Raw genomic sequence first — 71051 nt, forward strand, 5'->3', positions numbered from 1 at the left:
CTTGTGATGATGTCGGGCAGGAGGGGAGTTCCTCTATCCAGGCTTTATCTAAAGCGGGAGGTGCCCAGTGGTACACTATTCACACACACTCTGGGGTCAAAACACACAGGTGAGTCCCCTGGCCCCATGGGGATGTCTCCTGCCTCCTCCTATCACGTGACAACTTCCAAGGTAAAGGCTCAAGAAAGGAGAGGCCAGAGGGCTTCAAACTGCTGACTCCTCAATGGAAAGAATCCTGAAAAGATCCAAGGGAATCCACACGGGTGCTGTGTGGTTTCTTTCTAGGTCACCATTGGGGGTTGCCAATAGCTGCCGAATGGAGAAACCATTAGTACAGAGATTCTGAATGTGGGGCCCTTGGAATCCCTAGGATGCCCATGGACACATTGTAGGAGCCCCTAAATCTCCTGAAAATACATGAAAATCGAGTGTGTGAATATATGCACGCACGTGAACCACTCGACGTTGGTTCCAGCCAATTTTCAAATGAGTCTGTGACACAAGGAGAGAAGATGTGCTCTACCCCAAACGTCCCATCTCAAGAGAGGGGATGTGACTGTTGGGTGACACATCAGGAACCGGATGAACCCCGAGGTCCCCAGCCCTGTGTGGCCCAGAAAAGCAGGCCCGGCTTCTCAGGAGGCTGCGTGAGAACCCACAGCCTAGCACAGTCACCCCTCGCTCCTGGGGAGACATCTTAGAGGCATGATGTAGTCGCTCCTGAGGGTGGGTGCCGAGGCCGTTTCCATGGAAAGCAGAACAAGAGAAAAACAGACCAAAACTGGAAAGGAAAGGAAGGTGCCTGTTACCAAGAAGCTTGGGCACACTGGCGGGCCTCGGTTTCCAGACAGGGAAATGATAATAATGCTTTACATCTCTAAGTTGTGGTGAAGATGAAAAGTGACTAAGTGAGTGGAAAGTGGCTTAGGAAAATGAAAGGTGTGCACAAATGCTAGTGACGATCATTACAGCAGAGGTCTGGTGAATACTTGTTTTGCTGCTGGGAGGAAATGGTATGGCGCCCGGATGCCAGTTACCCAGGTCTGGACAACTACGAAATTCGCCTGCAGTCTCTTGCCCGCAAAGAGTCCTGGCTTTGGAGTCAAGCCTAAATCTGCAACTCAGTTGCACCACGTGTGAATGTGTGTGACCTTGGACGAATCAGGTAACCTTTCTGGGCCTCAGACTGTCCATCTGCAAAGTGGGGACACACATGGACTTGCTTGTTCACCGTGAAGTCTCTGGCTTCTCCCCTCAAACGGACGTTCTGTAGCATAAGAACAAGCCTGTCTTATTTACAGTGATATTCCCCAAGCTTCGCAGGCAAGGAGCAACAGATATTTGTTAAATGAATGAGTGGGAGTGCAAAAGCACGTTTCTTTTTTTTTTTTTTGAAAGATTTTATTTATTTATTTGAGAGAGAGAATGAGAGAGAGAGAGCACAAGAGGGGGGAGCGGGAGAGGGAGAAGCAGACTCCCCGCTGAGCAGGGAGCCCGACGCGGGACTCGATCCCGGGACTCCAGGATCATGACCTGAGCCGAAGGCAGTCGCTTAACCAACTGAGCCACCCAGGCGCCCCCAAAAGCACGTTTCTAAAGATGGGAAGGAACTCAGACGACGTGAGAATACTCATCAGTCGGGAGCAGCCCCATGAGGGACCCGGAGCTGTGCCAAGAACTATATTAGGGGTCAAGAGAGTTGGCCTCTGGTCCTGGCTCCGCCACTTAACTGCTGCGCCACCTCAGCCAAGTCGCTGGCCCTCTCTGGGCCTCTTTGCTCTTCCTCCAAAGCGTGGGAGCCCTGAGATTCCCAGGCTTCCCCCTCAGAGGCTGGCCTCCAAGGAGCTCCGACCAGCTGGGGAGTGTGGGATTTCGGGATAATTCAGCCACTTAATTAATGAAGAGGAAGGACAAGTGGGAGAGGATGGGGGGAAGCAATCCGGAAGAAAAGTCGGCACGCGGCGGCGGCGCTCGGCAGCTGCGGGTGGGGGCAGGTTCGGGGAAAGCCACGCAGGGCCAAAGCGCCAAGCGGCGGTGCGCGCCCCGGGAGCGTGTCTCCTTGGCGGCTTGTGCGCCCGGGCCTCGGGCCTGCCCCTCCCTTCCTCGCGCGCCTCGCCAGTTCCCGCCGCCACTGACTTTCTGACTTCTTAACTTGTCAGCAAATCCCAGAGTTAAAAATGCACACGCACCCCGGCCAGCCGCCAGCAGGGCCGTCTGGCCACGGCTCCAGATGTGGGGCCACCGCGCGGGCCGCCCGCCCCGCCGCGCAGACTAAACAATCGGCCTTGGCCGTGAGCGCAGCGCAATTCCAGATGCCGCGTCCCTCGCGCCGCGCGCTAATTGGGCCGCGGGCGCGAGGCTCTGTCAGCGCGGGCAAGGCCCAGCCGGGGGCGGCCTTGGCCGGGGGCCCGTCCGCTGAACTACCTAGGGCGGGGGCGGGGTGCGGAGACGGAGGGGAGTGGGGAGGGGGAAAGAGGGCCAGAGAGCCAGAGCGATCGCGCGAGGGAGACTCAGAGACAGAGGCACACGGAGAGAGGGCAGACAGAAAGGGACAGAGACGTTCTCAGAAAGAGACAGAGCTACAGAGACAAAGGGGGAAGCAGAAACACCGAGCCGCTTTCCGTTTCAGGAGGAGGCAGAGACAGAAGAGAGGGCGCGAGAGACGGACGCCGAGAGATGAAAAGACAGGGAAACAGAGGCAGGGGGCGCCGACCCGAGAGTAGTAGAGTCGTGAACAAGAAGTAAACGTGCGGCCGGCCGGCCGGGAGAACCGGGCCCATGAGACCCATATGTTTACCGCCAGGTCGCTGCTGCCTTACAGGTGTCCACCCGTCTTGTTTTACAGAACCTTCCTCTCCCATTCGCACTTCCTATAATTCTCCCTAGAGTCCTCCTAGGCTGGGCCCGCCCGCACGGGGACCTAGTCCTGGCCGCGAGGAACCTAGGTGGCTGCGCGGAGGAAGAGCCCTCGCCCCCAAAGGAACCTGAGCCACCGAGTTCACCTTTCACCCCCAAACCTGGACGCTGCGGGCGGGTGCGGGGTGGGGCTCTGCGGGGGCTTGCAGCGGAGGGATGCCCCCCAAAAGACTCCCGCAGGGCCCCCCCTTCACCAGGCAGCCACTCCGGCGGCACTCTCCTTTCCCTGGCGCCCTGAGACAGGAGGATGGCAGGTTAGCCGAGGCCCAGGGCAGGGAAGCCCACCGGGGACCACCCGGGGGAGCCCCCCCAACCCCCCAGCCTCGTGTTCCGCCCCCGCCGGGAGGCCCGGGCGCCCCCGGGGTGAGCGCGGAGGGCAACGCGGCGGCCCGGCGGCTCTTGGCGGCCCCTCTCTGACAATCTTTCCTTTGTTTGTTTTCTTAAATCTGGGAGGCCCGAATTCCTGCCGGATTCCGTAGGTTTCACTCAGGAAGGAGGCGCCCCCACCCCCACCCCGTCTCACGTCGGGCCGGGCGGCAGGGGGAATGGCAGGTTCTTCCCGGAGGCCGGCGGCGCGCAGCCCCGAGGCCCCGAGCTGGGCGAGCGGGCGCCGGGCGCCGGGCGCCGCGGAGAGTCCCGGGCTCCCTGCCCGCGCGCGCCACCGCGCTGCCCCGCCGGAGGGCCGCGGGCAGCCTCCGCTGGAAGATTAAAAAAAGAAGAAGAAGAAAAAAAATCAAACCAGGAAAGTTTTAAAAGATACAAAGAGCAGTCCTCCTCCCGCCCAGCCTCATTCCACACCCCTCTGCCGCTCACACTCCTCTCTTAAAATTTTTTTTTTTTTTTAATTTTGGTCTCCAAACTTGAGCCTCATTAATTTCCAAAAAAAATTTCCCCCAATAAAAGGCAAACATGGAAAGAAAAACAAACTATTAGAAAATAGAGGAGGGAGGAAATGTTATTTAAAAGGTTAGCAGACCGCATCATTTTCCAATGATATTATATACTCCCAGCAGTATCCAAAATATATATGGGCCCTGGGCCAAGAATGTAAAAAAAAAAAAAAAAGAAAAAAAGAAAAGAAAAAAAACTTGAAAAAACCCTCACTTAGACACAACATCTGGACCTGGGAGCGAACAAACCCCCCATTTATCACACTTAATCCTCCAATGAAGCAATCGACAGTTGACTTCTGTTTTGCTAATTTAGCTGCTTTCAAACGCCGGCTCAGTCCAGACCGGGAATTAAGTGTCACTTGTGGAGGGCCTGCCCTGCCCCCGCCCTGTCTTCCCTCACCTCCCGCGCCCGGGCCCTCGGATGGGGGGGGGGGAAAGACCATTAAAGAAGAAAGAAACTTTTTATGAATTCTCTTTACTCCCGCCCACTCGGATCAGTGAAAACCTCCACTCTGACCTTACTCTGCCCCCTGGCTCAGCACCCTGACACCCACTTCCTTGGTGGCACTCCCCCAGCCGCCCCTGCCTCACCCCTCAGACTCGCCCAGCGACAGCCTGAGCCTGAGCGAACGCCAGCAGTCACCCTGCTCACCGGCAGCTCCTTGAGTTGACTAGGTGCCGTCACCCTTGTGCCTGGCACTGCCTGGTGGCCCGGCAGCCTGACCCTCAGGCGGGGAGAGCAAAGCGAAGGGGTCGGTGCCCTGTGGTGGGGAGGCTCCATTCCCCCCCTCCCCCCGCCCCGGAAGTGCATGGGAGGCAGGAGGCCCCGACGTGGAGGCCCTGGGCCAGCAGTGTCTGAAGACAATGGGATCTTGTGAGGGCGCTAGCGGGAGAGAGAATAAATCAGGGAGAGTGTATCATTTGAGGATTAGTCAATAAATCCCCGGGACCCTAGCCCAGTGGGGTTGCTGCCAGAGGCATGACTTGTGGAGAGCACAGACTTCCTTCCTCAGAAGCCATCCCGCTCCTCGCCAGAGGCCTCCCTGGGTCTCTCTCCTCACCTCTCTCTGTCCATCTCTTAGTTGCCGTGGCTCCTCTTCTAGATGTTGGAGCCCAAGGCGCAGCCATTTGTTGCTCCCTCCCCTGTCCCTGGCAATAGCTGTACAAAGTTAGCAGGGACATTTGTAGGCTGGGGGCACTGTCCTCAAGCACCTGCAAACAGAAGAGGCTGGAGAAGGTACCCCAACTCCAGCCTGCCCACTCCTCTTCATTTGGATCCAGCCCCCCCCGGCCCCCCCCACCCCCAGCTCTGAGTCTTGGCAGAGTCCCCAGGAATAGCTGTCCCTGGCGCCCTGAATCCCAGGCCTCCGCAGGCTCTCATGGAGGCCTGGCTGGGCCTCTGACTTCTTGGGGAGAGACCCTCAGTTCTGACCCCAATCCAGATGCCGGCCCAGACTTCCCGAGCCCACCCTGAAGACCCACAGAAGGCTCATATCTGAGGCATAGTCCATATCGACTGTACTCAGTCTAATAGACAATTAGGAACACCTACTTTATGCCAGGCCGTGTGCTGGAGTCAGGAGATGGAGATGCATCAGACTCCTTGCCCCTGGGGGCCTAAGCCTCTACTGGGACTTACCTTCTGTTCATATGGGGATGTCACATCTTCCAGCTACACTCATTCAGAAAGCAGTCGTTGAGTAACTGCCATGTGTCAGGCACTGTGCTAAGCACTGGGGGTTCAGAGATGATCGAAGACCATTTCTGCCCTTTAAACTTGCCAGGGAGACAGACATACCAACAGTCAATTCTAAGACAAGGCAGAAAATAAGGGCCCAAGTGACATATTTATTACAGCTTCAGGGTGTGCCCAGAGAAGGGACTGACTCGGCTTGCCTGGGATAGAAGGAGGGGTGTGATGGGCCCAGGGGGGTGCTGGAGGGGCTCATGACTCTAGCACTTGAAGTTCATCCTAGGGGTAGTACAGTCTAATGGTTAAGAACAGGATTCTGGGGGCGCCCAGGTGGCTCAGTCAGTTGAGCGGCTGACTCTTGGTTTTGGTTCAGGTCATGATCCCTGGGGGATGCCGTGAGATCCCGCCCCACCAAGGGCTCCGTGCTCAGTGGGGAGTTGGCTTCAGATTCTCTCCCTCTGCCCCTCCCTGGGCTCGTGAGCACTCACTCTCTCTCTCTTTCTCAAATAAATAAATAAATAAATCTTAAAACAAAAAGAACAAAGCCCAAACAACAAAGATTCTGAAGCCAGCTGGTGTGGTTCAACTTCCTGCTCTGCCAGGAAGCTGCCAGATCAGCTATGGGATCCCAGCCTTCTTAGCCTCTTCGAGCCTCAGTTTATCTAAAAAGTGGGACTAACAATAGTAACTGCTTTGTGAGGATCCAATGGGATAAGAGAGGACAAGCAGGTGGCCTCTGATAAGCTCTGAACGAATGTCCACCTTAACTGTCTTTCTTCCAAAGGATATGGGCAGACCACCTTGGAGCCTCCCTGCCATTGTCCGTTTGTCTGCCCTCCCACCCCCACCTGAGCCTGAGGACCGGGCACCGTGCTGGGCACACAGAGGAAGTGGTGGAATAAATGGATCAGTAAAATAGAAAGCCAGTCCAACCTTGGCTCAATTGACACTAGGTAGACAATACTGGGCCCGGTGGGTGATGGGCCTGGATGTGCCGTCTCCTCCCTGATACCTGGTTACAGGCTGGGTCAGCCGGCATGGCTGTTCTGGAAGCCAAGCAGAGCAGGACCATCTGAAGGCCCTTTTTGCTGCTCAGCAGAAAATCAAGAAGTGTCTTCTGGCCTGGAGCCACTATGCTGTGGCTCTGGTTTGGGTTGAGTCCTGACTTGCTGTGTGTCCTTGGGCAAGACATGTTCCCTCTCTGGGCCTTGGACTTTTCATAAATAAAATGAGTGGGTTGGACTGGATGCTTTCCAAGCTCCCCTACAGCCCTTGGGGTTTATGTCAGCTTCTCCTTTGAGCTGGGGGGAACCTCATCTTCCTTTCTGGAGCCTGGTCATGTGAGGGTATGATTTTCTGCTCTCCTATTTCTGGCCTGCCTTTTGTATTTTCTCTGTGGTGCCCCCCCTCCCTTTCTCCCTTCCTGCTCCCCTTGGCTATCCTCTTCTTTTTCTTTCTTCTCCCCTTCCTCTGCCACAGTCTCAGGGCCTAGAGAATGTGTGGATGAACTGACTCCCTCCCCAGGCTTTCCCCCTCTCACCTCTACCTAGTTTCTTGACCCCCCAAACAGAACCTGGGCCTGAGGAACCATGCCTCTCCATCTGTCCTCTTAGCTGGGAGTCTGTCCCTGAAGGTCTTGGTGGTGCCCTGACCCTTGACTTCTGACTTCGGAGACAGTGGGAGAATGGCATCTCAGTTGGACCAAGAGAGCACCTAATATGGGTCTTCTGTCCCCAGAGACTGGCAGGCTCGCTATTCCCCTGCTGCTCCCTCGCCCTCAGAATCTGGGGCTCAGGAAAGGGGGCAGGAAAGCAAGCCTTTTCTAAGTCTAGCTGACATTGAGCCCCCAACCCACCTCCTTCACAATACCCTCTCCCACCTCTGAGGCGGGGAGGAGCTCTTCCTTCGCAGAGGCCCACGCGCTGGAGGCTATTATCGTCATGGGGGGGAACCACTTATAATGGTCAGAAACCATTTCCAGAGAGCCTACTGTGTGCCAGGCGCTGTGCTATGAGCCAAGAGGAAGTGTCCATGTCGGGGTAGCAGGGTGTGGGGTAAGACAAAGGCTGGGGGGAGTCCCCAGGAAGGTGCGCTGCTGCCAGGCCGAGGCTCATGGGCAGAGGGTTTGGCAATGCATGTGCGTAGGCCCAGCTGGAGAGGACCTGAGATGGAGCCAGGTCCTGGAGGCAGGTAAACAGGACACTGTGTGCTGGGTGTGGTGGAGAAGGAGGGGGGCCATGGTTGGGGGGGGCACAATGGGCCATTGTGTGATCTGGAGTCACTGTCACGCCCGGGCTCTGGGCTTCCCCTTTCCTCCCCACCACCCTCCTGCTGGGCTGTACAAATATCCAGATATATGGAAGATGAATTCATAGTCATCTGCTTTTAGCTCCTCTACGCTTGCCTGGACCACATGGACGGAGATGATGTGCTGAATGCTGCATGGCCCAGGCCTTGTTGCCTGCCCCCCCTTCTCCCCCCCACTCCCCCTACCCCCTGCATCAGGAGGGAAACAGAGAGATCTGAACCCTGGGATATGGTTGACAGAGGTTGACAGAGATCTACCCAAGTCTGGTGACCAGGCTCTGGCCTCAGCTGGGACTTTTCCTTGGAAAGTCATATAACTGCCCTAATCCTCAGTTTACTCATCTGTAAAATGGGCTAAGGGAGGCCTTTGTCTTGTCTACCCCACAGTGTTGTGTGGTGTTGTGACAGAGCCTTGGACACAGGGCAGAGCTGACTGCTTTTGCTTCTGTTGTTACTCTGTGACAAGACCTCTTCTGCCTGACAAAGTGCCCCTCTGGGGGCAGAGGAGGGAAAGTTGCTGATTACCCACGTGGGGCTATTGAGATACCCTAAGGACAGAAATCAAGACTGGAATTCTCAGAGTGTTCAGCCAGCCAACCTTCATTCATTTACTGTTCACTCAGCTAACAAACAACTTTTAAGCATCCTTTCAATAAACCTGGGCCTTCAAAGATGAACAAGGCAAGTCTCCCACCCTCAGGGAACTCCTAGTGAGATGGAAGAGGCCACACACACACACACACACACAGCATTAATATATAATAATCACAGCTAAGATTTATTGAGCGCTTACTATGTGTCAGGAATGGTTTAAGCACTTTACATGCATTGATTCATAGAATCCTTCCCATTTCGAAGACGAGGAAATTGAAGTCCAAAGGACGTAAGCAACTTGCTCAAAGTCACATAGCTAGTAAGCCAGCCGGGACTTGATCCTGGGCAGTCTGGTTAGAGTCTGGGCTCTTAACCAGTACACAACCCACACAGCATGCATGAATCTACACAGACAAGGCAGGGTCAGTTGTCCTTGAAGACAGCAGAGAGCTCTCTGATTGGAATGTCTGGGGCGCCTGGGTGGCTCAGTTGGTTCAGCATCTGCCTTGGGCTCAGGTCATGATCCCAGGGTCCTGGGATCCAGCCCCTAGTTGGGCTTCTGCTTGGTGGGGAGTCGGCTTCTCCCTCTCCCTCTGCCCCTCCCCCCACTCATGCTGTCTCCCCCCCATCTCAAATAAATAAGTAAAATCTTAAAAAAAAAAAAAATGGATTCCCTGTCATCCCTCTGCTTTCGGTTCCCTCCAGCCCAGAACTGAGGGAGAGCCCCTGGAAGTCCCTGGTGGAAGAAGGTGACATATAAATGGAACTTTCTTAATCCCAAAGCCTGTTGGGCCCTTGCTCCTTCTCTTGCCTGCAGATGTTGGTGAGCTGGGAGGAACTGAGTGGTCTAGGAGGTACTGCTTAGCAAACAAGTGATGGAAACCTACCCCCAAATAGTTAAAGTACAAGGAAGAGATTTATTGACTCAACCAGGAAGGAGTGTTATGTGTATGTGTGCACACACACATGAGGTGGGGGTGTAGGCACAGTTTAGAGATTGTCAGGCCTCAAAAGATACCATCAGCTTTCTTTCTCGCATTCTTTCCTGACCTCACCCATATCTTGGCTAAGTTTTTTGGTGGATGATGACCTCTTTTGTCCCCCTTACTGAGAGTGGGGAGGGACAGGGAGGTCAGGGCTTCTCATTTGCTGGAGGACAGGGAGAGGTGGGTAGAAGAGTCTGGCAACAGACAATTTTAGGCTCACATCTCAGAGGAGAGAGAACGTGTATGACTTCCAACACCCTCTGTCTAAAAAAATCCTAGAGGAAGACTCTTATTGGCCTAGCTTGAGTCATGGGCCCACCCCTTAGACAAATCAAGTGGCTAGGAAAATGGTGTGCAATGATTGGCTCAGTTGGGCTCACGTGGTGGAATGGGGACTTGTGATTGGCAGCCCCATAGGAGTGCAGGGAATGGGGGAGCATCGATTCTGTGAAGGAAGGGGGTACCATCACTAAGAGTGGACAGGGCTACAAACAAATGAACAAACAAACAAACAAGCAGACTCTTAGACACAGAACAAACGTGGTGACCGGAGGGGAGCGGTGGGGGATGGGTGAAATAGATAAAGGGGGTTAAGAGGTACAAACTTCCAGTTATAAAATAAATAAGTCTTGGAAATGGAAAACAACAACAGCAAAAAGTGGGCAAGGCTACAAACAACACAAACAGACACAAACAACAAGTACCCTCCCATAGGGAAAAGAGGAAGAATAGAATAGGGGCACCTGACGACTCTTGATCTAGGGGTCATGAGTTCCAGCCCCGTGTTGGGTGTAGAGATTAGTTACATAAATAAAACTTAGGAAAAAAAAAAAACCAGAATAAAATTGGCATGCCTTTTTGGAGCCTCAAATTTTAGTCCAAGATTTTTTGGGGGAAGTTTTTAAAGACATTTTAAAACATTTTTATTTATAGCACACATAGCTAAATTATGGAGTAAAAGTCAAAATTCATATAGACTTCTAAGATAAAACAGATGATGTCAAAAGAGTTCAGGGTTTGCAAGCAGGCTCTTTTCCTCATCCAACCCCCTCCCCACCCCCTGCATATTTTTTCAAGCTTCTCTGATGATAAGGACGGAGTTGGGGTTGGAACTTTGAGATACACTGGGAATGGAAATACCATGGATTTTGGAGGCAGAGAGACGAAGATGCGTTCTTCCATTTTCCAGCAGTGAGCTCTCAGGAAAGTTGCATCCTCTCTGTGAGCCTCTTTGCTCCCCTGTAAAATGGGTACAACGATGCCCCGCTAGCTAGAGCGGCGGGAGTAAGGAGTCAGTGACGGGATACTGAAACACCCAGCCCGGTGCCTGTCTCAGAGGAAGACATTTAGCAAACATCAGCTCTCACTTCCCTCTTTCCTGTGTCTGCAGGCTCCTGAGGCCAGCCCCAGCACACCAGGGTCCTGGGAGCAGGGCAGCCCCCCCCCCCCAAGGATGACCCCCAGCTAAACCTCTGCCACTCCTGGCAGAAGCCTAATGACTTTCTCCTCTTGAGAGCTCTAACCATAGACACGAGTACAGTGATAACTGGCTTCACCACCTTGTAGATACTGAATAGGCAATTAATCCTTCGGTCGTGTAGACACAACATCACCCACCAAGGGGGAATTCATTGTCCCCTGATCCCAAAGCTCTTTGTATGAACTTCTCTTCTGGTTCATATTACTGAGCACTGCAATGATGCATTTACCTGTTTATGTGTCTCTTGCTGTCACCAGTTTGTGAATTCTTGGAGGCAGGAATTTTTTTTTCCACCCCCATATTTCCAGTGCTCCACATGGAGGTTGGATGGCATAGGGGCCCAGTGATTGTTCGGTGGCTTGGTGAAGGGATGAGTGGGGAGACCTGCTGCTCTGGGCTGCTTTTCGTCCAAGTAACAACAGTTACCGTGATCCTTTTTTGAGCCGTTAAAATGCGCTAAGTGTATATATGAAGAGTCCTTCTGTTTCATATAATCCTGACAACAGCCCCATGTCACGGGGCTATAACTTGTCCCCATTTTACAGGTGAGGAACTGAGGCTCAGAGGGTTAAGTTCACCCAGCCTGTCAGTGCTGGCATTGGAATGCAAATCCAACTCTGTCAGATGTCAGAGTCAGGGGAATAAACCTCTACGGGCTTCTAACACATCAGGTTATACTGAGGTGTGCAGAGGAGAGGGCTGTGGCGCAGAGACACCTCTAGAAATGAAGCTGAAACGGGGTGTCCACTGGAGAGAGAAAGCGTTGGTGATAGGAGAGGCTACTGGGTGGGTTGGGGGAGGGGCAGAGGAAGGGGGGGCTCTTGGGGGCTGGAGGTCCTGGGGAAGTTCAAGGGGGCTTGGGGTCTGGGGAGACCGAGGAGGTGGTCAAGTCCTATAGGAAGAGGTGTCAGGGCAGGGTCTCCCCCACCCCAGAATTGTCTGGGGCTGGGAGTCAGCCCCTTCAGGTTGTTTTCTAGCTGGGTTGGGGGTGTTTAATATTAATAGTAATGACTGTGGCGGGAAGATAATAGGCCTCAGTCAGATTAGAAGGGGGTAAGCGCTTATCTCTGGCTGCTGAAGACACATGTCTTTCACCTGCTCCTTTAATATCCCCCCTCTTTCATTCCACCGCCCACCCCCTCCCACCAGCCTAGAACAAAAGGGGTATTATGGGCCAGGGTGTTTTCAGGCTGCAGCCAAGGAGACCTCCCCCTCCCCCTCTGCTCCCCCCGCCCCCCAGTTTGAATGAGGCTTTTTCCTCCCAGAAGAGATTAGCTCCGTTTGACAAGGCAGTGAACTTTGGGAGGGGTGAGTGGGGGTCTCCTCCGGGAGCCTCCAAAGTGCAGCCCTAAAAAATGCTACTGGAGAGAGACCCGGAGAGACAGCCCTGAAGACAGACACACAGAGTCAAAGGCAGACAGACAGACAGACAGACAGACACACACACACACAGAGCAGGAAAGGCACTGAGGTGGATAGAGCTAGAGTCTGAGACATGGGGAGCCCCCCGCCCCCTGACTCTAGGATGTTGGGGAAAGGAAGAGACAGGGGGAGGAGAGACAGACAGACCCACAGACATCCACAGAAAAACAAAGAGACAGAGAAACACACACATACACACTTGTCACCAGGCAGACAGACCCAGAGAGAGACAAAAGCAGAGCGAGAGACGGAAGGACAGAAGACATACAGAAGGAGATACCAAAGAGACCAACAGGGGTGAGGAGAAGAAAGGAAATGGAGGGAGAAAAGGGAAGAAGAGATGGTAAAATTGTCAAGAAACAGAAGAAAATAAATAAATAAAAAGGAGACTTTGAAGGGACACTGCAGGGAAGCTGCTGAGCCCTTGACCTCCCTGGGGCTGGCTCTGCGGACCTTGGCCTTGGCCCCTTGTGGAGCCAGGCAGCTCTGGAGCAGGTTTCCACAGCTTGGGAGGACCAGGGTGGAGATGACGCTTGGGCAGGGGGAGATGCGGAGAGAGAGAAGGAGAGACAGGTGAGAAATCAACCCAGAGACAAAGGTAGTGAGCTGGAAGAGAGGTAGACAGCAAATGCCAGAGAGGAGCGTGGGTTTCCTGGAGAAGGTAGCTCCCAGCCTCAGGAGGAGCAGGTGTGGAGGTGATGTGCGGGGGGACAGGGCTCTGAGGAGGCTTCTTCTTGGGGTCACACAGGAAGAGGATCCATTACTTTTGCTGCTGGCAAGACGGAAAGAGGAAGAAAACCAAGGGCCACTTCCGCCATTACTGAAATTCCCAGCCCCATTGCCATGTTGGATAGGTCCAGTGGCACACTGAGAGAGCAGGGCTGTGAGACCATGACAGCCCTGGGTTCAAATCCCCGCTCTGTCACTATGTGACCTCAGGAAAGGATAAACATACGTTAGCCTCACTTTCCCCATCTATAGAATGGGGATAACAGTAGTATCTCCATCAAGGGTGGTGGTAACGCTCAAGTTAGGACAAGGTAATTAGCATCACCGCAGACCCACAGCAAGGACTGACATCTGTTGGCTACTTACTGTTCACGGGCCCTGTTCTAAAGCATCTTTCAAGGATTACTTCATTTAAATCTCAGAACAACCCCTCCAAGATCTAACCAAAGACCATTGTGAATCACAAACTATTCAGTGGTCGAGCCATGATTTGAGTCTAGACGTTTGAGACTTAATCATATTGGATCCCATCCTTATTAATAAGACTCACAGTCCCAGTCGCCACCTTCCAGAAGGAGCCCCACAGCCTTTCCGAGAAGAAGGGCAGACTTGCTGGGGGAAGAGTGGGTGGGGCAGAGGTCCACAGGTAAATGTCAACAGCTGGCCCTCCAAGAGGGGAAAAAAAAAAAAGTGCTCACAAGTTTCCATGGTGTGAATACTCCCACCAGGGCGCTCCAAGCTACCACGGGGCCCTTCACCTGCCAGGGGGCCGGGATGGCGGCCTGCAGTCCGCTCCGGCCCGCCCGTGTGAACTGGCTCCCGCATCTCACCGAGGCAGTGGTGTGCAAGCTGCGTGTGCAGAGAGCAGATGGCTTTGGCATACCCCTCTTTTCCCCTGGGGGCTTCCAGCCTCATTCAGGAGAGAAGGGGCAGCAGGTACCCACACTCAGCGCCAACGCCAGGGGTTGTACACACGGTTCCAAACCGTGGCACATGCTAGGGAGTCTGTAGAAGTTCAGAAGTGGGAAGGGAGCGTGTGTGTGTGGGGGTCAGTTCTCTGTATCCCACTGTCCCCTGCCGCTGGGAACTCCTAGAGGACAGGGACCGCCCCTTCCCCTCCCCCATCCCTGGTCAGTCCCTGCAACCCCTCGCCCTCCCAAAGTGTCCAGAAAGCCCCTCTGGGTGCCAGAAACTCCTAGTGCGCGGTAACAACAGTGCTGGGGGAGGGGTGGCACCAAAGGCCCGTAGTCCCCCTCCTCTGGGGCTCCCAAGTGAAACCAAATACTCCCCCCAATCGCCCACCCGGACACCTGACTCCCTCCTGGGGCCCACTCTGGGCGCAAGCCGTTTCCTGTCTGGGTCTTGGTAACCCCCTGAAATCCCAGCCTCCCTCCCCCGATCCCTTCCAAATGCTTATTAAGCCGTTTGCAAATCCAGGGCTGAACGGAGCGGCGTGAGTTTAATAAAGCAGAAGACAGATGCCATCCATCACTGGGGCCCCGGGTGGGGCGCGGTGAGCTGATGGACTCACACCCTTCTGGCTGCTTCTAGGTCAGCCAGCCACACAGCAGAACGAACGCCTCTCCTGGCCCACCCTGGCCACGGTCCCCATTCCGGACCACCTCCTGACTGCAGGCGGCTACCCTTCAGGTCACATTCCTGCCACACATGCCACTCGGGGGAACTCTTGTTCACTGTGGACACAGAATGTCTGGGAATCGAGGGAGGTTGGCCCAACCCCTGCATGCCGTGTGGATCTCTGAAACAGGCTGGCCCAGATGAGGATACAAAATATAAGTGGGGGTCCCAAACCTCAGGAACCAAGATAAATAATATTTTGATGTAATATCTTAAAAAATTGGGGCGTCTGGTGGCTCACTGGGTTAAGTGTCTCCTTTCAACTCAGGTCATGATCCCCAGGGTCCTGGGATCGAGCCTGGCATCGGGCTCCCTGCTCAGTGGGGAGTCTGCTTCTCCCTCTCCCTCTGCCTCTCCCCCAGTTCATGCTCACTCTCGCTCTCAAATAAATAAATACAATCTTAAAAAAAAATCTTAAAAAATCAAAATGAATGCCAAAAAAATCCACGATGAACAAGCTACCACAATTTTAAATAAAGACAGGATCTTTCCCGAATTGGCGGTGTTGCCTCAGTCTCCAATATGACTCATCGCAGCACTGAGAGAGCCTCCCTGAATTCAGTGGCTTCCAAAGCAAATTCCTGATCTGCCCCAAACCTGCTCCTTCTGCAGTCTTCCCACTTCAGCAAAGGCAGCTCTATCCTTCTAGCTCCTCTGGCCAAAAAAACGAGAGTCAGACTTGACGGCTCTCTCTCACATCCACACCCAACTTTTAGGAAATCAGGTTGGCTCTAATTTCAAAATACATCCAGAATCCCACCACTTCTCCCCACCTCCACTGCTGCCCTTCTGGTCCTGTGTCTCCCCTCTGCTCAGAATCCCTCCACGGCATGCCACTGCATTGGGAATAAAAGCCAGACCCCTAGGGACCCCTGGGTGGGTTGGGCATCTGCCTTCGGCTCAGGTCATGATCCCGGAGTCCCAGGATCAAGCCCCACTTCGGGCTTCCTGTGGGGAGTCTGCTTCTCTCTGTGACCCTCCCCTCTCTTGTGCTCTCACTCTCTCTCTCTCTCAAAAAAATAAATAAAATCTTAAAAAAAAAAAAAGCCAGACCCTTATAATAGCCTTACATGATCTGTCCCCTTCCCTCCTCTGACTTGCCTCCCATTATTCTCTCCCTTGCTCCCTGTGCTCTGGACACAGCCAGAGAAGCACACTCCTGCCTCAGGGCCTTTGCACTTCCTGTCCCTCTGCCTGGGACACTCTTACCCCAGATGTTCACATGGCTCCTTCCCTTGCCTCTTCAGTGGTCTGTTCAAACATCACCTTGCCACTTTATGTGAAACAGTATACTGCTGCCCCTCATGGTAGCCCTCACTTGCCTTCTCTTCTCTCTCTTTCTTTCTTTCTTTCTTTCTTTCTTTCTTTCTTTCTTTCTTTCTTTCTTTCTTTCTTCCTCCCCCCCTCCCTCCCTCCTTTCTTTCTTTCTCTTTCTTTCTTTCTTTCTTCCTTCCTTCCTTCCTTCCTTCCTTCCTCTCTCTCTCTCTTCTTTCTTCCTCCCTCCCTCCCTCCTTTCTTTTTCTTTTTCTTTCTTCCTTCCTTCCTTCCTTCCTTCCTCTCTCTCTCTCTCTCTTCTTTCTTCCTCCCTCCCTCCTTTCTTTCTTTCTTCTTTCTTTCTTCCTTTCTCTCTCTCTCTCTTCTTCCTTCCTCCCTCCCTCCCTCTCTCTTTCTTTCTTGGCAGAGTTTGGCTCTAAGTCTCTTTTGTGACCCCAGTGACCAGCAATAGAGACATAATTAATGCTGTCTGCCAGCCCCACCTTGGTGTTGGCCTCCACACACACTGGTCTTTGAACAGAATGCTTTCCACTGAAAGGGCTTCCTCTTCCCCTCTGCCAGTCTCTGGTCCTCATCTCATCCCAAGCCCTATGGAAGATACTTCCTCCAGGAAGCCTGGCTCTTGGCAGCCCTGAGTCTGAGTCAGAACTGTGGTGTTGTATGAAGGGGTCTGAACAGGGGCCAGGAGTTCTGGGATTCAGCCCTGCTTTGGGTCCAACTCACTGTGTGTCCTTGGGCAAGTCACTTCTCCTCTCTGGACCTCCATTCTTCCTTTAGGAAAGGGTGTGGGCCAGGTTCCTTCTAGCTCTGACCTTTTCATATTTTAAAGTCTTTCCCTGAGAGCCTAATGTAGTCTCCGGAGTCAGACCATCTGGGTTCAAATCTTGTTGCCACCACTTTCTCGATGGGCCATTTATATGCTCTAGGCCTCTTTTGTTGCATCTGTAAAATGGGGACCATTATGTTCCCTACCTCATGGGATTGTTGTGAAAAATTAATCAAGAGAATGAGTGAATTCATGTGCAATGACTCAGAAAGAACCTAAAATACTCCATGAATGTTAGCTGGTTTCAGGAGCATTAATAGTAGGATATTCGTGGAGAATTCCAGTGTGTTTAATTGGCTTTTTGTATTTTACCAAATACATACATTTATAAACACCAGCAGCAGCAAACCCTTTACCCCCAGGAAGTAAAACGGCTGACAAGGGGCCAAGGGAAGCCTGCTCGCAGTGTCTTGTCTCTGGGCTGTCCCGGCTTCTCTCATCCCAGCCTCACATCCCAGCCAAACTGCTGGGTGGCCACCTTCCTCCCAGGGGCTCCCACACCCTATCCTCTGCACCCAGCCCCTGGGCCCAGCAGCCCCCCTACCGCCCCACCCCCATGTTCCCTGAATCCACCAAGACCCAGGCCTGGGCTGCAGCTCGCCTTTCACACCCAGATGCAGGAGCTGGGCTGGGGGCCAGCTCAACATCTGGCATCGATTACCAACAGTGGCCGCGGAGCGGACTCCTCTGCCTGCCACTCACCTATCTGCTGGGGTGACAGAGGAGATGGGAAAAAGGTTTTCACAGCTGGAATAAATTGAGGGGAAGTGGAGGGGGAGGGTCGAAAAGACACAAAAAACAACATTGAACTCAAGATGGAAGAAAGACAGTATTAGAGGAGGTAATGAAGAAAATATGTGTGAGTGTGCCCGTGTGTGTGTGTGTGCATGTGTGCCTGGGCTAAGTGTGAGTGTCAGTGTGTGTGTCCATTGGCAAGTCAGCCAGGGTATTTTGGTTAGGGTTGTTTCGTATTTTATTTACTGGGTGGGGGTAGGGGGGCCACCCACTCATACCGGAGACCCAAGACGGGGCAGAATCCCCATTTGTGGTCTCCCAGGACTGAGAGCAAAGGGCCCCGAGAAGGGGGAACAGGGAGGAAGAAGGGGGGAAGAGGGCAGGGCGAGGCCAGACAAGGAGATCCTGAGTGGGGGAATGACAGAGGAAGTAGAAAAATATGGCTCTGGGAAGAGATGAAAATAAAGCTGGTGGCCTCACCCCAGCCCACTGCCCAGCCCCTGCTCTTGCTGCCCTGGATCTGTTGCTCCATGGGTGACAGCAGGCTGGGCCTCCCTTCCCTCCCCCTCCCCCACCTGCTGACTCCACATGCTTCCCCCATCTCCCCCTCCCTCCCAGCCACCCACACCTCTGGGGCCAGGCCGCAGGAATCCCCTCCTTCCCCATCTGCTCCCCATTGACACGAAGGAGCTTTCAATTGCCCGCTCATTAGTCACCAAGATATTTCCCCTGGACCACCCCCCCACACACTTGTCTAGCTTCAATCGAGCCAGGGCCAGCGGGGTCCCAACCTCCCACTAGGCCCCTGTTTGCTGCGAACTATTCCTAATAACCTTGTCAGAACGCAGAGGAGCTGGCTGGCTGAGGACTAGGAGTGGGGGGCTCGTGGCCCTCACGGGGGAGGGGCCTCTTCAAGGTCCCTGAAGTACGGGTGAGGGGCTGGGGGCAGGTGGCCCACTTCGAGCTGCCCACTTCAGGCTGCTAAGGCCCTTCATAATGTTATCCCTGTTGAGTCCATAAAAGCCCCCTCTAGCGTTACGGCATTTGAGAGACTATTAAGTTTTAAGGCCTTGGACCTCCAGGGAGGAGGCACGTTGACACGGGTGTTTTGTGGGCTCTTGGTTTCCGTGGTAGTCAGGAGGGACCAACTGGAGCTGAGGAGGAGGGCAGAGGCCTTAGGAAGGGGTGGTCGGGGCAAGGAAGAGTGTTGGGGGCCAGCATGGGGTTCAAGATCTTCCCCCCCCCCCCGCCGTGTCCTGGTCAGTGGCTCAGATTGTGGAAGACCGTGAGACTCATGGGGTTGGCGAGCAGGGAGAGGAGAGGGGCTTCTTCCCAGGAGTCTAGGACGGTTGAGAGGCTCCGGGCCTTAATGAATGACACACCATCTCCGAGTTGCTGGGCCAGCTGTGACCCCTCAGGGTTGCCCCATTCTCTGGCCCCCTTGTCTGGCATCTACTGTGGGAGGCTGTGGGGCTGTGCTCCCCCGGGCTTTGCTGCCGCCCCTTCTCTGGGGGCTGGGCCCTTCGACCCCCTCCCTGCCTCTCGTGGCCCCCGCTGCAGCCTCAGGCTGGCTCCGCGAGTCCCCATCAGAGACATTCTGGTCGAGCGGAGAGGCCCTGCCTGGGAGCCGAAAATCTGTTTCAGTCCAGGCCCCGCCACTGACCAGCCATGTGACCTTGGTGCTGTTCTCTGGGCCTCATTTTTCTTACCGGTTCCCAGAGGGGGTTGGACTAGGTAATTCCTAAACGTGCACCAATTCTCTGAGTCTGATTTCGTTACCTGGTGGGAGAAGAAGTGAGTGTCGGATCTGAGGGAAAACTAGCGCGGTTACAGTACGAGCTCACAGTTTGAGTGTTTGCTAGGTAGCGGGCATTAGACCGAATGCTGTCACACAGCCACTCTCCTCTAGCGATGGTTCATCCCCCCTTGGCAGCGAGGAGACCGAGCTCGTGGGAGAGGAAGCGGCTAGCTCGGGGCTGGCCGGTCTTGGTCCTGGCGCTCTGCATTCCTCAACCCATTGCACCCCCGGTCATGTGCCCTCGGGGTGGAGAAGTACCCATGTACACGTTTTTCGGGCCCACCCTTCTGAGCCTCAGTTTTGTCCTCTGTGCAATGGGACTACATCGGCTGCTGCTCCGGGAGGAGTGACGGAGAGCGGGCAGGCCGAGCACTGAGCACCGGGCCAGCCCATACAGACAGCCGCATGCGCCTTAGTGACCACTGTCGTTGTTGCTGTCATCCTCGCAGGTTGCAAGATCCCTGCTTCAGCCAGCTCAGGTAAGGGAGTCGGTGCGACGCGGTCTGGAGGTGACATGAGGCTAACTAACCCTGTCACCAGCTCTCTACCTGCCCCTCTCTTCCCCAGGCCTGCAGTTTGGAGATAATAGTAATAACACCTCACATTTGTAGAGTACTCTCTTTAGCATTTCAATTCAATTCTGCAAATATTTACTGTGCGCTGACCGTGTGAGGAAGCTTCATATCGATTACCTTCTCCTAATTGGCAAGCCCCTCCCTTCGGCCCTGGCACACACAGGCATCCGCACACAAATGCACGAATACACGTACGCACACCCACATGCTTGCACACACGCTCACGCGTGGGCACATACACACAGGGCTACTGCCCTCGCCCGCCTCCCTCGGCCTTCGTGGACGCTTTCCCCTTAACTTAGTGCTTTCACCTTAAATGAACCTGGATTCCTGACCTCTTAAGTCACCCGGCGGAGGCCTATCCTTGGGGATGGCTGGGGCATTAGCACCTGGGCTGGGGACTCAGCCAGTCCCAGTTCACGTCCCTGCGGCCTAACAGTTCTGTGCCCTCAGACACACTGCTTTTTCTTTTGGTGCCTCAGCTTCCTTATCTGTAAAATGGGGACAGTGATAGTAGCCACCTGGTGGGGGCGTCGGGAGGCTTAACAGGACAACTCACCTGGCACACTGTCTGCTACACGATGGGCCTTGACAGTGATGGGATGATGGGTGTGTAGAATGGTCTCAGGCAGGGACAATTCCCCATGTCGTGACACCTGCGCATCACCCTCAGGGGGCCCAGCTGAACTACGTTTTCCCTCATCAGTCCATGATCAATGCCAGCATCAGTCCTTGGGGCCAAGGTATTTACCCTCTATTTTTTTTTTTTTAAGATTTATTTATTTATTTGAGAGAGTGGAGGGGGGCAGGGGCAGAGGGAGAGGAAGAGGCAGAGAATCTCAGACTCCAGACTTCCTGCCAAGCACGGAGCCCAATGAGGGTTCGATCCCACGACCCCGAGATCACCACCTGAGCGGAAACCAAGAGTTGGACGCTCCACTGAAGGAGCCAGAGGTATTTATCCTCTATTAACTACTCCTGGAATTCAGTAGCTTACTGTCTTCCTGTGAATGAGCCTAGCGGATCCCATACAATCCGACTCCAGTTAGAGGAAGCTTCCTCCTTGCCTTCCTTCAGAGAACATTTATTGTTCCTTTCCTACGTGCCGGGTGCCAAAGGCACAAGGGTGCACCAGACGCACAGCCTGCTCCCAGGAAGCTCCGCGTCTAGAGGGGGAGCCACGCGGGGGGGCATAGGCGTGGGGCGGGGCTTCCAGAAGAAGGCGGAGAAGGAGTCAGGGAGGAAAGGAGTGCTCCATCTCACAGGAGGGAGGTGATAGAGGACATTCCAGGCTGACGGGCGGAGGAAAACCTGGGTTTTGCCGAAGGGACAATGCTGGTAGTGTGGTGGTGGGGGGGTACAAAGAGGTTAGGGTGCCGAGGGCCCGACCACGGTGGGGACAGACTGCACCTCCTCGGAGGTTCTCCAGAGGCCCCCATCCTGGAATAGATCACCATGTCTGCACTAAGACCAGACGAAGCAACTGACTTCTGTTAGGGGTCTTGCTTATTGAAAAATATGTCTCTTTTAAGCATGAGAATTCCCACGGACACAGTGAGGGGCTCAGGCCATGAGAGGTATCCTGGGCTGGCGGGGAAGGGCAGATGGATGTCCGATGATGCCCTTGGGGCACACTCTCAGCTCCAGCTTTCCATCTGCCTCTCTCTTTCCCTGTGGTTTGGATACCTTTGAGCAGATGCTCATGTGACAGGACAGCGGCCAGCTCCGCTGGGGTGGCCCTCACCCGTCGGCCTGGTTCATTCACCTGTGCTGGCCTCATGCTCTTTGCAGCCAGCTGGGGTAGCAACCCCTTCATTTTGCGGAGGCTCGGGGCCCCCGAGGTGGGCTGCATTCCAGGGCTCCTGCCTCCCTATCCGTGTCCCTTGCCTGCCCTCCTGGGTTTCCCATAGTGACACTGGCATCTCGGCCCCCCGGGCCCAAGGGGAAGCTGCAGCGCCAGAGGAGAAAGGACTGGGCTTTATAAGGACAGGCAAGTCCAGAAGTCCGCTCCCCAGTCCCTACCCTGGCCATCCTCCACTCGGGGTTGCTACCTCCGTTGCTCAAGTTCTCCCCCAAAGTCTAACATGCCTATTAAAAATTCTTGTTGATGTATAATATTCATATAGACATGTGTATGAATTCTAAGCTTCCTGGGGCACCTGGGTGGTTCAATTGGTTAAGCGTCTGCCTTTGGCTCATGATCTCAGGGTCCTGGGATCAAGCCCTGCATCGGGCTCCCTGCTCAGCAGAGAGCCTGCTTCTCCTGTCCCTCTGCTTCTCCACCCCCCACCCCCCGCTCATGCTCTCTCTCTCTCTCAAATAAATAAATAAAATTAAAAAAAAATTCTAAGCTTCCTGCTTGATGAACTTGTGCAAATTGAACACAGCCGTGTAACCAACACTCAGGTGAAGAATCAGAACATTTACTACTAGCACTTTGGAGTATTACATTGTGCTCTTGCCAGTTACTGCCCACCTGTGCCACCAAGAGTCACCACCACACTAGTTTCTTTAAAGATTTTTATTTATTTATTTGAGCGAGAGCACGAGCGGGGAAGGAGGGGGGAGGGGCAGAGGGAAAAGCAGACTCCCCGCTAAGCAGGGAGCCCGATGTGGGGCTGATCCAAGGACCCTGAGATCATGACCTGAGTTGAAGCCACTTAACCGACTGAGCCACCCAGGAGCCCCACACTAGTTTTTAATACCACAGATTTGCTTTGCCTGTTTTTGAACTTCACGTACGTGAAACCATTCAGTATGTAAACTTCTTTTTTGTCTGGCTTCTTTCACTCAATGTTACGTTTGTGAGATTCATTTACAGTGTTGTGGGTAGCGAGAACACATTCTCTCTCATGACTTTGTAATAGTCCATTGTGTGAATATACCTCAATTTATTGCTGCATTCTACTGTTGAATTTTCAAAATTTGTGCTACTACATAGGTTGTTATGAATATTTGCTGATGAACAGAATGTCTGGGTCACAGAGCATGCGTGTGTTCAGTTTTATTAGATAATGCCAAAAAGTTCTCAATAATTGTTGAATCAGCTTCTACTCCCACCAGCAATGCACCAGACTTCCAGTTGTCCTCATCCTCATCCACACTTGTTATTCTCTGTCTTTTCATTTTAACCACTTTGCTGGACATATGGTAGTATTGCATTGTGGTTTTTACTTTTAAAAAATTCATTCATTCATTCATTCATTCACTCATTCATTTATTTATTTACGAGACAAAGCAAAACACATGGGCAGGGAGAGGGATGAGGAAGAGGGAGAAGAATCTCAAGCAGACTTTGCGCTGAGCAAGGAGCCTGATGCATGCGGGCTTGATCTCATGACCCGGAGATCACGACCTGAGCTGAAATCAAGAGCTGGGCGCCCAACTGCCTGAGCCACCCAGGTGTGGTTATTAATTTTTGTATTTCTCTGATGACTAGTGAAATTGAACCCCTCTTCTTACGTTTATTAGCTTTTTGGATATCCTCTTTTTTAAAAAAAACTTTATTTTATTATTATTATTTTTAAGTGGGCTGTATGCTCAATGTGGGGCTTGAACTCACAACCCTGAGATCAAGGGTCGCATGCACCACCAACTGAGCCAACCAGTCGGATATCCTCTTTTTGTGAAATGCTTATTCAAGTCTTTTGCCCATTTTTCTACTTGTTTTCTGTCTTTTTCTTATTGATTTGTAGGAAATATAATCTCCTAGATATGAGTCTTTGGGTGGATATATAATCTACAAATATCTTTTCCCACCCTGTGGCTTCTCTTCATTCCCTTCAAAGTGTCTTTTGATGAACAGCAGTTCTTAATTTTAATATCGGACAGTTTATCAATTTTTATCTTTCACAATAAAATGCTTTTTGAGTCCCTTTTAAAGAAATCTTTGCCTATCCCAAAAGTTTTGGAGATATTCTGCTTTTTTCTAGCTTTATGGTCGTATCTATCACATTTGTATCTACAATCCATATGGAGTTGATTTTCGTGTATGCTGTGAGGTAGGGGTCAAGATTCATTTTAAAAATATGGGCTAGCACCATCTTGACCTCTGACCCCATCCACTCCCAGTGAAAGACCTACTTTAATCAAGAGGGGCTTTTGTGTCCAAAAGTGTCCTTTGACAGCCAAATTCAGAAGCAGCCCTCTGGGCCTCTGTGAAGGGGCTAGGACAGAGCTCTCCATGTGGGATTTCCTGAAATTTGCTTGATCCACCTCTTCCAATGGAAGTGGCTGGACCATGAGGAAAAGGGGACACGGGGACAGAGAGATGAAGCATGTCCACCCCTTTCAGCTGGGATTCTATCACCCATTGAACTCCTGTGAGATTTAGAGATGCCCAGTGGAGCCCTAACTCCAGTGTTCCAGTTCAGAAGCTTGGGACTTCCTGCTTTTTATGCCCACATTTATTCACTCAACAGATGTCCGGTTGCCTAATCTGTACTGGCCAGTGGTCACTGAGGACGCGACAGTGGACAAAATGCACTGCAAATCCCACTCTCATAGACCTTACTTTCCGGGGGAGGGAGAAAGGCAATGAAAATATAAATAAGCAAAATACGTAAGGAAAAGTATGAAGGAAGATGATAATTGCTATGGAGAAAAATAAAGCAGGACAGAGGGACTGCGAGTGCTGGGTGGTTAATTTTAAGTTGGATGGTCAGGGGAGGAAGGCTTTATTGAGAAGGTGACATTTGAGCAAAGACCCAGAGAACCACGCCAACATGGGGTGGTGGGGGGCATTCTCAATAGAAGGGACAGTAAATATAAGGTCCCAGAGGCATGAAATGGTTGTACACGTGATGGAAGAGCCGAGAAGCCAAAAGGTATTTTGAAGCAATTTAGTAGAAGCCACCACCAGCCCTAGAGAGACAAAAGGAGAAAGTGGTGTTTTTGGAACCCAGGGAGCACCCGGCAGAAGCTGCAACCGGGGTGCGTCTGTAGGCCCGGAGCTGGAGGAGATGTGGCTGGAGACAATACAAGGGGTAGAAATACTCTGGTTTTCCTCTTCCTCCCGCCCTCCAATCTCCCATCATTGCCTCCTCTTGGCAGAACCTGGCCAGTAGCCAGCTGATAGAGTTGCTGGTCAAGGCAGCCTAGGGAGCAGCCCCCCAAGATACAGAGCAGTGCAAGGGAGATGAGAACCGGCCTTGAAAGTGGACCTTCCAACAGCGAAATACCTCTTCACACCTATTGAAGAGCTACAATGAAAAAGACCAATCAAACCAAATGTTGCCAAGAATAGGGAGTACCTGGAACTCTCTTCCATTGCTAATGGAGTGCATGAGAGTAAAAGTATTTTGGAAAACTGCTTGGCGGTCTCTAACAGAGTTGGATAGACAACTCTATGACCCAGCAATTCTACTCCCAGGGCTATACCCAAAGAGAAATGAGAACCTACATCCACAAGAAAGACTTGTCCTAGAATGTGAACAGCAACACCGTGAGAAATAGTCAAAACCCTGGAAACAACCCAAAATGTCCACCCACAGGAAAATGGATTACATTGTGGTTAATTCATACGATGGAATATGCATTACAATAAAAACAAACTACTGCTAGATGCAACAACATGGATGAATCTCCAAGACATTATGCTGAGTGAAATAGGCCAGACATAACTGAGAAGAAACTGTGTGACTCCATGTACATCAAGTACAAAGACAGGCAAAACTCATCTATGGTGATAAGAGAGAATGACCTGGCAAGGGGCACCATGGACACTTTCTGGGATTATGGAAAGGCTCTTGACCTTGATCTGGGTGTTGGTAACACTGATACGTTTGACAAAACTCATCAACTCTACTCCTGGGATCTGTGTATTTCCGACTCCATGAAAATGACACCTTAATAAAGGGAGAAAATGTAACACAAATAAAAGGCTTAGACCTTTGTCTCCCTTCCTCTGCCACCAGCCCAGCTCGGGTGCTCCTCGCAGGGCTGTGGCTGTCTCATCCCTCAGATGTCCCCATCTTCTCTCCCCCCCACCAACCCCCCTCAACAGGGGCAGATTCATCTTGCCAAAGCAGCTGTGGGGGACAGCAAGTAGCTTTGGACCTGGAGCCCAGGGTGCCCAGTTTAAATCTCAGCCCCACCTTGTCCCAGCTGTGTCATTTAGTTGAGCCACATCACTTCTCCGAGTCCCCTCTTATCATCTGACAAATGAGCTAACAACACCTCCTTCAGAGGATTGTTGGGGAAATGCAAATGAGCCAGCGTCAGGGAAAGAGCTTCTGGAAACAGGAATTCAGCAACCATAGGGTACTGCTCATACCACTCAACCACAGGTGACCCTGCACAATGTGGGCCTGACCCCCACATGGTTGAAAATCCGGGTATGACCCCCAAACTTAATTACTGATAGCCTACTATTGACCAGAAGCCTTACCAGTAACACAGTCGATTAACATATACTCTACATGTATCGTGTACTGTATTCTTATAATAAAGTAATCTAGAGGAAAGGAAATCTTAAGAAAATCATAAGGAGGGGCGCCTGGGTGGCTCAGTCGTTAAGCGTCTGCCTTTGGCTCAGGTCATGATCTCAGGATCCTGGGATCGAGCCCCGCGTCCAGCTCCCTGCTCCACAGGAAGCCTGCTTCTCCCTCTCCCACCCCCACTGCTTGTGTTCCCTCTATCGCCGTGTCTCTCTCTGTCAAATAAATAAATAAAATCTTTAAAAAAAAAAAAGAAAATCATAAGGAAGGAAAAATACATTTATAGAACTGTACTGTGTTGAAAAAGATCTGCATTTAGGTGGCCCCTTGCAGTTCAAACCTGTGTTTTTCAAGGGTCAACTGTATTTAAGGACTTTCCATGGCTATTGCACAGCACTGAGGCAGATTGGATCAGTGGTCCAATTCTTTCCTCCTGGTAATAGGATTCTACACCCCTCTGTGTCATGTGACTCCACTTTCCCACCGCGCTGATGGCGGGCTAGGTCACCTGACTTGAAATGGCATGTCAGTGGACGCGAGCAGAGCATAGGATTAAAAATGTTTGTGCTGTTTGGCTTGGTCTCTTGAGCCCCTGTGATTGCTGTGCTGGCCCAAGGAGAATGCGAAGTAGTTTTGAGCCCAACCCACAGTCTGCACGTAAGAAAAACAAAGCCTTGTTGTAAACCATGAAGTGTTCATGTGATTTGCTAGGCAGCATTTCTGCGGTAATGGCTGACTAATGCAGCCTCAAGATCATCCCTACGAAGTCTCCATTCACTTACCTCTCCAGCCCCTTTTCCAACAACTCAGCTCCAGCCAAACCAATCCATTCAGCGTCCCCTGAAACTTAGCATTCCCTGTCACTCCCACTCACTTCACTTAATGTGCTGTTTTCCTTCCCTGTCCTTCCTCTCTCCTGAATGCCAAAGCTTTTCTCACTCCACTGTTCCAGTCCATATGAGTCTATACCAGTCATGCCTATCCTTCAAAAGACAATGGGAGTACCACCTCCCTTTGGACGCTTTCCTTCACTGCCTGGCCCACCCTCCCCAGGGCACCCTCCCTCTGCTGAGCCCCTGCAGCCCTGCCAGTCTATGTCCTTCATGGGATGCTGAGCACCACCATTGTCTTCATTTTTCCAAATGAAAGCAGTGTCCTTCATCTGCTTGTGGCTTAGGAGTTTCCTGGTCCTGGTCCTTGTGGAATTGTGCTTTGGGCAATACCTGGTGGTGAAGGAAGAAATGAATCAACAAGAGCCCCTATGTTACTTGCCGCCGAACACCCTCCCTGAGGTTCTGATTTACAAGTCTAGCTTCAGGCCCAATCCAGTCGGGGTGGAGAAAAGGCGGTGAGTACCCCCCACCCGGCAAGATGGGAGAGGGCGCATCTGCCCCATGGGGTCAAGCGGGAGAGAGGGCGGTGGTTCTCACTCTGCTCTTCTCCTTCCCTGCCCCTATCTCATTCCTATCTGTGGCTCTATCTCCCTCGCTTGCTGTAATGACTTCCCAGACTGGGAAGGAGCAACCACACAACTGCAGTCTAGACCGTCTTACTTATCTCGGTTTTTATCTTTGTGTGGGTGCCCGGTGCCTTGCGTTGGTTGCTCAATAAATATTTAATGTCTGATGGCATGAATGACAGGCTCTGTTCAAGTGTGATTGGAAAATGATTTTATACTTGGCAGTTGGGGGTCCAGTCTTCCTGAGTTCAGAAACATTTTAAAATTCCAACACCAACTATTTTGGGTTTGGGGTGATGATGACAGAGACCAGCAGCCTTTGGAAAGTTAAGGGGCCAATTGGCAGAACTCAGCTGTTTGAAGAGGGGTCTTCTGAGTGGACAAGGAGCATGTGTTAGAAAGTCCCTCTTCAGAAAGTTCCCCATACTCACACATCCACTGAATGACAAAAACTTTGGGTTAGAAGGCCCCTCTTTTAAAACTCAGGCAATTGTTTGAAGAGATGCAATCACCCACCTGAGTGCCCAAGAACTAGGCTGGATGATATTCCAGGCAATAGGCAGAGGAGAAGAACATTTGCTCAAGGTCAAGGTCCCAGAGCTGGGCTGGTGGCAGAGTGGGAGCGCCACTGATCTAGGTCCAGAGGGGTTTCAAGACAAATGTTCCTCATTCTGTACTTTCAGCCGAGACCCTGGGGCATAGAGAGGTTAAGAATATCTTGAGCCTCCCTGTAGATTCCTAGGCCTCATGGTGGTAGGAAGGAGTAGGTGGGAGAGACTGCTTCCAGGGCCTGGCTGTAAATGCCCTGTAGGGTGGGGCTGGGGACAGAGGGGGGCCTGGAAGAGAGGCCAGGAAAGGAGTGTGGGGAGGTGGGGCCTGAGAAAAAGAGTCTCGGCATTGATGTGCCTCCAGCCCACTCAGCAGGGAAGGCCCAGGTCCCCCCAGGGCTCCGTGGCAGGGGTCCAGGAGTAAGCCTTCTGTGTGGGATGCGACTGGGTCCGGATAAAGGAGGAGGAGGAGGTGGAGGAGGCAAGTGTTGAATTAAGGAGTCGTAAGTCCCAGTGAGTGACCCGGCTGCTCTGTGGGGCCCACCTGAGCCCCACATCTTCAGGATTTATGCAGTTGCCATGCCTCCTTGGGGCCCTGCCTCCTAACTCAAGTCATGGGATTATTTATTCCTGCTAGCATCAGCTGAGAGGGCTGAACTCAACTCCAGCTCGCCCAGAGCACACAAGGGAGCGAGCAGGGGGCTGGGGATAGGGCACGGCGCGTGGGTACAGACAGACAGACAGACACAGACCAAAATGGCCCATAACCCCACCCCCTCCACCACAACACAAGCCAGCCAGTCCCAAGCTAGACCCAAGTGCCCAGTCCCTGGAGCGCCTAGGGGAATTGGGGAGGTTATTTTAAGGTTGTTTCCACATCCTTATCTCCCCCGCCCCCATCCAACAAACAGTCAGACAGAAAAACAAACAGACCAGAGGCCCCAACTGTTCTCATGGAGAGGCAGACCCCCTCCTCCCTTCCCCCATCCCCGGATTCTTCCCAACCAAATTCTTCCAGGCAGGGCCCCATGCTTCTGTTCACCTCATCCAAAGCGGGAGAACCCTGTTATCCGTTCTGAACAACTGCTTTCCCCAGTTACTTTTTCCTACCCCATTTTGCAGGAATGCACTAGCAGGGCCTTGCATAGGATGGGATGGGGCACTGGCTGACCAGGTGAGCCCCAGTGCATCCCAGCCGAGCCCTACCTCCTGGCCGTTTGGGTCAGAGATCCCAAGTGGACCGTTTTATTTTTTGCTGCGGGCTGATTTGTGGCCTCTGTATGAGATCCGCCCAGAAACACTCAACTGGGGTCTTTGCAGAGAAGGCAACCTAACAAAGAGTAGGGAAGGCTAAAGCAGGATATAAGAGGTCCATAATGGGAGTGGCCTTTTGTGTGTGCCAGGCCCCCCGAGGGTGGGGGGCCCGCAGCAACAGAACTGTAAGACTGATTTAGTCAACAATGTTATTGTGTGGTTACCCTGGGCCAGGCACCATCCTAGGTACTGTACAGTAACAGGGGGACCTGACTGCCTGGTCTGGCCCTCTGGGAGCTTAAACTCTAGTTGGGGGAGAGAAGGGAGGGGGTAGGTGTGGCTGGAACAGGGTGGGGGAGGGAAGAGGGAACCAAGACAGAGTCGGAGAGGTGAGGCTCAATGCATAGTGGGCCTTGTATGTAGACCCTTATCAGTTCAGATTTTATTCTAAACAAAATGGGAATGGCAGGCCAGAGGGTTCCTGGAGTCCCCAGTCTTGTAGAGGGTGGGAGGGAATATCTGAAATGTAGGGGCCACAAGAGGCTTCTTAAGAGCTGGGGTTCCTGTGAGGGGTGCGGTGTCTTACTTAGGGGGTGGGGGGACAGGGACTCTCCCTGTTAGTCTCAGTCATGGGGCTCAAGGGCAGCCTGTAGGCCTGGTGAGGCTTCCCCTCTTCCCCCCCTTCTCTTCTCTGTTCACTGACTCCTCACTTCCCATCATCTTTCCACACTCCCCATCTGGCCTTCCCAGTGGCAGGCAGCCTCTGCCTCCCCATCTGACTCAGGTCAGGGCCTTAGGAGTTCTGGATCAGGGCTTTTAGGCCCTTTGGACACCCATACAGCCAAGGCAGCCCAAAGCACAATCGAGACATGACCCCAAGGTTCGTGAGCCAGCCGAGCCCTGGTCTGAGGACAGGAGCCCTATCCCCCATCTGGCAGCCCTGCACCTTGGCCTCCTCCCACCCCACTGCTCTCCAGTTGCTTTAGGCCACCCCGCCTTCTTGACCCCCAGTGCAGGCCGGGCATTCTCAGGCCAGAGCTCTGAGCTGCAGGGGAGACCAAAGAGACCCATTAGACAGTCTGTCAATCCATCCATCCATTAACCAGAGGGGCAGGGACAAAGCTCTAATTGAGAGGTTCACTAATTTGGAGAATTTGTGGATATTTAATCAAAACATCCTTGCTCTTCGGGGCGGGCATGGGGAGTGTTCTTCAGGGATCTGTTTGGTGGTTTTTGTGTTTTCCCATGGAGAAAGGGCAGGAGGCAGGGTCTTGTAGCTTGATCATCTGGGGTGGGGGCTAGTGAATGAGTGGGAAGTTGGGGGAATCTCTGTCTTCTTCCTCATCCTTAACTCTCTTCTTCCAATTCAAATGGTGGGGGCAGGGAGAGGTTCAGTCCCCCCCACCACTCCCCCGCTGCCAGTCCCTGAGGGTTGGTGTCTCGGGATCAGATCAGCCCAGTGCCTGAAGGACCCTGGCAGCCCTTGGAAGGTAAGAGAAGTCCCAACCTGCCTGATCTCTGCAACTCTATCCCTTGGTCTGTCTGTCTCTCCTGACTTCATTTCTCCATTTTCCAAGCATCTTCTCCAGTCCCTAAAGGATTAGAGCAGGAGGGGATAGTGAAGTCATCATAGCTCCCCCCCCCACACACACCGGGGTCCAGGAAGCCCTAACAGTGACCAGCCTCTGAAGGCGGAGCAGGGACCCAGGTGTCCCAGGGCTCCACGCTGAGCCTTTGTTGGACCTATTCCAGGGTCGACCACCCCCACTGTCCTGAACAAAGCTGGCAGTGACACCTCTAAGAAGCCCTCTGCAAAAGCCTGGCGAGGTTTCCGTCCCAACCCTCCCGCTTGGGTCCACGCAGCTGCCCTGTCACCCCGGCTTGCGCCTCATCGTCGCCAGCCCCTCTGCCCACTGCCCCAAGCTCTCCTGTCCTCTTCTGCCCTCTCCTCTGCGCGGAGGAGGAACTGGCCGGCTCTGGAATCCGCGACACCGCGGGTCATTCCCCCTCCGCGCAGCACTGCGCCCCGGCCTTGAACTACCTGGCCCAGCCCCCCGCCCGCTCGCTGGACCTCGCGCTGCGTCCGTGCCCTGCGCGCTACACCGACCCGGCCTTGCTTGCCCCCTTGCTTGCCGCGTGGCGCTGGGGGGGAGGGGGGACCCCCGGACTCCCCAGGTTAGGAAGGGAGGGCGCTACCTCTCACCTGAACTGGGGGGAGGGGGAGATTGTGGGGAGAGAGGCGCCCCGCGAAGCGAGGGCCGAGTGAAATGCTTAGCCCTCTGTGCCTTCTAAGCTGGATCTGCAAATCCTCGAAGGTCGAAGGTCGGGATGCGCTTGGGGAGCAGTCTGCACCTTGCTTTGGAGTTGAGGGTGCTTAGAGGCCCTCACGCCACAGCGGGCACGAGCACCCCCCTTCACCCAGGCCACTGACTTGGGGCGCTCTCACTTTTCTCCCCCTGTCGCGGAGTCCTTCTCTTCCCCTGCCTCCCCGCTTCCCCTCCTCTCTTACTGCCAGCGCCTAACTGCTTTCTTTGTCTGTCTGTCTGTCTCTCTGTCACCGTCTCTCTTCCTCACTCAGGGTGTTTATTTAATTGTTTTCCTGAGCTCCGCGGCGGGCTCTCCTTGCCGTCAAACTCTGCCATCCCCACTCTGCCTGTGTAATTTAAAGCTATAGTTAAATTATGACTTCTCCGGACCTGTTGTGGCACCTACGCCTAAGCCTAATTAAATGATCACATCCATTCTGAAGGCAGCTCTCTTCTCCCCTCCAACGTTAATTACAACATAAGAGGCTTTAATGGCCCGCCTCACCTCCAGCTCCTGGAAAGAAAGGTCAGGCGATTAATTTTCGTCATTAATCTTTTCCCAATGTGGACACTGTGCTGTCACCGGAGCCTATTAAACCCCCTTTGTCCCCCCTTCCAGCCTCCATCGCCCCTCACCCCCTCCTCCCTGAGACTGCAGAGAAGGAAAATATTTAAGAATCACTTTGTCTCTCTGGCTTCCCCCCCACCCTTTCCAGGAGACAGCTTTTCCTTGGGGTTCTTGGGAGTGGGGTAAGGGGGGGCCACCAAGTTCATTTCCCATTTCCCGCACCTCTGAAGACCGTTCACGTCTAAAATGTTATGAATCCAGGAGTCAGGCTGGGAAGCAGAGAGGCTGGGTCTGTGGCATTCCATCACTCCTGGTGGTGGTGGTGGGGGGTGGCTGTCGCATTTGTGTGGAGGTACAGAGTTGAGGACAGGGCTGCCGCTTGGCCATTCCTGCACTCGGATCCTCATAATAAAAAACAATAAGGAATGTGTTGACATCCAGGGTCCTATGGTCTAGTATCAACAATTTTTTTTTCTGCAACGATCTGGATGCTACCGTTCCTTTACTCAGTCCTCCCTCTCCCTGCAACTTCAGCCCATTCGCTGGGGGATAATTTAGATTTCTGCAGCCAGAGGGCTGAGGAATGGGCAGCTACTCCCTCTGGGGAAGCCGATTCCAGACTCATCCCTTAGGAACTGGATGTCCCCCATTGGTGATGGTGGTCCCGGGCTCAGCGAGGATGACTGAGTGGGGAGGACCAACTATGAGATGGAGGGGGCCCTGGAGGTGAGGGGACAGAGGAGACCCTGAGAACTTGCTTTCCCAGCCCCCTGAATTCCAGCAGCAGGCCAAAAAGGGGGAGAGGAGGAGTGCGAATAGGCTCTCTGCAGACAGCTTTTATACCAATCCCAGAATTTATTTGATTTAAAACTCTAATCTAGAAGAGGGTCCCTGGGAGAGGCTTGGCCAGGAGGTGCTGAGAACTGGCAGGAAGGGTGCAGGTGTGGGACAGCCAAAACCACCTGGCTCAGTCGCTGTTCTCTGTGGGGGGTGGGGTGGGGGGGTGGGGGGTGGTGTGGGGATGTCCCAGGGGCTGGCCAGTGGGGTGAGCAAGATTAAGTGACAAGACTGGAGGGGTGGGGTTTACAGGAGGGTGAGAATCCAAGACCTTGACCTCATCAGCTCTGCTGTGCAGCACTCCTTGCCCCCCAGCAGTCAGTGTCCTGTCCCTGCTGTGCTCCCTGGCACGGTCACATGGTCCATCCAAGGAGATGGAGCCACACACCTCTCCATGTCCAAGGAGATTCAAGAATCCGTCCAGGTGGCCCTGCCTGGAACACAAAACCATCACCTCAAAGAAAGCTGGATTAACCATCTTTCAAACCCCAGAAACCCAGGGCTGCAGTGATATCTAGAATTTCTGGTCCAGGTAGAGAGATGCTAAGTGTGTGTGTGTTGGGGGGAGGGCATGGGACCCTGATGGGAGCAAAGCATGGCATGGCCACAGCATTCACTGATCCTAAATGCCCAGTGATGGAGTTAGGAGAGGCCCTTTTGGGAATCCAGGCAAACCTCTGCAAGGTCTCCTGATGCTGTACTGGGGCAGGGGGAAGATGGGGAATCCAGTTTGCAAAAGGGACATGGAAGACTCCACCAGTGATCAGAACTGTCTTGTGTCCAGCCAGGCTGGTTGTGCCCGAAATCACTGGCTTTTGGAAAGAAGAAGCTTCTAGGAAACTCAAGAAGAGTTGGCCAGGACCCAGGAGGTTTGGATTCCTCTGACACAGACCTTCTTTCTAGGAAAGTGTCCCCTCTCCCCTCCACCTACCCAAACCTGGCTCCTAAGGGCATCTGCCACAAGGTCGGTGGCTGCCTTTTTCTGTGGCCTGGGAGCAAACATCCCCATCCAGAGTCAGCCCCTCCCCCGACACCCCCCACCCCCAACTCCACCCCAAGGACATTGGGGACATCACGTTCACAGAGCCCTGCACAGCCGGATAATAATAATTAATAACCATTAGGAACAATAAGGAGAATACCAGTGCCCAGTCAGCCCAACGTGCAGCCTTGGCTTTTTCCTTTCTTCCTTTTTTTTTTTTACTTTAATGAAAACAATGATTTGACTTTGAAGAAAGTGACTTTTTTAAAGTGAAAGCTGGATTGAGTTCCTCATCCGCCCCCTCCCCTTGCCATCCCCCTTCCCTTCAGAGCTCCTCCTCCCATCTTGCCCCCCCATTTTTCTCTCACCCTTTTTTCTTTTTCTTTTAATACTCTGCGTTCTATCATGCAAATCCCCTTTCAAATTATGAGAGTATTAGAGCCATCAACGGTAATGTCACCGCCACAAAATGAGAGTGGGGACTTAAGCACCTAACGAACAATGAAATGTGCGAGCCCTGGGACAGGACAATTAAGAACTGGGCTTAGCCAGCCAGGGAAATTTATTGCTATCAAATCCATATTTCTATTTTCCCCCTGAACAGTAACCTATTTGAATATGATTAAAGGGTTTCATTACGGCAGAGAGAAAGGCCCGTGTCCCGCGGTTCCTGGTGAGCTCACAAACACAGGATTGGAGCCGGGGTGCCCCTGTGAGGATATGGGTGGGGGTAGTGGGGGGGGAGGTTGTGGAGGACCCAGGGGTCCAGAAATCCAACATTAAGGGGCTGGCTCTGGGTATAGAGGGTCTGGTGGAGGAAGTGGTTGGCTAGAAATGAGATCTGAGAGTCTCTGGTTCTCTGACTCTTTGCAGAAGGTACCAGAAGGTTCATTAGTAGATGGGGAGACTGAGGCACTAAGAGGTTGAGCAACTTAGTGAAGGCCACTCAAATTAGTGAGAGTGGTAGATCCGGGATTGGATCCCAAGCCGGCGCTCATCTTCCTCTGCTCCTCGCCTCCCTCCCTCCCTCCTTCCCTCTTCCCTCTCTTTTTCCCCTCGTGCATTGCCCCCCCTCCCCATGCTCAGTCCCATAAAGATACACTAGAAACAGGAGAAGCCATCCTGGCTAGGGACGATTTACAGTCTGGGTGTGGGGATGAGCCCAGAGAGAGGAGGCCGAGAGCAGCATGGCCCAACGTCAAGGAGAGGCAGCCATGCCCAGTCCTGAAGGGGTTCAGGACGGGTTCAGAGGGGCCGCTGTGGGCTGGAGTAGCTGCAGAAGGCTCTGCTATAACACAAACAGATGGCAAAGGATTTTTCTCCCCTAGAAGTCTGCACATTATCACTCTGCTCCGCTGTAGAACCGTAATAAGATCCGGCCGTTACTCCTTCCTGCTTTCTCAGCTGCACCCAAACCAATAATGATCACGAGAAGGACGCCAATGATAACCACAGCGTTCCTGTGCATTTGTGTAGCGCTTTAGTTGCAAAGAGCTTTCACAGCCCTGTTCTTGTCAAATCCTCAAAACCACCCTTTAAAGGTGGGCAGGGCCGATGGGGGGGAGACCCAGAGAGGTTAAAAAACTTGTCCAAAGTCACACAGGTAACCAATGACAGAGCTGGGATTGGAGCCCAGGGCAGCCCGGCTCTAACGTCCATGGTCACACACGTGTGATGTCTGGCAGGGGCGGGGGGGGTGGGGGTCCAGCTACACACACACCGTGGCCCAGCAAGCTGCTCCCAGCCCCCCGCTTGTGGCCGCTGCCTTCTTGCTGGAAGCCCTGAGGGAAAGAACAGCAGCCTAGCCAGACAGATCAGCTGTATCAACCCTGGCGGTGGGAGGGTGACAGATGTCGTGCAGGATCACCCTCACGCGCAACACATGCTCACACCGGCCCAGAGAGAATCATACAGGATGGGTGGCAATTCAGTGCTAAACTGTGTGGTCCTGAGCTGGGACGAGGCTGAGGTGGGCCTTGAGACTGCGGGATCTGCAGGAAGAGTGCTGGCCTAAGTGGGCCCTGGACACGAGGGAGAGGCCTGGGAGGGGGTGGCCCGCAGGGGCCTGGGGTGTGAAGAGGAACAGGCTCAGTGGCGTGACTGGGGTGGAAGGTTGGGTCCGAGCTTCTCCAGCCTTTGGCTTCCTGTCCCACTCCTCCGACCCTGCCCCTTCTCCCCTCTGGGACAGCCTAGGGCTTCATACCTGGAGCTTCCAGAGAGTACAGTCTGGCACCCTGGGGAGCAGGATCAAGTGGCATTACTAACACTTGGATCTGCCCTGGGCCATTTTGGTGCACCTGAAGCTTGGGCCTCACCGGGGCAGGGGGGGTCACGTGAGGGGTTGGCCGAGGAGGGGAGACGAGCCCTTCTGGTACCCAGCAGCACCATTCCAAAGCCTCCTTCTCCTCCTTCCCTTTCCATCTTGGTGTAGCTTCCCCCATCGGCAGCCCCCTCCCATTAGGACTCCCCAGAGTCTGCTTCTTCTGTCACCCACTCTTCCAACACCCTTGCATCCTTCTGCTCAACAGACACCTAGCAAGCATGTGCTGGGGGTGGAAAGGTGTTGTCCACAGCATCCTCGTGCTCAAGGAGCCCCCGCCTCTTGGAGAAATGGGCATGCACACAGCAAAGAATCATGACCCGAGGGCTGAGGGGCGGATTCCAGTTGGGCACAACCACCCTCTAAGGTAGGCAGGGCAGATATTGTCCCCGCTCGAGAGATGAGCAAACTGAGGCTCAGAGAGCTCAACTGAATGGCCCCAGAACCAAAACCCTGCCACCGGCCAGGCTACCTGGCATTTCTGTCCCTCCCTGCTCCCTAAAATCGTCTAATCTCAATATTCGGTCTTGACCTCTATTCTTCTACCCACTCAAGGGTGTTGCTTAAAATAATGAGCCCATATATTAACCAACGAGAATGGACGCACTGGTCAAAGCAATGGAGCAGGGTCCTGAGGCCCCCTGCTGGGCTGGGTGCTAACGTTTAGTTGCTGAATCTTGGGGAGGTCCAGCAAATCCCAGGACAGTGTCTGGGATGGTGGGGAATAGAGCATTCCATGGGCTAGGGACAAAGACTATTAACTAACCAGTACAGAAATTTTAACAACCAGTACAGGCACACTGATATTCATAGCACCTAACTATCAGCACGACATCCATTCGTCTGTCTATCCATCCATCCATCCATCCGTGAACCCCATCCATCCCTAAACCCATTCCACCCCGGCCCTACCTACTGGTACGCTCTGAGCACCGTGGGGCAGCATCTGTGAAGTAGAAGACAAGCTTCCTCCTCTCTAGGAGCTTACACCTGAGCTGGGGAGCCAGGATAGACCCACTGGAATGTTCAACAGCCCAAGAGGTGCCTCAGGGCCTCGAGGGATGGGTTGCTGGGGGCGGTGCTACGTGCCTAAAGGGTCCAGAGCAGACAAAGATCATGTGGTAGGGAAGGCCAGGGAGGCTGCTGGAGCACACACAACAACTCTTTGAGCAAATGAGGATAAATCTCCCAGCTTCTCCTTAGCCCAGCCCCCCTGGGGGCATCACATGCTCCTTCTCCATCTCTGATGTCCAAGTCTGAATTTTGGTTTGTTGTCGGCCTAACTCTGTCTCAGAAACTAGAGTGCAGGGGCTCAGATGCTGCCTGTTCCCACCCTGACCTCTCCAGAGGGCCCGTTGCCTCCTGCAGGGAAGGAGCCAGCCTGCAGTTGGGTTCCCAGTTCCCCCCTTCCCCCTTTCCTCCCCCTCTCTTTCCTTCCTGGGGCTGTCAGTTTAATGGACAGGTGTTTAATTCCAGCCTGTCAGGCGCTGGAAATGCCAGCATCACTGCACATCAGTTTGCGGAGTTTGCTCTTAAAAGAACAGCGAGAAGCTGAACTCTGCTATCAGCCGCTCGGCCCTCTCTCTCTTTGTCTCCATTTCATCGGGCAAATGTGCCTGCACCCTTCTTACTGATGTTTTCCACCAGGGCAGCTGAGCTCAGGGAGCCTGGCAGAGGATGCAAAGAGCTTCTCTGAGTGCCTCCAATGGCGAGCGGGTTCCCAAGTGCTAGGCGTCATCAATTATGTCCCTGGCACGTGCTGGGCCTGCTTTTTAACTATTAAAATCATGTAATAGCTAAAGCACCCTGCTCCTGCAGCCCCGGAGCGGAGAGGTAGCTGCTTCTCTCCTCTGTACCAGCCTGGCTCACGCTCGAGCAGGAACTCTATGCTCATCTCTGGCCTGGAAAACACATGGAAGCATCCCCAGGCATCTGCCCAGAGAGCTCCGGAGCCTTGGACACAGGGGGGTCACAGCAGGGTCCAGGGTTCACTGTGTAATGTGACCCCCAGCAGCACTCGCCACACAGCTCCTCCCTCAGCCTTTGGGAAGATGTCAGGGCTGGGGGAGGGACAAGCCGCAGGGAAAGGAGGACTTATCTTTCGGCGGGTAGGGATGAAGCCTGAGGCACTGGGTCAGAAGCAGGGGCCTCTGGGACCTAACACCTGCCCAGCGGATGGCAGCAAAGGCACTGAGTGGCATCTCGGAGGGCCGTCAAGCTCACGCGGGCACGGAGCTTCCCCTCTAGTTCTCCTGCTCCCCATGCCCACTTCCCTCCTTGCTTATCTATCTCTTTTTGCTTTGACACCTCCTACCTGTCCCCCCACCGGACCTCCACCCACCCACATACCCCAACGAGGCATCACGGTTCCTAACGAAACGGAACCACTGCCAGATGAAATATATTACTATTAAATACTTAATTCTTCTAGTGAGCAGAGAGCAGGCAGTATGAATACGATTATTAAAGAAAATTACTTTGGCTGATCAGATATTTCTGCATACTAATTTCTGACCCCACTTCCCTCACTCCCGCTTCTCGTCCCTCAGAGACCAGGACAGATAAAATTCCATCACAAATAGCTGATTACCGAGGCTTGCATTAAAAATCACATTTCCCCTGCCTCTCTCTCGCGCCTTCTCTATACTGATGTCCTTGCTGGAGAAGGGGTGTCCCTAGACAGCAGCAACCACAGGACAACATCCAGAGAGACCCTATTCTCTCCCTCTCCTCCCTTCTCTCCAAGACAGCACAACCACTGTTCTAACCAGTTCCCTACACAGGCAGAAGATCCTGCAAGCGCCAAGGACCCTGCTCTCAGCCTCTCAAACATTGCACTCCAGCCTCTTGCTCCAGCGTTCTGTGCTTGAGAACACCGTGGAAATGCCCATCAACCAAGATGGCTGACTTTGCACTTGGTGGGGATGTCCCGCTCTTGGAGAACAGGAAGTGTGTCAGAGGCCCCGCTCACAGGGTAGGGACTTCCTAACTTCAGAGCTTCCTGGTTGGTTGAGCTTTAGGCCTCTTTGTAAAATTCTGGGGGATACAGAAGGAGGGAATTCATTCGTTCACTTGTCAAAGCCCGCAAACCTTTACGTGTGTATAGATGTATATGTGTACTTCCAATGTCTAAGTCAAAATTACACTTGAACATTCTATGCCTTGATTTTCTCATCTGTAAAATGGGAATAATAGCAGTACCGACTTCATATGATTGTTGTGAGGATTAACAAATTAATATACAAAAAGCACTTAGAACACTGGCACTTAATAAGTACCACATAAGGGTTAGCTATCATTGCTATTATTGTTATAGATACTGTACATAATTTTAAAAACGTATTCCCCACCTGCCCATGAATGATTCCTCCCCATAATTCCCCCATCAAAAGGAATTTCTCCAGGCTTCTTTCCTAGATTCTCACTTGGCTTCCTTCGGCTCTCAGTGCCTCCCAGATCCCCTTCGCAATGACCCCTCCATCCCACTCGGAGCCTCCCAGCCTCAGTTCAGGCCGCTGGCACCAGAGCAATTACCAGCGTTCTGGCAATCCGGGGAAGTGCGGGTAATGTGCTAAAAATACACCCATTCCCCACAATCCTATAAGCCTTCAATTTACCTGCTTTTATAAAAAGATGCTTCCTTAGGTGTCACCAGTAGAAGGTATAATTACAGCCTGGGAATGTTAATTCTCTTGTTCCTGATATGCGGATCACTGCTCTGCGGGGCTCCTGTCCTCCTCAGAGCCTTGGGAGGGGAGATGGGCAGGCAACGGGGAGGAAGTCAGGGGGCGGGAGGCAAGCAATGCTGCCCTGGAGACCTGCAGGGACTCGCCCTCAAACCAGAACATGCTGGCTGGACCAGTGTGTGTGTTTTGGGAAGGGTGCCCTCTCATACCTGGCTCCTCTCAGGAACCCCTTGGGGACCTGGGGCTGGAGGGGGTAGACATACAGGACAGAAGTCTTGTGGGGAAGTGAGAACCCTGAGTTTCTGTGGCCTGCCTGTCTCCTTGCTCCCACCCTGTCCCCCTTCAGTCTCTTCTCCACACAGCAGCAGAGGAATCCTCAGACAACCTGAGATAGGGTTCCTTACCTCACTCACATCATCACAGGGGCCTCAGGCTCTACCCATCCCCCTTCCCTGTTGTATTTCCCTCTTCAGCCCTCAGCAGCTCCTCCCACTGTGTATGTTTTACTTCTTTGTTTTGTTTTAGTGTATATCCCTCTTTAAGAGATAAACTCCACCAGGACAAGGATCTTCTGTCTGTTCTGTGCCCAGGGCTCAGAACAGTGCCAGGCACATAGTAGGTGCTCACTAAAAGTTTGTGCATGAATGTGACTTTTCAGGAAGGATTTCCAAGCAGAAGGAAGAGCAAGTGCAGAGCACAGAGGCCCAGGAGGGCCCCACACATTTGGGAAACGTGGGTGGTTCTATATACTTGGTGCACGGGGTGCTCATGGAAAAGAGGAAGAGGAAGGGGCACCTGGGTGGCTCAGTCAGTTAAGCAGCTGCCTTCAGCTCAAGTCATGATCCCACGTCCTGGGATCAAGTCCTGCATTGGGCTCCCTGCTCAGTGGGGAGTCTGCTTCTCCTTCTCCCTCAACCCCTCCCCTTGTTCTCTCTCTCTCAAATAAATAAATTAAATCTTAAAGAAGAAGAAAGGAAAAAAGAAGAGAAGAGAGCAAGGCCAGCATGGCATCTTTCTATGGAGAGGGCGAATAGGAGAGCTGCCATGATTAGATTTGTGTTTCTGGAAGATCCTGGGGGCTGGGGAGTAGATTAGGGCTAACCAGGCCTGGAGACAGGAAGAACAGGAAGGAGGCTGCAGGAGGGAGGGCTTGAGGTCCTGGACCAAAGCAGGGATGGTGTGCATGCAGGTAAGTTTTGAAGGGAGGCATAGGGGTCTGGAGTGGTAAGCAAGGTGGGGCAGGCCTCCTCCCCCTTCTCCGAACAGGTCTTCCTGCTCCTCAACCCAAGCCAGGCTGTCCCCAGCTCCATCCCTGTCAGTCACAGCTCAACCCAATCCCTGCCTCTGGCTCCAATTCCTCTGTATCACACTGATGTCCGTTGAATGACTGGTGTCCCCCATTGGCCATTGTTGTCACTGCCTGTCCCCAGTGACATGGAAACATTTCATCAGGGCTTTTTTTGTGAGCTTCCTTCCTTTCTTCCTTTCTTTCTTTCTTCTTTCTTTTTAAAAGATTTTATTTATTTATTTGAGAGAGAGAGCACAAGCAGGGGGCGGGGCAGAGGGAGAGGGAGAAGCAGACTCCCTGCTGAGGACCCCTGGATCATGACTCGAGCCAAACGCAGATGCTTAACTGACTGAGCCACCCTGGGGCCCCTCTTGTGAGCGTCTTGAGGGTAGGGATTGCGGCATTTCTCCAATGTGACAGGATTGCACGGTGCTTCAGAGCCTGGGACTTTTTTTTTTTTTTTTAAGATTTTATTTATTCATTTGACACACAGAGATACAGAGAGAGAGAGAGAGCATGAGCAGGGGGAGAGGGAGAAGCAGGTTCCCCGCTAAGCCAGGAGCCCGATGTGGGGCTCGATCCCAGGACACTGGGATCATGACCTGAGCTGAAGGCAGACGCTTAACCATCTGAGCCACCCAGGCGCCCGCCCCCCTTTTTAAGTAAGCTCTATGTCCAACATGGGGCTTGTACTTACCACCCCAAGATCAAGAGGCCCATGCTCTACCAACTGAGCCAGCCAAGCACCCCTAGAGCCTGGGACTTTTGCCTCCAGATGTCTTGGGTTTAAATCCTGAATCTCCCACTAACTGACTTTAGGTAAGTTACTTCCCCATCTGTAAAATGGGAAAAAAAAAATCACCTCGCAGGATTGTTCTGGGGATTAACTGAGATTAACAAAATGGAAGGGGATTTTCTCAGTTCCCACAGTGCCCTGTTTTCCTATAAATATTTAGCCGATTGCATCAGGATGCTGACTCTCTGTTGGGCTGTAGGCACCTTGAGGGCAGGAGGCAGCCTAGCCCAGCACAATCCCTTGACATAATCACAGGGGTTAAATAAACATGTGCTGAATGCTATATAATTAAACACTTAACACATTGAATTCAACCGAAACTCAGATGCCAAAGAAGAGAGAGTCCTAATCAAGCCAAATTGACCATGGTTCTTCCCAGAAATTCTAGTGTCCTGTGGGAGCTCAGAGAGAGTGGACTTCTCTGGAAAATGGTAGGCTGAGTAACCTGGAAGAGGCAGGGTGGGCGGGCCCCTTCCATCACAGCCTTCCCTAGAAGGGAAGAGAGGAGGTCAGAGCCTCAGCTCAGGCCCAGCCTCGGGCAGGGTGGGTGCAGCCTGCAGGGTGACCTGACAGAATCCGGAGGGAGGTGGCTCCCTGGTCCCCATTCCCCCCCCAATTCTGAATGGAGGATTCTGGGATCAGAGGCAGGGGTGAGGCTGGGCCTGCTGGGCCCTCTGGGGAGCTGGCAGGCCTGAGCCACTGCGGAGCACTAGTCCCAAGGCTATATATACACAGGACCGGAATGTTTATTTTTCCTTATTGACTTTCTCCAAATAAACCCCTGGCCAGCAGAAAGGGGCTCCCAGCAGCAGCTGTTTACCCAGTGTTTGTGATAAAGAGGCTTCTCCATAGCAACAGGTGGCAATGTGCAGCTCTCCGAGAACACGGCAGGGCCTTGCAACAGGGCTGTGTTTACTCAGAGGGGAAGAAATAGAGGCAGAGGGAGAAAGGAAAGAAGGGAGGAAGGCAAAGAGGGAGGAGGAAGGACGAGAGGAAGGATGGGAGGAAGGAAGTCAGGCCAGGAGCCTGGGGGCTGGGAAGTGAACAGAAGGGGAGACCAGGAAGGAAGCCCCAGAGGGAGTTTGAGGGTTCTGTCCTCTGGGGCGCTCTGGCCGGGGAGCTCCTGGTGGGCCCCGAGGAGGGATGGGCCAGCAGGTGACGTGGAGCGGGGACTGTGGCCCTGCTGGGTGTGGGGTAGCTGTGAGCAGGAGCCCCTTGCGCAGGAGCCACGCGAGCAGGAGCCCCTTGAACAGGAGCCACACTAGTCAAAGTGTGAGTCCAAGTAATTGTGTAGTTCAGTCACTGTGTGTGTGTATGTTTGTGTGTGTGTGTGTAGGCGCGCGCATCCTGTGTTCTTCGGCGCTGGGCAAGGAGGGTGCATTAATTGCCCAGGGCTGCCGTATTACCACAAACTTGGTGGCTTAGAACAACAGGAATTTATTCTCTTACGGTTCTGGAGACCAGCAAGTCTGAGATGAAGGTTGAGGCAAGCTTTGGTCCTTCTGGAGGGCTCAGAGGGATGCATCCCTCTCTCTGCTCCCATCATCCCATGGCGTTGTCCCCCATGTGTCTTTGTGCCTGTGGGTACATTTCCCTCTTATAAGGGCACCAGTCACCAGATTTAGGGCCCACCCTCATCCTAACCCAGCAGGACCTCGTCTTAATAACTGGACTATATCTGCAAAGTCCCTCTTTCCAAATAAGATCCTAGTCACAGGTACCAGGGGAGAGGACCCAAACCCGTCTTTTTAGGGAACACAAGTACCCACCATGGGGTGTCTGCATAAAGGCAGGGACAGCTGTCAGTAAACCTTGGGTGATGAACCCACACGCAAGACTCTTAGGAAGCAGACGGCTCGTCCATGCCCTCACCAGGCCCCCTCCTGCCAAAGAACGAGGTGGTGGGTGGGGGTCAGGGCGGCGGCCCCACTGTCTCATTGGGCTGCAGTCCTCAAAGACACGAGGAGGACTTGAGGTGTCAGGAGTGGTGCCCGCGTCCATGTCTCACACCCTAGTTGTGTGACGGTGGACAAGTCACTACCCTCAGGGCTTCCACCTCCTCACCTGTCCCGATCCTACCCGCGCCCCGGAGGTGCGGGAATCATAAGGCTCTGGGCACGATGCTGCTACCTCCCAGCAAGCAGAGCTCAAACGTGAGCCGTTTTTATTATTTCTCACAAGCCCTGGCTTTTCCATCAGCCGTGCATGAGACCCCCTTGGGAATGCCACACCGGGGTGCTGGCCACTCCTGCAGATCGCAGCCTCTGTTCCCCAAGTCGGCACAGGGACCCAGGTCCCGGAGGGGCATGACTGGGTGCGGGCACAGCCCCGGTGGGGTCCGTCCCAGAGACGTGGTGTGGGAGAGGGCCTCGGCAGGGGTCTTCCTGCTCGAGCAGGGCTCCCTGCCACGCTGCCCTCCAGTTCCCCAGAGGAGGTTCAGGCCGGCGCCTGAGTCCACGCAATCACGCGGTAGCTGAGGTGTGGGAGGGGAGCCCGTGACCAGCTTGAAAGTACACACACACACACACACACACACTCACACTCACAGAGACATGCGCACACCTCACATACACACCTCACATAATAGCCCTCACACACACACACACACACCCCCACAGCTCACGGTCATATACATCTCATGGGCACGCATACATATCTCACACATGCACCTCACACATGTACACATACACCCCTCGGACACACACATCACACCGCACGCGCGCACGCACATACACACGCACCCACACGGCATAGACTCCCACAGATAGGCACAAAGACTTTTTTTTTAAGATTTTATTTATTTATTTGAGAGAGAGCGAGAGAGAGAGTGAGAGAGAGAGAGAGAGCATGAGCAGGGGGAGGGTCAGAGGGAGAAGCAGACTCCCCGCTGAGCAGGGAGCCCGATGCGGGACTCGATCCTGAGACTCCAGGATCACGACCTGAGCCCAAGGCAGACGCTCAAGGCTGAGTCACCCAGGCGCCCCCAGCCACAAGACTCGAGCCGCGTGGAAACACATCTCCAATCCCGGTGGCGCTGAGTCCTCGCAGCGCATGGAAACCCAAATTTATTAGTTCATGTGCAAATCTTTCTTGAACACCTACTCTGCTCTCGGCACTGTTCTAGTCCCTGAGAGACAGCAGGGGACAAAACGTGGAGATTACGTTTTAGCCAGGGAGACAGTAAGAAGAATGAATGGGGAGATTATATCATATATTAGAAGGAATTTAGTACTTTGGAGAAAAATGAAGGAGGGAAAAGGGAGAGGAGCGTGAGGAGCCTGCAGTCTGAACCAGGTCCTCTCCTCCTTCCTGGGGTCCCCTCTCTCCCCGAGGGCCGGGGCCTGAGCCAGAGCCCCCCACCGTGGTGTGGGCCAGGGCCGGTGGTTCGAGGCGGACATTTGCCTGGTGGCTCCTGGCCTGGCTAATGGGGCTCAGCCTGTGTCACATGCCGGCAGCTGGCGTCCGCGGCGGGGCGGGCCTGCGCTCCCCCGAGGTCTGTTGCTCTCTAACTACAGCGTGTCATCCTCCTCATTACTATTCTAATCCTCATTACAGGGAAATGTCCTCGCACTCAAACACAACAACCACGCAGCGCTGTTACACAGCCCCGTGGGGAGACAGGGCATTTTTCTGGAGCTGCCGGAGAGAACAGTCAGAGCAGCATGGGAGGAAGAGTTGATGCCTTCTGGAGTTTCTTGCTGGGGGTGCAGCCCTCCTCGGATGTCAACTTCTTCTCTCCTCTCTGTCCTCTATTGTCATCCTTCCCAACGAGAAGGCAGCTAAGTGTTTACTCCCCGCTTGTGCCTGCCACTGGTTAAGCCGGGAGGACTCCAGAGCCCAGCCCTGCTCTTTGCTTCGTTTGTCTTTGTAGCCAGGCCCCTGCCACAGTGCTTGGCACACAGTAGGGGCTCCATCATTGCTACTGGCAGGGGTCAGGGCAAACGGGGCAGGGGAGGACCAAGAGTGAATGCAGAGTTTGGTGGGGGCGAAGCACGGCCTGTTGCCCTCGGCCCCTGGGTGGGTGAAGCAGTAGGACACGGGGAGGATGAGAGACAGGCAGCTTCCCCATCCCTGCCCCAAGGATCTGTGCTCTTCGGGAATCCTAGTCCTTGAAGTTGCACCATCGCAGAGTTATTCCCTTGTGCCAAACAGGACCTCCTCCTCCTCCCACGGTTCTCATTTAAAAAGGCGCCTGTTCTCCCTGTGAAAGAGATTGAATGTGGTGACCCGTGGTGTGTTGTTGAATGACCTTGGCAAGGCCTTGCATGTTTCTAGGTCTCCATGCTCTGGTCTGTAAAATGGGGCTGTGACGCATGCCTACCTCAGGTCTGTTGTGAGGATTACGTGAGTGACCCTCTCTAAAGCACGTAACACGGTGCCTGGCACCCAGTGACTGTTCAGCGAGCAGCAGATCGCGTCAGTGTGTGAACTGGGGGCATTTCCCCAACCGGACACATCACGGGAGTGGGCCAGTGAAGGAAGAGCTTGCTCGACTGATCATCTCCCCCAGGGCTGGCCTGTGACTAGAGAGGAGATTCAAGGGAGTCAGAACCTCAGGCAGCTGGGTGGGCGTGGGCCAGGGGACAGGGCACTGCGAAGACAAGGAACAGAGCTGGGGTTTGGGGTCCTGAGCTGGGGAGAGGGGTGATGGGAAAGGAGAAATGGTAAGTAAGGCACAGAGACTAGCAGGTTTACTTCCAGCTCCCAGCGAGCGATGAGCACGGGGAGACAGCTAGAGAACAGAGCCCTCAGAAAGTTTCCAGCACATTCCTGCTAAAATTAGCCCCGTCTTGCATACGCAACTCTATATTTAAACCCGTGGCCTGTCAGAGTCACTGCTGTGCAGCCGGGTTTGGGGCCCTGTGCAGGCGGCAGCCCTGGGTGTGGGCCAGGTGACCAGGCTATGGAGTGAGGCCACCGGCCACCCACACCCACTTGTGCAGAGTTGCACGGGGGTGCATGCGTGTGCAGCAGGTGAGGCCTCCTGCCTCTTGTCCTGGCCTCATGGGACAGAATCCCAGCAGGGGCTCAATCACAGTCCTGTATGCAGGCACGTGCAGAAGGGACAGGGGCAGACAGGTGGAAAGAACACGGAGAGGAAAGAAGGAGGGACTGAGGGACAGGGACGGCAGCAGAATGAATGAGCGTCTGTCGAGAGGACAGAGGAGGGAGGTAGACAGAGCTCCAGGTGGCATGACGCTCTCCACTTGGGTGGATCTCCTAGTCCAGGGGACGAAGGGGTTGTCCCAAAGGGGGCTCAGCCTCCTCTGATCAAAGAGCCCCCCCAGCTCTGCTCTGAGGGTGAGGGGGAGCCCAGGCTGCCCTCCTTCCTTGCCTGCCTTCCAGCCTTCTCCAGAGAGCGTGCTAGCTGATAAGAAGCCGGTTTTACCTGAGGCCTGGTACATTAACTTTGACACTGAAAAGGGGATATTTTATTACCCAGGAATATTTCTGCATCTCTTCAGAGATCTTCTTGCTCAACCCCCACCCCAGTAGCCAGCCTCTTTAGACAATTAAAACCGACTCTGCAGTTAACCCTACTGATCCAGCCCTGCTACGGGCCCCAAAGAGAGGATTTCATATGTGGGCAAGTGTCTCCTTTATCCTGTGCAGCTGACCCCTCCTCCTCGCCCTACTGGCATGTGTGTGTGTGTGCATGCACGCACGTGTCCACATGCTGGGGGGGTGACCCATGAGGCCCTCCCACCAGGCCCTTCCTTCAGCTCCAGCCTCCTCTGATCTCAGACTGGCCAGGGGCCCCAGGCAGCCAGCAGTTCCCTCTTAGGCTACAGATGGGTCAACTAAGTCTCTGAGAAGTGAAGTGGTGTGACTAGCCCAGGATCACACAGGGAGCGCATGAGTTATCTGGGCCTGAATCCCTGATTCCTTACTTGTCCATGTATTCTCTACCTTCTGTGAACTAAGTCCTGATCATCCATAGTGTGTGCCTGGCTCTAACCTCACCTTCTCCCTGAGGCCCCACTCTGGCTTTCCAGGTAGGGTGTTCAACAGTCTGGCTTTCCTATGACTGTCTTGGTTTTACTACTGAATGTTCTGCATCCAAGCCAGCAGGGTTGGTCACCCTATTTCCAGGTCAAAATGATTCCCCCTGTTTCAGTGCTCCTGAAAATATCCAATGATAATAGCTAACATTTATTGACATCTCTACTATTCTACTAAGTATTTGACACAGATTCATTCATTTCATGCTTGTAATAACCCACTGGAGTAGATCCTATTATCCCCATTTTACAGAAGGGAAAAGTGAGGCACAGAGAGGTTAACATGGAAAACCCAGCTGGGAAGGGAGAGCCAGGATTTAAACCTGCATACTCTCACCCCACAGGCAGGACTCTTAGCCTCTGGACGACCCAGTCCTCTCTTGGGGGGGGGGGGTTCCTCTTGTGGTTGGTAGGTAAGGCTGCCTCCTTGCTCAACCAGACTCTCTGCCGAGCAGAACCCATGTCTCCCTAACCCTGGGGTCTGGTGCAGTGCCAGGCTCAGGATATGCACCACGAAGAACTTCGCTGACAGAATCCGGGCCTGCCCTCCTTTCCCTCAGCTGGCCCCCATTCCTTCCCTTTGCCCCACAGCCCGGGCCTCTGGCCTTCGGAGCCATCTTCCTTGCTCCTTGTTGGTATCTTTTGGGCTTCTGAGTCCTTTATTCCAGATGTCTTGAAAGAAACTACTTTCTTGTGAGCCAGCAAAGGTCAGGAGATGTCGGTGCATGTGTTCTGAGAGGTTCCAGACTTAGTCTTTGGCCCGAGGCCACTGCAGACTCACCCTCTGCATGGTTCCAAGATGGGAGCCCCCATGCTCCGGAAGCTGGGCCCCGTGGGCAGCCTCCGGCTTCTGGGCCTCTGCTTCAGCCACCCCGTTCCCTGCGGATGCAAGCCCCACAGAGGGGTGCAGGTGGTACAACTCTTGCAGTTTACGGTTTCCAGAAACCCTTAGTGAAATTACAGCTTTAATTAAATACAGCTGGTTGTACGTTATACTCCATATAATTATCGTGTTATTATTATTATCACTTAGACAAAAGTTCAAACAAAGTTTATTGTAAATACCATTTGACAGAAACAACTGGAAGAGCTGAGGGCTATTGGGCCTGCCTGAGTGACAGAGAGGAGTGGCCTTTTCGGGGACGCGGGAGAGCGTGGGGGCAGCCAGGGAGAGAGAGCCCTGGGATGGGGTCCTGCTAAGTAACCATGTGACCTTGGACAAGTGCCTGTCCCATCTCCAGGCCTTGGTTCCCTGCGATGGAGACATTTTATTTATCCTCCAACTGTTGATTGAGACCTACTATGTGTCAGGCAGTGTTCCAGGCCCTGGAGCTCAGTGGCCAACCAAGCAAACAAAATTCCTACCCTCATGGAGCTTGTATTCTCATGGGAGCGGGGGCGGGGGTGGGGGGGACACAAGAAATGAATATATGAGTAAATGCGTAATGTAACACCAGGGAGTAACCTGAGGAGACATAAAGCAGAGAAGGGGAGAGCAAGAGAGAGTAGAAGGACCCAGTGGGGTACTATTTCAAGAAAGGCACCCCCACAAGGGGTGGGGACATTTGATTAGGAACCAAAATAAAGTGCGGAGGTGTGCAGTGAGAAATGAAGGAGGAAAAGCACGCCCAACAGAGGGAAGGGCACTAGCAAAGTCCCTGAGGCAGGAGACTATTTGGCACGTTCGAGGACAGATGAGGAGGTCAGAGTGCTGGGAGCAGAGGAGGGGCGGAACCGAGTGATAGGAGTTGAGGTCGGAGGGAGAGTGGGGCACGGAGCATGTGCGGCCCGGTTGACCTTAGAAGGGACTTTGGATTTTATTCAAAATATGATGGGAAGCCACTGCGGGGTGAAGGGAAGGCAGGGGACATCATGATCGGATTGGGATTTGACTCAAATTAGACTCCCCAAGATTGCTTCCAACTCTGACTCGTCCTGACTCTAAGGGCCATGCCCATGGAACAAGCCACCCCAGAACTCAGTTGTTTCAAATGAAAATTTATTTTTAGCTGTCCTGGTTCTGTGGGCTGACTGGGCCCAGCTGGACAGTTCTTCCTTGGGGTCTCTCTTGAGGTTTGATCAGGTGGCAGGTGGAACTGGGGTCACGGGAGGGCTGGTTGCCAGGAGATGTCCATGCTTTCTTCTGCACTCACCTGACTAGCTGGGTGCTTGGTCAAGCATCTCTTTCCCCCTCTCCTTGAGGCCATTCCAGGTGGCTAGCTTGGGCTTCCTCACAGCATGGTGGACGCAGGTAGTTAGATTTCTTACATGGTCCCTGACAATGAACCTGTCGAGACATCCAGGCAGAAAAGCTTTTTCTGGCCTAACACTGGGGGTCACACGGTATCTCTTCGGCCACCTTCTATTGGTTATCCTGGGCTGTCCCAGATTTAATATGAGAGAGGTCTGCACCAGAGCACAAATACAGGGAAGCATGGTTAATTAAGATGCCATCTTTAGAGACAAGCTGCCGTAGTTTCTCACTAGAAAAGCCACAGAAATGGAAATAACAGTCACTACTATTCATCGAGGGCTTTCTATGAACCAGGCACTGCTCTGGTTTCCATATTTGAACTCATTTCATCCTCATATCAGCCCTAAGAGGTGGGTGCCATTGTTAGCCCCATTTTACAGATAGGGGAACTGAGGCACAGAGGGGTTAAGCATCTGGCGAAAGGTCATATAGCTAATGAATGGGGAGCTGGGATTGAACCCAGCCTGTCTGGCTCCAGAGACTTTGCTTCACTAGACTCCAGCCTTGTTGGCAGTCTAGAGCGAGATACTCCACAGAGGGGCTTTCCCTGGTCTCCCCAACCGCCTCCCCTGCCCAGGGCATGGCAAGGGTCTGACTCCGTTTGCTGAGATGCATGGCACAAGAGGAACTTTTCGGAGTGTGGAAGGAGCAGGCTTTCTGAGCCTGCTGCCTGAACACATCCACGGACCTGGCATCTTCTCTATTGGGCCCAGATCGGATGGTGCAGACATGGGAATGGAGGCCCAGGAAGAGGCGGGGACTCACCTGAAATCACCGGGGTTGATCTGCAAAACACCGTTGAGATTCGTAGCCCAGATGTGGCCCCACGACCGCATGTGGGGTCCTCGCTTGAGGTCCGCGCACGGTGGAAATGGAACAAATGGGGTGGCAGCCCCAGCACCTCTCTGCTTCCGACTCTGCCATGCGGAGCGCGTGGCCCTGTGCGTGAGAGTGTCGGGGTGCCGAGCTGGAAGGGGGGGGCCTGAGCTTGGGCTCTAGGCAGAGGGGCGAGGGCCCTGGGGTGGAGCACAATGCACAGTGCACCAGGAATCAGAGGAGCATAGCCAAGTCCCAGAGTGAAATGGCCTAGAGCCCCAGCCACACGAGGTGCCCTGGAGCCCCACGGTTCTCATGCCGGGGCACGGGGCTTCTGAAGATGGGCTGGTGGCAGCAGGGAATAAAGAGGGCTGGGGGTCTGGCATTTCAGAATTCTCTGGCTCCCGGCTACGTCCAGAGCAGCTATAATGGGTGAGGGGTGGGGGTGGGCTTGGATGCCATGTTTTCCTCGGGCTTCTCAAACCTGTGGCTGGCCAGATGTGGGGACGGGGCGGGCTGTGCCCTGGCCCCTGCTGGAGGCCTGCTGTGGGCTCTCCTTCCCGGGAGTCCCCGGGCCCCATCATCTGGCTCGGAGCGTGGAGCAGGTTGCTAAGTTCTGCTGACACTGGCAGGACCAGCCGCTCCCGGCCTGATACCTCATGGCAGCCACACTTGCACAAATCCTTAATTGTTTAGTTTAAAGAATTGTGTTTTGACCGCGAGGGGATTTTGGCTGGAGCTCAAGAAGTCATAATGATATTTCGCTGCCAAGACGTCTCCTTGGCTCTGTGTGTGTTAATGTGCACTTTCAAGACGCTCCAATTAACTGCATCAGCTCTTGGGGAGAGAGAGGGAGAGCGAGAGGAAGCAGGCAGGAGAGAGAGGGGAAGGAGAACACCAGCGATCCCGAGAAGGCAGACAGCACTCCCCCCCATCTTTTTATTAGCAAACAAATGGGGGTGGTGGTGGATGACAAGGATCTTGAAGACAAGCGCCTAGTGAGGTGGTGCCTCATGCTTTGGTGGGGGGGGGCACTGGCTAAGCTCAGGGGAGGCCCCCAACCTGAGGGCCCCTGGCCCCGGCTCTTAGGAAGGCCCATTTCATTTGCCCCTCGTGGGGCCTCCTCCTCGTTCTATCGGGATCCTTCGTGCTGGCCTCTCCCTCCATGTGTTTGGTTTCCCCATTACTCAGAGGGAGAGGACAGAGCCGATGCAGACCCCTCCTCTGATTCTAGCCCTCACCTCAGCCTGCCACCATTCTGGCCCCCTCCCCTCCAGCCACCCTGAACAAGCTGGTGTACTTTGACGGCAGAGGTTGCGCTTTTGCTGTTCCTTCTACTCAGAAGGCTCTTCACCAAGATACCTTCTCGGCTAGCTTCCCTACCTCCCTGAGGTTCGGACACAGATGTCATCTTCTCAGTGAGGCCGTATTAAAAATGGCAATACATGCCCCATCACCTAACCCCCTTCCCAGCATCGCCTCTAGCATTTACCACCATCTAACACACCATTTATCTGCTTTTGTGTTTTATTAGCTGCCTCCACCACTGGCATGTTAACTCGGAGGGGTCAGAGTTTTGTGTTTTGCTCACTGCTATATATTTCCAGCAGGCAGAACAGTGCCCAGCGTATGGGAGGTGCTCAGTTGATACCTGTTGATTGATAACGGCATGAATGAACGCGGTACTTACTGCCATGCCTTGTCCCAACACGGTTCCCTACACTGATTCCTAATACCAGCTCTCTGCTCACCCCTCCCTTTAGGCCTGCCACTATACTAACCCCACATGTGACATCCTAAATCTCTTTCCCCTCAGACCTCACTCTTACTCTCTTGCCCACTCTCATTCAAACGCAGCCCTCACCCTGCCCTTCACCTCTGCTCTTACCCTTGCCCTCACCATTCAGATCTTGACCCCTTTGCCCATCCAGCCATTAACTTAATGTCCTCTGCCTTCTGGAAGCCTCCAGTTCCCGTGTGCTTTGAGATCCCTCAACTCCCCGGGCCTTGAAGCAGGACCTCCCACCGAAAATCCCACCAGGGGCCACACTACCTGAAGGAAGGGGGTCCCCACCCTGGGTTGCTTCCTCGAGACCACCCTCCCAGCATCCTGAGTTGTCAGAAGGGCTGTAGAGGGCCCTGGGCAGGCAGCAATGCCCTCAGCACTGTCTCAGGACAGGAGTGGCTGTGGGAGGGTCCTCCCCTGTGACTGGAATTTCCCCTAGGGGTGAGAGAAGGAGGGGGAGGATTGCTGGGCTCCCCATCTCTGTCTGCCCCCAACTCAAGCCAGAAAATGACTTTTCCACATGCTGGGTTGTGAGCTCTCAACAGCCTCCCCCATTCCCACTCACACACGGATCACGTTCAGAAGCATCTAGAATCACAAACACACTCCAAAGCTGCAGTGCATGGGAAAGCGAAGCTTTCCTCTACAGCGACATCGGCCCCACAGGGACGACCCCCCCCACCAATGCCAGTGCCCCAAAGTGGGGGAAAGATGGGGCCCAGAGGCTGCCCGGTGGGGAAGGAATGGATGAGGGCTGAGGCCCCAGTGGGAATGGTCAGATTCCCCCTCCCCTCCCCTCCCCCTCCCTCCTGCCCTCCCTCCTGTCTCTCCTCCACCCCCCCACCCTCCCACTGCCTTCCCCCGCTTTTCCAGTACCCTTCAGGCCTCCGAGGGAGGGTCAGCGCTGCCGGCTCAAGTTACAAGAAGTTGAAGACAGGAAGATTTAGCGAGGGAGCAGGGACCAGCACAGTGTGCTGTTTGTCGGCCTTTGAAACCAGAGGCTGAGCGGCGGGGGTGGGGAGCGGGCGGGAGGCCGCGGACACTCGGGTGAATTATCGCTCCGCTCGGGTTCTGACTTCCAAGGCTCTGGCCGCCCTCCCCCGGCCCCTGCTCCTGTTTCTCCAGGTGCTGGGGTGTTTTCCTACGTGTTAATTTGCCCCAGTTGACGCGCCCATTCTTGGCCCTGGCCCCCCAAGGGGAGACCAGCCCGCCCTGGGGTAGGTCAGGGGGGCCTTCGGGGTGGAGAGACCCCGGAGGTGCGGCCCAAATCTACTCCTGGGCCGAGAGCGACCAGAGATAGGGTGGGTGTTAGCTCATAGACCCCACATTGTCCTCTCCAGACCGGACACCCCACTCCCCCACAGCCCCAGACAGGTCCTGATGGGCCTGCGCATTCACAGCGACCTCTACTGGCACCTCAGCCCTTCCCAGCCACCTCCTTCAGGAAGCTCGCTAGGGCTTCCCCCTCCTTGGAAAGGGCCCTGTAGAGAAAGTGAGGCGCGGCTTCCCCAACATTCTGTCACTTCATCTTCACTAACACGTCAGGAGGTGAGTCTAGCTCTTACGTTTGTGATTTTTAGAGACAGGGAAACTGAGACTCGGAGTGGCTAAGAGACTTGCCCAAGGCCACACAACTACTGAGAAGCAAGGTCAGGATTTGAACTAAATTTTTCTGAGTCCAGTGTCCATGACCTTTGCCCTCATGCATATGGGAGGAGGGTGTCTGAGAAAGACAGGGAGGAGAGACAGAGCTACTTTGGGGATGAGATGATAGACCCACACACAGGGCAGGGGAGGCGTCCGGCGGCCCGAAGCTCTCAGGGATGCCAGGGCGCAGCCTGACCTTGCCCGCCCATCGATTCTGGGTGCCCCTCTCCCAGGCGGGCTGGGACCAGGGTCTGAGGTTGGAGGAAGAGTCTGTGGCCCTCCTCAGCTGCCCCTCGAGATGGCCACACCTCCCACCATCCCTGCCCGACAGGCCTGAGGCCCAAGGAGGGGGCCAGTTCCCATCAGGCCTGGGAGCTGGAGGCTGCGGATTATAGAGGGGCTTTTTGTGTTTCTAAAAGTTGGTAGTACAAAGGGTCTCCTGGTGATGGGCCCCTCCCTACTTCCCTTCCCTGGCTGGGCCAAACTGGGGTGGAGGTCATGTCTCCTGACAGTTGTCCCTCTTGGGTCCTGCTCTCGTTGGCCAGAGCCCCTCCTCATCTGTCAGGCAGATCTCGCCCGCCCCAAGTTCTCACCCTGACATTTGCAGCACCTTCCTGCTTCCCTCTGTCCTGGCTGCAGGGCCCTCTCCCCTCACCTTCTCTCCCGATGATGAATAGAACCATCTCTGTTCGACCTGCCCCCCTGTTCTCTCCGCAGCGCACATGCCTCAGCTCCAGGGGACCCTTTCCCTAGCAGGTGGGCTGTGGGGGGCCTGCGGGCAGGCGGGCAAGGAATGGAGAATGGTCACCTCCCTCCCCAGCCCAAGGGGAAATGTCAGACCTCTGGAGCAGAGCTATGTGATAGGCAAGGCAAGAAGACAGAGGTGTTCAGAATTTGGGGTGCTTCAGCCTCCCCATAAACCTGTCTGTCCATCATTTCCCTTACTGCCCCCTCACCCCCCCCCCCCCCGAAGCTAGAGCTATGTCCCTACCAAAGACCAAACCCCTGGACTCTCCGGACTCTCCTGCATCACCTTGACCTTACCCTCCCACACTTTCTAACTTTTGGGGCCCTGTCTCCTTAGCCCAGGAACCCCAGGGCTGAAGGACAAGATAGAGTGTCGGGGTGGGGTGAGCCTAGTACGGGGTGGGGGGGGTGCTTAACACCTTCTCATCACCACACGAGCTAACCTGGTGCGGATGAGGTCAGCCAGGCTGCCCTAGGTTTGAATCCAACTTTACCACTCACTCGTATGGTCTTGGGCAGATTATTTCGTCTTTTGGGGCCACGTTTGGAAAAGAATCCAATCTTTTTCTAATCTATCGTCTGGAGCTGGTTGTGAAGACTCACTGTGCCTGGCACATAGTAGGGACTCTATAAGTCATGCTTTATTCCAGACTTGTTGGTGAGTGGGTGTCTGTGTGCGTGTGCGTGTGTGTGTGGGCTGTGTGTGTGTGTGGGGGGGTGAGGGTGTCCCTGGGGAAAGCAGAAGGGACAGGGAAGGCAGAGTTGGCTCCATGGGAGCCAGCCTAGAGCAAGCTCAAAGGACCCCTGGAGGCCCTTGGAAAATTCTGGGCATATTTGGGGCTGGATGAAGATGGCAACTAAATGGTCAACAGCATCTTTGCTGAGTGCCAGGGGTCGCCTTGGCTGTGGGTTAGGCATGATGGAGGATAGAGAGGGATTCATTTATGGATCGAATGCAGAATTTTTGAACATTTTGTATGTGCTAAGGCCTCTGCTGGACCATTGTGCCGAGGTGATGGCTGCCTTCACAGAGCTTGTGGTGCTTGCGTGGTGGTGAAGTGACAATGAATCCATAAAACAACTGCGAAAGACTTGCAAGGAAATTAGCAAGGGGCCTGGAGGAGTGGTCGCCCAAGAGCATGGCATGGACATGGAACTTGCTGGATTAGAAGGGACAGGAAAGAGCACAGTAGGCAGAAGAGGCAGAGGGTATAGAGGTAATGGGGCAGGAAAGATCTTAGCTTGTTTTCAGAACTGGAAAAGAAAAAAGAAAAGAAAAGAATAGGTAGCGATGAGAGGGGCGAGTGGTAGAGATGCAGCGGGAGAAGGGGAGAGGCCCAGTGTGTGTAGGGGGCATGTCGTTGGCCACGGGGAGTTGAGCTTCTCCTATAAGTGAGGTTGGGGGTCACTGGGAAGAGAAGAGTGACCCCATGTGAGTAGCGCTCCCAGACTGTCCCCTGAGAGGAAGAGGTGAGCAGCGAGCAGAGCCTGGTGGGGGCTGAGCAGGGATGAGGCTGGAGCAGAGACTGGCCTGGGGTGGCAGCAGTCGAAGTGGGGAGAAGGGATGGGTGTGCCTTGCAGGACTGGCTGATGGGTTGCAGGGGAGGACGAGGGTGAGGAGAAAGGGGGAGGGCTTGAGCAGTCGTTTTGGGGGAGGTGAACCCCAATTCCTGAGCAGACGGAGGGAGGTGTGGGGAGGAGCGTCAGAACCCTGGGTTCTGTTTCGTCTGAGGGGTCTGTGAGGATGGGAGGTGAATGGTTGTTGACATAGGTCAGGAGGGAAAAGTTAGGGCTGGAGATCACATTTTAGGGTCTTAAGCAATAGAGTCTCTAAAGCCGTGGTCCTGGATGAGACCACAGGGAAAAGGGGCAACCAGCCTGGGCACAGAGGGAGCCCGCCGGGGAGGGTTAAAGAGAGGCCAGCAACAGCCAGTGCGGGGGGGGGGGGGTGCCCAGGCTGTGAGTAGCAGGGGCAAGGAGGTGGGGAGACGCTGGGAGATTCAGGAGAGGAGCAGTTTCCCATGATGAGGGCACCTCTGTCATGTCACATGCGTGGGGAAGTAGAGGAAGTTAAGGACAGGAAAGTGGCTGCCCGTCTTGGCCACGTGGGGTGGTTTCGGCGAGTGTGTCAGTGAGAACTGTGAGCCGGGGCCGCATGGGGGACAAGGGAAGGAAAGTCCACCCTAGCTGCAGGCTGTTGGGAAGGCCTCCTGTCGGGAGGTCCCTGAGGGAAGGAAGGACAGGGTGAGAGGTTGAGTGTCTTCCTTTTCCTTAAACTTTGCTCCATGCACCCTCTCCCTCTGCTTTCTCCGTGTCTCCAAATCCCGCAGCACCAATCATTCCAGTTGTGGTGGAAACTGCTAGAGTCCATTCTCATCCTCTTCCTTAGTAATAGAATCATCAATTCTTTTGTTGCCTATGTTCCCACTCAGAAAAAGGACTATATTTCCCAGCCTCCTCTGCAGCTCGGCGTGGCCATGACACAGGGTTCTGGCCCATAATATGTCAGTGGAAGTGTGTCGGCCTCCCAGGAAGTCTTCTCAGATGAAAGGAGAATTCTTCTTTGAGTTTCCTTTTTGCTGCTCACTGGGATGAAGGTGGGATGGCTGGAGCTTGAGCAGCCCTTTTGTGTCATGAGGTAGAAGCCATTTCCTGAGGAAGACAGAGCAATAGAATAGTAGGAGCCTAGATCTTTAATGACTTTGTGAACCTACCCACCAGACTCTGAACTTCCTATATATGGGATTTCTTTTTTTTTTAAAGATTTTATTTATTTATTTGTCAGAGAGAGAGAGAGAGAGAGAGAGCATAAGCAGGGGGAGCAGCAGGCAGAGAGAGAAGCAGGTTCCCTGCCAAGCAAGGAGCCCGATGTGGGACTTGATCCCAGGACCCTGGGATCATGACCTGAGCCGAAGGCAGACGCTTAACCGACTGAGTCACCCAGGGGTCCCCTATATATGGGATTTCTGTATGTGTGAAGGAAATAAACTATTATCTGTTCCAAGCAACTGTTAGTTTGGATTTTCTGACACTTGCAAAAACCTAATCCTAGCTGATACACTAACAAAGCACGGATTGCCTGGGAGTAAGAGGACAGATGATCACAGCATCCTCTCACTTGAGCTTTGAGAAATGTATGGCCTTGACAGTAAAGAGCAGGGCTGAGAACTCCAACCTCAGCTCCTCAGACACTGGTTCCCTGGAGGGCTTAGGAGGCTGCCCTGGAGGTTAATGACCAAAGGGTTTGCTCAGCCAGGACTCTGAGGAGATCACCCAATGTGCTGGTTATCCTGTTTGTCCCTGGCCCCTGGACTGTCTGCTCTTTATCCTTCTCTGCTCTGCTCTGTGCCAGGGGAGGGGAGGCTGAGCCTTCTGGCTTCTTGTTGGGTCCAGACAATGGGAGTAGCCAGCAGGGGGCTGGGGATGGGAGCCCCACACTTCTGGTGTGGCTCCATCACCCCAAGACCACAGCTACTGCAGGCAGCCCCCCCCAGGTTCTTGCCTTCAGGGGACTCACACAGCACTTTTGCACCCTTGACCCCTCAGACCTTGGGTGGTAATAGCATCCCATGTTGCTTGTCTCTGGTGCCTTAACATTCCCAGTTCCTGCCCTTAACTCTGGAAAGATTCCTTTCTTTACATATTTTCATTTGAACCAACTGGAGGTGAATCTGCTTTCCTGTTGGGACCCTGCTCCTTCTGCTGGGGCCGCGAAGAAATGCCTGGGCAAAGTCAGGCCCCAGGGACAAGAGAGGGACAGCCAGATGGGCAGAAATAGACAACAAAATAGGGGCAGAAAGGTAGAAACAAAGAGAGATTTTAAGGGTAAATGCAGTGGTGGATAGAGATGTGCAGACAGAAGCAGAGCCAGGCATGGAGGGAGGGACAGACAGACAGGTGAGACTATCAGAGGCAGGGAAGTATAGAAAGACACCAAGTCACACTGAGAGGGGAAAATCAGCAAAGGATGAGACAGAGGCTCATGCAGACAGACATTGGAAATGGGGCAGAGAGAGGAAGAAAGAAGAAGAAAAGCCAGAGGTGATAGAAGGGACTGTCGCTGGGGACAGCGACATAGAAAGGAGAATACAACGCCCAGCACATTTATTAAATTAAAAGATCTCAGCCCTAAAGGAAAACTCCTCCTGCCTCCAACCCTTGGTTCTGGACCCTTCTTGTCTCCTTTCCACGCAGTGGCCGATACATCTAGTTAGGACTTCTGTGACCATCAGCTGAGAGCGGAGCCTTCTTCAGTGGAGGCAGGTGTACCAGCAGCCCCAGCCCGGGGGGCTGAGGAGCATTTAATGCAGGGAACCAACAAGGAATGAAAATGCCAAATGCCCAGCGGGAAGCTGTTAGATGGGCATGGAGATGAAGGGAAGGCAAGGTGTAGCTCCCTAAGTCAGTGAGTGCCAATGCTGTAGGACATGTCCCTGCACAGCACGGAGATCGCTGGGGGAGCCAACACCCCACTTCTCTCTTCCATCTTCTGACCTTCTGCTGGTGCTTCCCTTGGCCAAACCCAAAGGGCAGCCAGAGGACGGAGAGCTGAGTGATGCTGTCCAGAGGGTCAGCTTCTAGGGGCAGAGGAAGGCGTGAGGGTTTGAAGGGTGGATATGGAGGGGCAAATGGAAAAGCCCTAGCACACAGCTCTCCTCCCCCTGTGTGGGTTCAGAAGGGGCCAGCTCTGCCTGTTGGAAAGTACATGGTCAGGGATGTTCTATGACTCCCTTAGTCTCTGTTTCCTCATCTGTAAACTCGGGGTAGGAATAATGCCCATTTCCTGGGACTGTAAGAAGAGTAACTTGGAATTGTCTGTGAAAACGCCCGGTGCCACGCTGGCCACGCTGGCCACGCTGTAGGTACCCCTTGGGCACAGCTGGTGGGAGCAGCTTTTCTCATCCGGTGCCGAGCACCCCCAGACGGGGAAGGCTGCAGTGGGTGTGTCACTCCGAGGAGGCGCCCCATTCCACTGCCACCCAGCCAGAGTAAGGAGCTGCTACCAGGCCATGTGAGAGTAATCTAGAACAGCTTCTAGAGGAGGCGATTGGGACTGAGTTTTGTTTTATTATTTTGAAATTTTACTCCAGACATTTCAAACATATCCTAAAGTAGACAGAACAGTAGAAAGAGCCCCTATGGATCACATCGCCCAGCCTCGACAATGAGCAATTCACGGCCAATCTCATTCCATCTTTCCCCCACATTATTTTGGAGAAAACTGCAGACCTATTTCAGCCACAAATATTTCATATGTATCTTAAAAAGGGGGCTCTTTAAAATATAACCTCAATACCATTATCACGTAACACATTAAAATTAAGGCTTTAACCCTGGCATCAACAAGTACACCTAGCCCCCAGATTACTCTCCAGTAAAAGCAACCAGGGCTCCCTAGAGAAGTGGCTGACTCGAGAACGGGGGCAAGACCTCCACAAGCTGAACTCGGAGCGTCTTATAGAGCCAGAAAGTATGGATGTGCTTAAGCGAAACACAACAAAAGCAAAAGCAAAAATCCCACATTGATGGAGAGGTGTCAGAGAGACCCAGAGGGCAACTGAAATAGTTCTCGATGGCCAAAGCTGGAACAATTTAAGCAACAAAATCTAGTAGTATTGGATTACCCAAAGTATAAAATAAATATCTCCGAGTCCACACTGACATAAATAACCGAATAAATAAATAAGGAAAAGGGAGAAATCTCCCATGTGGAATTCCAAATAATTTATAGCTACTCCCCCCCTCAAGGGAGGGACAGCATAACCCCCCACCCCTCAAGTGTGGGCTGTCCATACTGCCTTCCTTCCAAAGAGCACCTATGGTGGGGGGGGGGGGAAGAGTAACTTTACAGTGGGAAACTTGACAAGTACCACCTCAGCCCGGTGATCAAGGTCAACGCCAACAGTCATAAGCACACTAGCAAGTTGATAGTACACACCCTTCATCCGGTGTGACAAACATGGCACTTTACCTCTGTGATTTTCTTCTCCAAAACCCATACCTCAGTCTTATCGTGAGAAAAACATCAAGGGCCAATGGAAGGACATTCTACAAAATACCTGACCAGTACTTCTGGGAACTGTCAAGGTCATCGAACACAAGGGAAGTCTAAGAAACTCAGCCAAGAGCAGCCTAGGGACCCATGACGACTAAATGCAATGTGGTATCTGGGATGGGATCCCGGCGTGGGAAAAGGATATGAAGTAAAAACTAAGGAGATTGGAATAAACTATGGCCTGTAGTTAATAATAATGGATCAGTATTGGTTTATGAATTGTAACAAATGCACCATTTCAATGTAAGATGTTCACAGTAGGGCAAACTGGGTGTGGCCACTCAACCCTTTTCTCAATTTTGCTGTAATCTAAATGCTGTAATGCTGTGAATCTAAAACTGTTCTAAAAATTATATTATTTAAAAAATTAAGTCTCTAATATCAACAAATATCTAGGGTTCCAATTTACACTTGTGTCAAATAGATCTTCCTTTCAGCTTATTTGAATCAGGATTCCCATTAGGTCCATATACTGCAATTAGTTATGAACTGGGCTTTGTTTTTGTTTTGTTTTTTAAAGATTTGTTCATTTATTTGAGAGAGAGACAGAGAGTGCTCACACACAAGCGGGGTGGCAGAGGGAGAGGGAGAGAGAAACTTTAGCAGATTCCTCACTGAGCTCAGAGCCTGATGCAGGGCTTGATCTTAAGACCCTGAAGTCCTGATCCTGAGATCATGACCTGAGCCAAAACCAAGAGTCGGAAACTTAACCAACTGTGCCACCCAGGCGCCCCTGAACTGGGCTTTGAAGGAAGAGACCTAATTGCATCATCTGTGTGTTCGGCAGGAGAATTGGGGGGCTAGTTTGCCTGTCTAGGCCTGAGCAACATGCGGGGGGGAATGAGGTTTCAGGATAGGGACATGAGGGCAGTTGGCCCCAAGTCTTCAAAGAAAACCTGGCAGATTAAAGCTGGCCCCAAATGCTAGAGTTCAAGGTCTTGCCAGTTCCCTCTCTCCCGTCCATGGTCCATGGTATTGTCATTGATCTGCCTCCAGGAAATCACTGTGGGGCTCTGAGAAAGAGATGTGGGCTTCAGACTCAGACCCGAGACCCAATCTTCACTCTTCCTCCTCGGTAAGGAGCCATCTCCCTGAGCCTCAGTCTCCACATCTACAAAATTGAACATATTTTCGACTTTTCGGGACCACTGTGACGATGGAATGAAATGATGCATCTGAAAGCACTCAAGAGTTGTGCCTTTCATCTCTCTCTTTTGGGACAGAGAAAAGAGGCAGACTCTGGCTCATCAGGCAAAAATATTTATTTTGAAATGGGGGCAGGGTGAGGAGTTGTCCCACGTACCCAGGGAGGAGGCCTCAATGGCAGAAGGTACGTGTTGAGAGTCCTTGGTGGGGCATTGGATAGAAATCAGAGACCAAATGGGTACTGGGCCAGCCGTCACAGGGCCTGGGAGGGGTGAGATCCCTCAGTGGAGGCTTGGGGTCTGGACTTGGGATGAAACCGTAGCCCTATCTTGAGAGTCGTCAGGTGGGAGGCTGACTGAGGCTCCATGTGGGGCTGTTCCCCAAAAGGGGTGGGTCCTCCTTAGATGAAGAAGAGGGGAGGGTCTGAGGGGCAGAGCTGGAGGCTGGGGTGGGTCAGGGATAGAGCATTCTTCTCAGGATGTTACTCAGAGAAATAGGGCCCCGCGAGGGGCTCAGAGAGGGGCCCATCTTCCCACCACAGGGCCTGCTCTCTGGAGGACCTGCGCCAGGCATTAGCCCCCACCCCGACTGCTGCCTGGGCACTTGGAGGAGTCTGGTTCCCGAACAAAAGGGGAAGCAAAGTCCGATGAGGGTGGGGAGGGAGACAGAAAGAGGCGGCAGTGGCAGAGATGGGCACTAGGAGCAGTGACCGAGGACTCCTGAGAGCGACAGAGGCAGAGAGATCAGACAGAGAGGAAACCAGGGTCTCTGAACAGGAGTCAGGGACAGAGAGACACAGCGAACAGGCAGAGGGCAAGGATGATGTCCCGCCACACATACCCCGCTCAAAGGCTTGACTACTTTCACCTTGAAGCCTTCCTCTCTTCGGCCCCCGTAGCCCCTCACTCCTCTCTCATGGCTGAGCACAGAGTTTGGGCCTGGTGCGTAAGCTATGCTTGTTGAGATCCTTATTGCACCAGAGTGGGTTTTGTCTTTTTATGTATATCTTTCTTCCTAAGATTAGGACTTGTAGTCATCTTTGATCTTGCCTGTCCCTGAGAAGTACTTGCCAAATGGATGACAAGTCATGGCACCCACCCCACTCCATCGTTCCCTCTCGGGGTGGGGGAGGGGAGAAGAAGAGAGGGGACTGTGAGGGGACAGGTATCCTGTGTGAGCCCTTCAAGGTGCCAAAAGAAATGAGCCCAAAGGTGCCAGCCTTGCCTCCCAGTTCCAGGTGACATCATACTCAAGGGTCAGACACCCCAAGAAGCCAGTGTGGCTTCACCAAGCCTGGCTTGAGCAGGCTCCTTGGAAGTCCACTGCACCCCAATCTCCCCCAGATCTTGTACCACTGATGGCTTCAAAGATGGAGCCCTTGGCTCATTTGGGTAGCTCTTTCTTCCCTGAGGCAGTAGCCCCACTTTTTAATGCTTGTGATGGGCTCTGGGAAGGAGGCTATTAGGTCCTGGGGTTAGAAAGAAGCATCCTTCATACACCCTTGGGGCCCCAAACCCATGTCCAGGCCTGAAAATGCTGGGTGGAGGAGGCCCCTCACCTGAGCATAACACACTCAAGGCCCCACTTGAGCAGGAAGCAAGCCTTGAAGGCAGGCAATCTGGAGGGCGGAGATGAGCTCCAAGGGGGAGGTAAGACCTCTACGGACCCCTGAGAGGCCCCTGGGACTCTGGGAACTGGCTTTCTCTTATACCTCGCCAAGCTGGAGTCTTCAGCTGCGGTGCCCTCTGAATCCACCAGACATTCTTTTCCATTTCCCCTTTCCTTTATCAACAAAGACCACCCCCACCCCAACACTGCCACCATGATGTAGCCCTCCCCACACCAGGAAGCCGTGTTCCCCCTTGGCTCAGCTGAGAGTAAGACAATCCCGAACCACAAGAAATGTCTTCCTTCCTTTGAACCACAACCGGGACTCTTGTTTTTGTGTGTACGTGTTTGGATGAGCATGGGGGAGGCATTACCAAGCACATAACCACTTTTCTTGGGAAAAGTTTTGTTGTTGTTCTGCAACGAGCTCTAGAACCTGCTTTTCCTTAACCTGCCTGGGTTAGTGGTCTAAGTGCCGCAGCACACGGAATTTGTCTCCGCAGATATTCCTCAGCCTCTGGGGCAAGAGGGGCCTTGGGTTCAAAGAAGAGGAGGTGATGGGGAAGACTGAGAATAGAAGGGAGGAGGGACATCCAGGGTAAGGAGGTAACCTGCACAAAAGCTTGCAGGGGCGATGGTGGAAGGCAGGAGGAGGCTGGGCTGGCATGAAAACTTGGACTTGGTGAAGGAAAGAAGGAAACCCAGAGATCTTCCCTTCAGAGAAATCCCCCAGAAAGGGCTTTCTTTACTGGCAACCTTGGGCAAGTGACTTAAGCTCCTAGAGCCTCAGTATCTTCACCTGGAAAGTGGGTACAATATCCTGGGATCAGGTGACCCGTAGAAACTCTCTAGCACTGGAACTGTTGCTTTTATTTGCAAATATACTTTCTTGACCACTTACAAAACAAAGAGAAAGTGGTTCAATATGAATACCTGCCTCCTACACTTGTGGTAGGGGTTAAAATGAGGCAAACTGTGAAGTGGTACCTGGCACATACTAAGTTCTCAATACAATACAGCGATAATACATTACATATAAGACAGTATTATATTACAAATAATACACTATTATTTACTCTTCTCGGAGCCCCAATTCTCCTGCCAGCTTCAGAATCTGGGCTCTCTTTCAGCATCTGTTTAAGAAATCCATTCCTCCCACGTGGGTACGTTCCTGCTCCCTGCTGCAGACAACAGCCATTCCTGGGTGGAGCAGGGCAGAGGCTCCCCTGTCCATTACTCAGGGTTTCCAAGGCCTTGGCGAGGACTCCCTCCTCCTCCTCCTCCTCCTCGGCCTCCTCCTCCTCTCCAGGCGGCTCCCAACTCCTGAGGGACAGGAAGTGTATATGTTTGGAAAGGGAGGGTGTCTTCCCCCAGTGATTGTGCCCACAGTCAGCACCCCAGAGCCAGGCCCTGGGGCTCTGTGTGCGGGCTGCACTGGGCACCAGCACCAGCCGCCTCCTCTTCCAAGCCCTACAGGGGTTCTTGATGGATAGGCAGTCGGGCAAGCTATGTGCCAGCCCAGGCTCTGGCACAAAGTTGCTGTGTGATCTTGGGCAAGTCCCTCTCCTCTCTGAGCCTCAGTTTGCTCCTGTGGTAGAGAGAGAGAGAGAGAGAGAAAGAGAGAGAGAGAGAGACAGAGAGAGAGAGAATATTATGCTTCCATGATTTGATGATGTAAATTGTTCAGATGAGAAAAGGGACGGGAAAGTTAAGGAAACCAGGGATTTTTACCCAGTGCAGTCCAGGCGCGGGTCTTCAAGGCAAAGCGATTGGGGGGATGGGGGTGGATTATCTGGATAACTCTCCCCAATTCCCTAGGTCATCCCAGGAATGGAGACCCAGTTTGACCACTTCCCAGACTCCGGAGAACACATCCTTCGGCTTTTCTTCTCTGGTTCCAGCCCGGCCTCTTCCAGGGTCTTTAACCTTGTTTACAGAAATGGGAATTTGCATGATGAAAATAACCCCAGCCGGACTGAGATTTTACTGCGCTTGGCAAGGGGCTCGGAAAAAGCGGCTGCATAGCCAATTACTGGAATTTTTAAACACAAATAATATTTTATGGGATCAGTGGGCTGGCGCGGGGCCGCCGCACCCGGCGCGGCTCCTCCGCCCACAAACAAGCTCCGATTGTGCGGCGGGCAAGCGCGCCAGCCCCGGGGTGGGAGGGGGTGGTAGCGCGGACGGGCAGGGGTCCCGGCGCGGGCAGGTGCAGCGCGGGGCGCGACGGCCCGGGCGCCCGGCCGGCAGGGAGCGTCGGCGAGGCCGGGAGCCGGGATGGGGTGCGCTGGGCGCCCCCGCTCACCTGGAGCGCCGCGCCTGGAAGCGTTTAGCGCGAGAGGGAGCGCCCAGCGCTAGTTTCCCTGCCCGGCGGCCGCCCGCTGGGCCTGGCCCGCGCCCCGCGCCCTTGGCATGGCCGTGGCCGCCGCGCCGCCTCCGGAAGGCCGGCTTCCCGGAATGGCCCGAGGGCGGCGGGGAATCCGCGCGGAGGCCCTGGAACCACCCTTCGCCTTCCCTCTCCCGCCCGAGCCGCGCGGGCGCGCTGGAGGCAGACTCCGGAGCCGCGGGCCGTGGCCGGAGAGGCCAGTGCAGGTCGAGGGGCACAGCCAAGGGTACGGGATATCCCCACGGTCCCGCCGGGATCCCCATTCCCGCGCGCCCCGAGACCTCCGGGCCGGGCCACGGAGCCCGGAGCTGGCCGTCCTGGCCCGCGCGCACTCCGCGGCCTGGGTCTGGTTCCCCGCAGTCGGGCCGCCCTCCGCCGCCGCGCGCGCAGCCCCAGCACGCACAGGGTTAAGCAGGAGCAGGTGTGTAGCCAGATGCCGCTGACCACCCCCTCCCCCGCAGCCCTGTCGGCCGCCTCCTCCTCCGCCCACCCGCTCCGAGCCAAACAGTCCCAAATAAAAGTACTATTGTTGCCTCTCCCCACCCCCGTCGCTGGCCCGCCACCTGGAGCGGAGCCCGGTCCCCTCTTCACCTGCCCCGGGGCCGGCCCGGGGGGGAAGGGGGGTAGGGGAAATGGGGCCTCCTAGCGGGGACTTCCGCTCCCCCTGGCCCCCCGCTTCCCCTCCCCCAGTGCCCCCAGCACTGACCCCTGGGCCAGTGGCGGGGACCGTGGCTTGGGGGTGGGGGGCTCCTTTCTGGCTTGGGAGCTGGGTTCTGGCCTCCCTTCGCTCCTCCCTCTAGCTCTCATCCCTGCCAACCGGACAAGCGGCAGGGTGTTACAAAGCTGGGGGTGGGGGGCAGTAAGCCCTGTGCGAGGAGGCCAGGACAGGAAGGGCCAGGCTCGGCTTGGCACTTGGCATCTTTTTTTAAAAAAGTATGTGTCCCTCAACAAGACACGGAAGGCAGGGTAAGTGTGATGACTCCCTTTTCACTGACCAAGAGAGGGAGGAGCGGGGAGGTAAGTGTCTAGCCCCAATTCACAAGGTTGGCAAACGTTGGGGCTTCGCACAGGACCCATGTCTGTCGAGCCTCCTGGCACCGCGGGTGCTTCTTTGATGGACCAGGGATGGGGGACCCCAGAGACTGGCGACCTGGCACGGCCTCAGACTCACTGTAGGTCCTCGGACAAGTTACCCCACCCTGGTTTCCTAGTTCTTACAAAATCCGCCGAGGTGGACTAGCGTGATTCCTGAATTCTCTTGAAACCGAAGGGGCTGGTTGACCCCCGAAAGTCTGGAGGTGCGGGGGGGGGAGTTACCCCACGAGGAAGCGAGGCAGCCGCGGCCTGTGCGGAGGGAAGGAAATGTTTCCCCCTCGCTCCCCATCTCCACCGACCTTCCCCTCCCTGCCTCCATCCCTCCCTGCTGGCCCCCGGGAGGCTGAACTGCGAGGTTAAATAAATATCTGACGGTGGCTCAAGGAAACGAGTCAAGACCGTTGCTGAGAGAAGAAACCCAGACCTCAGTGCAGACCCGCCCCCAGTCCGAGCAGCCCCTGCCCCGCCCCCGAGGCGTGCGTGCCAAGCCCTGGGCCCCCTCCGGCCTCACCCAAGCTCGTCAGGATTACCAGCCCCCTCCCGGCGCGGACGGGGTACCCGGACCTCCCCCGGCTCCGGCGTGGGGGCAGCTGGGGCTGGGGGCGTGCGCGCAGGGTTACCGTATTTCCTCTCCGTGCGCCCTCGGTTTGGAGCGCAGGTATTTAACTCCTCCAGCCCGCCTGAGAGTCCTCGCCACACTGTGGAAAGAGCTCTGCTGGGAATCCAGAGATTTCGGATTTTTTGTTCTCTTAGCTCTGCTGTAATCTCTCTCTTGACCTGCAGACCTGTAAATCCTGTTTCCTATTTCCACCTGACCGTCCAGCGGGCATCTCAAATTCAGCTTCTCCAGCTGGGAAATTCTGATCTTTTCCCCAGATCTGTCACTGTCCGTCTTGGCCATCTCAGAAAGGAGCAACCTCATCTTTCCAGTTGCTGGGGAAGAAACTCTTGGAGTTATTCTCAAGTCCTCTTTTTCTGTCATCATTCATCTGAATGCCTTAGCAAATCTTGTTTACATTGCCTTCGAAATCTGTCCAGAATCTGCTTCTCTTCACCACTTCCCCCACGTCCCCCACGATTCCAAGCCACCATCTTCTCTTGTCTGGACTCTTGCAGACCTCCTAACTTGTCCCCCTGCATCCTTTGTCCCCCTCAGTCTGTTTGCAACAGAGCGGCCAGGGTTATCCTTTTAAAGCCAAAGTCAGATCATGTGCCTCTTCTGCTCAAAATCTTCTAACAGCTGCACATCTCACTCAGAGTAAAAGGTCCTTACAAGACCCTCCAGGATCTGATCACCTCTCTGCCCTTCCTTCCCATTCCTCTGCTATCACTCCACTCCAGAGGCACTGCCTCCTCACTGTTCCACAGGCAGGACAGCGCACTTCTGCCCCAGGGCCTTTGTACTTGCATTTCCCTCTACCTATCTTTCCCTAGATTCCTACAACGTTTCCTCTGTCATTTTGCTAAGGTTTTCTCTGACCCTCCCTCTCCCAATACACACAGGCTCCTTATCTCCCTCCCCCTGCTTTTCTCAGTAGCATTTATCATCGTGTAACATGCTACATATTTACATGATGATTTGTCTATCTCCTCCCACTACACTGTAGATGCTATGAAGGCAGAGCCTTTTTTTTTTTTTAAAGATTTTATTTATTTATTTGACAGAGAGAGACACAGTGAGAGAGGGAACATAAGCAGGGGGAGTGGGAGAGGGAGAAGCAGGCTCACTAAGCAGGGAGCCGGATGAGGGGCTCGATCCCAGGACCCTGAGATCATGACCTCAGCGGAAGGCAGAGGCTTAACGACTGAGCCACCCAGGTGCCCCAAGGCAGAGCCTTTTTTTTTTTTTTTTTTTAAGATTTTATTTATTTATTTGTCAGAGAGAGAGACAGAACACAAGCAGGGGGAGAGGCAGGCAGAGGGAGAAGCAGGCTCCCTGCCGAGCAAGGAGCCCGATGTGGGACTCGATCCCAGGACCCTGGGATCATGACCTGAGCCGAAGGCAGACGCTTAACGGACTGAGCCACCCAGGCGTCCCAAGGCAGAGCCTTTTAAAAGCAGTCTCGGTCCTAGAACAGGGCTACACACATAGCAGGCATGCAGTAAGTATTTGCTCAATGAATGAGTAAATGGAATGAACTAGTCACCTTCCCTCCCTGGGCCCAACTTATCTACCTGCACAGGTGAGCTGGATCCAGTGAAAGTCTCCCTGTGCTTTGAGAGTCCCATGGCTTCTTCTAAACCTTACCTGCTAAATGTCCCATCCTAGGCCTTCTACGATGTCACCTGGTGGGGTGGGGAAGTACAGGCCAGGTTTTGTGGGGGGGACACCCAAGGCTAGGCTTGCTTGCTGGAAGCTGGTCAATAGGAGGGGGTGGAAGAGGAGCCCCTCCCTCACTGAAGGGGCTGCCCCCTTCCTCTCACTCCCAGGGATCATCTCTCACCTTTGGTCACCTGGAGAAGCTGAGCCTGGGGGAAGCTGGCTATAGAAAATATCCCCACAAGGTGTAGAGAGCTGGTGGTTTAGAGGGGCTGAAGGTGGCCTGAGGATCTCTGGAAATATGGAATTGTTACCTTTCCCAATCCTTGAAGGATCAGGAGGAGATAAAAGGGGGAGGGGAATGCTAATCAATCATTCATTTGTTCAGGCCACATATGCTTAAAATGCCTTTTCATAAAGGTCCCCAGGGTAGAGGCACAATGACTCCTAATGCTCTAGAGGGGACAAGGGGACAGTACCCAAGATGAGGGTTTGATGGCTGACATGAGTTTCTGATAGGCACTGGGAGCCTGAGATGAATAAGACTCAGTTCCTACTGTGGAGAAGCTCAGACTCGTATCTAATGATTTTTAAGCAATTATTGATTGTTGATCCCAGCTCTTCCCACAGTGGGAGGGGATGGAAAGACTTCCTGGAGGAGGTGACATACCTGAGCCAGACTAGAAAGATAAAGAAATGAGGCCTGGGCTCTTGGCAAGGGCATGACCACAGGGCCAGCACTTCCTGATCGTGGAATTAACGTGGGAGGGAGTGAACATTATGGTTCGCGGTGGTTCGAGTGAAGGGTAGAAAGCAGAACCGAGGTGTCAGCTAGCTCTGTGTCTGTGCTGACCAATGTAAGGCAGACAAGGCTTACCCCAGGGAGGCTGCATCCCAGTTC

The sequence above is a fragment of the Phoca vitulina genome, unplaced genomic scaffold (genome assembly GCF_004348235.1).
Source record: "Phoca vitulina isolate PV1807 unplaced genomic scaffold, GSC_HSeal_1.0 scaffold11, whole genome shotgun sequence".
Taxonomy (NCBI): domain Eukaryota; kingdom Metazoa; phylum Chordata; class Mammalia; order Carnivora; family Phocidae; genus Phoca; species Phoca vitulina.